Source organism: Notothenia rossii (assembly GCF_949606895.1).
Source record: "Notothenia rossii genome assembly, chromosome: 3".
Taxonomy (NCBI): Eukaryota; Metazoa; Chordata; class Actinopteri; order Perciformes; family Nototheniidae; genus Notothenia; species Notothenia rossii.
In genome coordinates, this window is record NC_136901.1 from 87,855,712 (window position 1) to 87,927,800 (window position 72,089).

At 40.0% G+C, this 72,089-nt stretch overlaps 1 protein-coding gene across 5 annotated transcripts; it reads left to right on the plus strand.

Annotated features, from left to right (window-relative positions):
- The first annotated feature begins 19,474 nt into the window (after window positions 1-19,474).
- LOC307031855 (transmembrane O-methyltransferase-like) lies at window positions 19,475-50,491 on the plus strand. 5 transcript variants are annotated; one of them, XM_079669339.1, is made up of 5 exons: window positions 19,475-19,604; window positions 46,589-46,698; window positions 47,825-48,119; window positions 48,946-49,142; window positions 49,919-50,491. In XM_079669339.1, the coding sequence occupies exons 3-5, from the start codon at window positions 47,864-47,866 to the stop codon at window positions 50,246-50,248; spliced, it is 783 nt and encodes a 260-aa protein (XP_079525465.1). In that variant the 5' UTR covers window positions 19,475-19,604; window positions 46,589-46,698; window positions 47,825-47,863; the 3' UTR covers window positions 50,249-50,491. The 5 variants fall into 5 exon arrangements, with proteins under 5 accessions (XP_079525465.1, XP_079525463.1, XP_079525464.1 ...); XM_079669337.1 differs by lacking the exon at window positions 19,475-19,604 and adding an exon at window positions 44,393-44,452; XM_079669338.1 differs by lacking the exon at window positions 19,475-19,604 and adding an exon at window positions 44,437-44,545.
- The last annotated feature ends 21,598 nt before the right edge of the window (window positions 50,492-72,089 follow it).

The window sequence follows — 72,089 nt, forward strand, 5'->3', positions numbered from 1 at the left end:
TCGAAAGTGAAACTTAAGCTTGCTCCATTGCGGAGATATTCCCGCGAGAGTGCGGAAAACGTAAATAAATAAATGTATTCACTAGCACCTACACTAAACCCATGTTCTATGAAAACAGTTAATTGGACCTGCTTTTCCTTGAAGATCTGCCACCTAAAAGTTTGTAGATTAAAAAGCTCATTCTGTATCGATATTTTAGATTTCTCTTTCAGAAATGACATTTCAAAGATCTTAAGTCATAATAACATGATTGTAGAGTAGTCAATAACATGTCCAGGCCTTCACTGTGAAAGCAAAGCAATCCCAGAGTTATCACAGAGTAGTGTTCCCTGGTTTTGTTCACATTCTGATTTCACTAAAAATAAAATGGCCAACATACTTTTATATCTGAAGCTTAAAAATATCTGCAGCCAAGAAGATGACCTTAATTTACGAGCCACTAAATAAATGTGTTACATGAATGTTAATGTCCTTACTTCTAGAGATGGATGACCTTGTGCTGTTTTGAAAAGTCTCTTGCCAAACGATACACACCTGGTTTTGGGTTACTAACTAAAAAGGAATGATGCGGGTTGCTGCAGGAGTTGAACAGCCAATAACTAGGTCAGCTTTTCACTGACCTTGCAGATGAGTATGAGTGTACACGGGAAGATTAAAGTGTCACACTCCCTTGACACAGAGAGATTACAGTGACACCACCTTCATACTTTGAGGGCAGGGTGCAGCCAAGTGCAGGACAACAGGTAAGGTCAGACGCAGTATAACTATCACCATTTTTAAAGACAACGAAATCTGGAAAAATACTGATGGGGGATAAATTAGGATACAGATGGTATTGCTCAATTTCAAATTTGAAAACAGAAACAAAATAAATGACGTGATGCATATTAAAAAGTGTTTTCCATATTCAATAAATCCCCAAATAGTTTCATTTTATGGGCCACTGGTGGACCAGAACCTCCAGCTGGATAGGTTTAAGCTTAGGTCAATTAATATTCTGTCCTTTGGGGTGCATGCACATTAACATAAATGACATATTACTCTTCTAGCTATGACAAGGGAATGACAGGGATGACTTTCCCCTCATTATCTTGATGTGCAGTTTGGCAGTAACTGCATAGCTGCTAAGGACCTTGGATCGTGTTAATCTGCGGCTCCCATTAGTGGCGCAAGTGAGCTGAAGTGCACCTGAAAATCCTGACTGGCCCGAGGGAGGCATTAGTTTGAGACGATTGGGCAACATGTAATAGAGAATCAAAATGTCTTTTATTAGCAAATGCTGTGTGAAAGGGGAACACATAACCACCATACGAGACGGAACTAAAATACAATTTCACTCACTGTTACCTCAACATCAAGAGGCAGATGGAGAGTATTACCGATCTCACTCACACAAGCACCTCCTAGAGGATTTGTTGAGGTTACATCTAGTGATGGAAGTTGAAATTGGTAAATTGACTGCATTTCTATAGCTCTATTTTGTCTACCGAGCAGTAAAGGTGTTTAAAACAACAATCTAAGTTGCAAGAGAAGATGCCTGTTCAGGTTTCAAAATTAGATTAAGAGCTGGAAAGCTTATTTGAACTGTTGTTCAATGTCACCTATGTTTCTACTTCAAACAACAATTCCATCTACAGTACATCTAACACTAATTCTATCAATATAATGCAAAACTAGGTGGCGACAATAAGTTAATATACATTTCTTATAGGTCACCTATTATGCAAAATCCACTTTTTCATGTATTTTCGACATAAACATGTGTCCCCTCTTCTTCATGTCTCTTCTACATAAACATGTGTCCCCTCTTCTTCATGTCTCTTCTATATCAACATGTGTCCCCTCTGTGTAAAGAAATTTGGAAAGTTTCAGGAACAAAGATTCTCTCTCTTTTTGTGCTGATCCATTTCTATAAAAACCTGTCTGAAAATGAGCTGATCAGATTTTGGCCACTTTATGATGTCATAACAATTTGTTGGCTTGTGTAACCATTAGCCAATCAGCAACCAAGGTAACCGCCCCCCCCCCCCCCCCCCCCCCCACACACACACCTTATCACCTGAATCTCCTCCTGGAGCACCATTGTGTTCTTTTTAACCAAATCTCTCTCAGAGGGGCGTGGGGGAGGGGCTCCTTATTTTCATCTAAAGTAACAGACAGAGAATCAGCACTTTTGAAACAGGGCTGAAACAGAGGGGATTATGGGTAATGCTGCAATGATCTGTTTGGTGTTTCAGCCAAACACTTCAGAGACATGTTTTGTATATATCTGAGACCTATAATATATTGATGAAAAACAGTATAATGGGGGACCTTTAAAGCAGAACACTGGCCAAGTGAGTCGCAGAGCACATGCATGCTGTAACAGAGCAGAAACTGCAATGTCATTACAGTTGGACACAAACACATGAATGGAAAGATGCATCCTGAAAATGCTGGACACGTCTAGTTCTGAACTCAAACCACCGCAGGGTCATGTGACGGGACTCAATTAAAGAGAGGAATGTGTCGCCTTTGTTGATTTCAGTGGAACGTCACCCGCATTGTTCCACAATCAATCAAACAATGCTGATTTGCTTTTGTATCCCTCTTTTCACTTCCTTCCCTTTGGAAACACTTCATACCCAGACTGAAGTATTTCTGTATTCATGTCCAAAGTGGCCATCACGACCACTTTGATATCCGAAAAGACAGGATGTCTACAGCATATTTGTTTAGAAAATGCATGAATGAACTTTATAGAAGTACATTTAGATTTTTTCCAAATCAGGTTTCACTGAGAAAGCAGTAGTGTACGAAGCTATTTTTTTTTGCTTTGATGACATATACAATATAAAACCCAATGAGGTTTTAACGTGAACACTCCCAGGAGACATTGCTTTCATGTTCTGAGAGATAAAACATAAATGTGATGAGAGCAGACTCCTCTACAGTCAAATTATGTCAAGGCAATTTAGTGAAATAAAACCACGGGGAAAATTAGAATTTAACAGAAGTAGAATAATGAAAATGTGGTCAGGCAGTTTCCCTCAAAGCAATACACACATCAAGAGTTTTCCATCAAACAGTGATCAAGTCCATGACTTTCACATCTTGCCATTTTAACTAGTTCACTTCAACCCCTCCACCCTGGGGGCCATCCAATGAAAACAGATATATTGCATTGTAGCAGTAGTCTCAGGGGCCCTAGGGGGAGAGGCTACCTGTCCTAAATTAACGACCAATAATTCAAGGTCTGAGACAGCTTGGTTTCCGTGACTTCAGGGAGTAAAAGACTAGCTACTTTAAGACCCCGGGGCCGAGTGCTGTCCGCCTGTTATACACTTGACAGCTGCTAGCTCTATGAATGGTAAACATAAACAGACACATGTGCTCCCAAGCCACACGCCTGCTTTGTAGTCAAAAACATTCTACTTCACATGTTGTCTTAAGTGTGTTGCATAATCCTGACTGAATCCAACTCAAGGTTCAAGAACCCATGTAAACACGTATTCTGGCCTTCAGCCAATAATCTTGTTAATTCAATTTGGCAAGAGTGCTTATTCTGTAAATGCTTCTGGTTCCAAACAACAGTACAAAACCAGTGTGCACCATGGTAATTTAGTAATACAACCTTTTATGACCCGTTTTAGGGGAATAGAAACAAACAATGCTGCAGATGAATGATTTGTGTAGTCTATAGACTGAACAATGAAACCATTCAACTTTTTCGGTATTGCAGAAACTAAATCAACAGTTTCATGACAAGACAAAACACCGCTCTGGAACAGACACTCTTAGTCAACCGCCAAGTTTTTATCATCAATAAAAAAGATCTTGTCATTGGCTTTTAAAAAGGAACAGGATTTTTTTCCAAGCAGCATTAAAATTGGGAACATCTGAGTTTTCATTGGACTCTGGCTGGGGGTCCTCTAAGCTAATGGAGTTTCAACAAGTTCAGCCAAAGGTCTGGGGTGTTATCTGCCAACGATCAACCGTTCAGACTTATTTATAAGATGCCACCACTGAAACCACCGCAGGGATCCAGTGTTGTGACTATGGACTGTCTGCTCTGTGCTCAGTGTGTTGGCATGTCGTCCGACAGACTGAGGGAGAGTTGGGAGTGAAGGGGCTGATGTGAGATAGTACTTCAACGGAATTCAAATAATAGATGACAGTGTTTCCCACAGAATTTGATTCTATTTGTGGGGGCACCGCACCGCACCCCCCCCCCTGAGGGCTAAGTGCCTTGCTCAAGGGCACACTAGTAGTGGTGTTCCAGGCGGGATTTGAACTCGCAACCTTCCGATCATCAGCCCACCTCACCATCCATTAGACCACCAAAATAAAAAAAACAATTATTATTAATTATTCTATGAGATCCATTTGTGGCAGACGATATTTAATTGTGGCGGCCCACCACAGATAAATCAATGTATGGGAAACACTGGATGAATACTACAAAAGTTTGAGCCAAATGAAGTCTACTTGAACTTTCCTACATTTACTGTAGTTTGAGAGAGTTTGAGAGAGTTCATATTAAACAACAGGTTCAAGGTCCGTGGCAACATAACTTTTGGGCAGAAACATTTAGTTGGTAATCAGTTCCTTAATCAGGAAAACCAACAGAAAATGAATTGGCAACCGCTTCTTAAATTGTAAACTTTTGACAGACACAAATATCTATATTTTTTTTTAGTGAATTTATTGAACATGTCAGAAACAAAACATACAACAATAATAATAATAATAATAATAATATATATTTTTTTTTTCTTTCACTCATAACAAAGTACAAACAAATTGTAATAAAAAAAATCAAAAAATTATTCTCAAATAGTCTGTCATGTTCAACAGGGGCAAGAAGAAGCTTAAATAGTCCTACCCCCTCCAGCATACATCTTCTTTATAAATAAAATATTAGGTCATCGTCGACATGTTTTTCTTGTTCATTTGTTTTTTTTTGTTTTTTTTTTCAAAACAATCAGAAAGAAATTACTTTTACAATTACAAGAAATAACAAATGGGACTTTACAGGTCCTGTTCATAACTATTAATGTTTTGGCTCCTAAATAATACTTTCAGTTTAGATAGACTTGTACAATATTTCAGTGCATCATTAAAGTTATTCCACTGGCTAATATTCATTAGTTGTTTGAGAACCAGGTGTCTAAAGAAAATCTAATAATCTCTGAAAGGATAAAAATGAAATAAAAATGTGTACATATATCTACAGAATATGATAAAGACATCACATATCAATAAGTATATGCCACAAGGTATACGCTGTACAACAACGACATACAGTACTAGATGACATTACAAACTAACTCCCTTTCAGAGAGCACACTGAGCTGCTTTAGGGATCTGGGGAAAATGTAGGGCTGGAAAACTAAATGTGTAATTTTTCCCTTGATGACTAATTGTTGCATGCATCATGTGGTTTCCTGCATTAGCAAAGGTTTTAGAAGATTTGAGCTAATGTTGGATCCTGCTTCTGAAGCCTGCATGGCAGATCACCGCTAAATGAGCACAATCAGTCCCAGATCTCACCATCATGTCAGACTGATCCTGAGATGCTGACGCCAGGAGATACGCTCCACTATACTTTATAGTGGGAGACAGGGAAGCACATTCACAGTCTACAGCAAAATGTAGGAGGACTATGTTTGTGTCAGTTAATACAAATATCACCAGTCAGATTCATGGTCCCACGCGTCTCTAAACACATCAGCATAGGCATTTGATGTCAGTTTGTGTTTACAGGAGGATGACCACTCTTTTTCTTTTTGGCGGGAGATGAGACATACCGCTCTAAAGAAGCAGCGGAAGTTGGAAACCAATTGGGCCGAGCTGGAGCCGCTGCACAGGCCAGAGACAGTGAACAAGAGAGCATTATGAGGCAGGGATCATCACAGGTAATGAGAGTTAATACAGTATAATTGGCTTGGTATTATACAGAGGAATCTGCACTGGACCGCAACAGCCCAATTCCAGAGACTGACCACGGTTTCTGAGGGGAATGTTTAACAGACTGATCTGAGGACAGCACTCTATTTAGGCTCAATCTGTTGTGATAGACCACGTTTCATAGACTAAAACTAATATATAATGGCTTACAATCAAAAGACCACCAGGAAGAACATGAATTATGAGCTCTGTCAGATTAAATGACCAAACACTAATTTAAAAAAGGCATTCAGCAACAAAACTATCCCATCATTTTCTCATGAAATTATGTGTGGGACAGAATGTTATGCAAGATCTTTGTGTTTGGATAACCACAAGTTTACTATTCACATGTGCCAACCACACGCAGCAGGCAGCAGCAATGAATTATGTTGATTGGTAGTCATGGAGAGCACAATAAAAGGAAAGGAGAGCATAAATAAATGTGCTGTTCAAGATGGGAGAACAATCACTCTGAGCCAGATGCATTTAACAGAAATTCATGGGACTATAAAATCTAACGTTGCTTGTAGAAACAACACAAGTGAACGCTATCAGATAACCAGACTGTTTGAGTTCACACTGTAAACACGGTTTACAACAGTTTACTGAAGTCAAGAGATACAGATCGGCTCTTTGTCTCCCCCTAATTTCCATTATCTAAAACACAAACAAACAGACACTTTTCTATTATGGCTTTCTCATTTTTAACTCAGAAAAGCACAAATGTTCCCATGCACATGGAGGATCCTGTGATAGTCATCTAGCGTGGGAAACCTTACACAACCCCTGATTACTCATGTGTTGCTCCTACTCAGCAAGATGCGCTGCTTTCATCTGATCAGAAGCTACATTATATTTACGTGTTAGACTGTAGCCGTTAGCTGACACACACTGAAAGCTGGTTAAACCTTAGCTTTGATATGACCAAGTTAGTGATACGGAAGTGTTGGGATTAAACCCATGGACCCCAGGTTACAGGACAGTTTTACTAACATTGAATATCCTACATTATGGGGTATGTAAAAAAATACACTAAATTCTAAATACCCAAACATTTTGACATAAGACCAAGTTTAAGCAAAAAGAGGTATTTTAAATTTTAGTATTTGATCATATTTGATTATTATTCAAACTTATTGTCAATCAAGTTTGCCTATGAGATAACATTGAGGCGTCTTACTGTTTAGTTCAACAAAAGCAAGAATATAATTACGTTCTGTGTAACAGTAGCAGTCAAAAAGACATTTAAATATAACTCAAATATGCAAAGAACTCACTGTAATGACACAAACATATGAAATAATAAAAATAAATCATGGTTAGTTACATGCTTAATGAGAAGCTGTTAAATAACAGCACGTTTAGGGACTGCTGGTCTGTCAGCTGTTTCCCCAGAGCGAGGCTGCTTTCGATGTCACACCTTCTTCTCTGGAGAGCCGCCCACTGTCTGTCATCTGATGAGCTCTGAATGAATGTCCGTCTGCTGTTTGTGTTCACACTGGGAATCTGGAGACCACCCAGAACTTTGCTCCATATGTGGCTGAATTCCCATTACTTCAATTCGACGTGATCGACCTTTATTTAATGGATGAAAATATGGCACCATTGTTTTTGCACAAACTGAGAGCCGATGTGGACAATTCTAAAAATTCAACTATGGAAAGAGGATGGACAAAACCCAAATAGTTCATTAGAAAATACAAACTTTGAAGTAATCAAACATCTCTGCAAACACTTATTGGGTCTGTGATTAATCTTTTGACAGTGTAATTAATACTTGATGTTTTGTCATAACAGTATCCTTTATGCAACGCAGGGGTGTGTCACGCTGACAGACCTGTGTGTAATCTCAATTATGACAGTATCTTTCCAAATGTACAGTATATACAAAGCGAGGGCCGGACAATTATTATTTGCCCTATTCAGTTAAAGGTGGGGTAGATAATTCATTTCAGAAACACTTGTTATATTCCATGGAATGCTCTTAACATCCCGATAGCAATGAATATATTAAATGTTTTGACAATAAATACATAAAAAAATGTCATCTGTGGAAGCCGTGGCGCAGTAAAAAGCACGACCAATCATCTGAGCCGGCCCGGCTAAAATAACTGGATGGCCTACCTGCCTGTCAGCCTTCCATCTGTGCACAAACTTATCTCGTGCCCTCATTGGTCATGTGCGCGTTCGTGTGTGTTGGAGGAGGGGCTCTGTAAGGAAGTCTGAAGGAAGGGGCAGATTTTTTTGGGCTGCATAGTTTCAAATTCTAGAGCACTCGAGCTGGTTTCTCCATTCTTACTTACCCTACCTTTAACAGTTCTCAAAGCTAAAACACCACATGAGGCCTGGCAGCCTTAACGATGACAGCTGTGTATCATATAGTGTTTTTCAAGAATATTGTACATTGCTGATATCTTCGATGTTCTGTTCTTGAATAAGTGGTACTGTCACAACACTGGATCAGGACCACGATTAGTTTGTATGAGCAGATTTATACCAACCACTTGTTCTTATCGACCCCTGCTGATAAACATGCGCTGCTGCAAGCAAAACAGTGTGTCAGCTGCTTAGGGTTGCAAAGGGGCGGAAAATGTCCGCTACATTTCCATGAGAAGTTAAGCTGGGGAATTTTGGAAATATTCCATATTGGAAACTTTCCATGGGAATAATGGGAATTATGGGAATTTATGGGAACTACAGTAACTGGGAATTGAGGGTAATGTAATCGGATTGTATCATATCCAAGCATAAATATTTTGTTTTGTCATAAGAAAACATCCATGCAAAATGATACAATTAAAAAACATGATATTTCAACAGATGCATGTGTAAGTAGAACATAACAAGTTTTAATTATTATAGAACAATCATTTGTTTCATTGAAGAACAAAAACATGAATGTTGAGTTAAATATTACTTCAAGAAATCATCTGTGCATGTGATGGAGGCATGCACAGTGCCTGTAGGGGGTGTGGTCTCAGTAGCCATGCAGTAAGCAGTGTGCTATGTGCATGTGATGGAGGAATGGCATGGATATGCAAGTGTACTTGAATGGCATCTGTTTGTTTTAGTCAGATAGATTATGCTAAAATATACTTACATTTAAGTTCCCTATGAAGAGCCAACCTTCAATTTTGAAAGTTCCCAGTTTATTCCCATGGAAAGTTTCCATCTTTGAAAATTCCCAGAATTTTGCAACTCTACACCTGCTCATGGTTACAAGGAAATGTGCACTGCAGACTGAGCAGAAAGCTAAACACACGCAGAAGCTGTCATATTTGGCTAAACACTCTGTGACAGTAATTCCAGAAGACAAGCTACACGCTTTGTGCAAAAAGGTTTTCCAGTTAAGCTTTCCATCTCACTTCAACGGAGCAGAGTAAGGCTGTTTGACATGGAGAAAAATATGAAATGACAAAAATATTTGACCAATTACTTACGATTTTGTAAGTTTGACTGTTGGTGTGTTCAACGACATGCTGACTGCAGTGGGGTTTGAACCAATGCTCCCCTGATCTGAAGATCAATGCACTATCCCACTGAGCAACAGCTCCCTCCAAATCTTAGAGGGCATCTAAGTGTCATATCATGATAACATTATATTCAGGTATTTTTCCAGTCATAAAGCAACAAATCTGAAAGAAGAAAAACACTTTAAGAGAAATGGGAGGAATGTGAGCCATCAATATTAAAAATGCTTCAATCAGACACCAGAAGCTCAAAGTTCAGAGCTGCAGGGGCTGCTTTCTTCAATCCTTTCTCTTTGTGTGTCTCTCAGTAAGGGATTGTAGCCGTAATGAACAAGCTTCTGCTAATTTGCCATTGATACATGTCATCCAAGTATGTTGTGAATCACTTTTAAACCGTCCTTGTGAAGATGCATTCTTACTCTTTCCACCATCAATCAAACCCTAAACACACAGTGTCAGCGGTTGTCATGACAGTCAAACCCATGATGTCAATTAGAAACTATGCGAGAAGTGCTGTCGGAAAAAATCCTGCACTACAGCAAAAGGTCAAGTTTGCATAAAACAGCTTTGTATATGTCACGGTTGCTGGAAAGACAAGGAAACATTTAATAAAAATTCAACTTTTGCCATCTCGTCAGCAAACTATATTCTTACAGTAAGGAGCATTTAAACAAATTACTACCACATTAATAGGGATGGGTACCGTTAAGGTTTTAACGGTACTACTACTTTTATCGATACCGCTTATCGATCCGGTGCTTCAACGGTACTCTTATCGGTTCTTTTGAGGAAAAAAAAACTGAAACAAATTGTAAACAAAATCAACATTGCTTTTTATTTAAATTAAATAATTTATATTTTACATCAAAAGAAACAACAGTGTTTTAACAAATCGTATTAAATAATCTGATGACAGAACTGTAAACAGAATAGCTGAAACTTTAACAAAATAAATAACTCAGTTACCTCTAATCATTAACCCATGTTTGTATAATTGTGTTAACTCTGTGTGTTGCTGCTAGCATACATAACACCTGACGTGGAAACGATACTCGTGGATGGGGCTACAGAGCTACTAGAAAGACAGTCGAAAACGGTGCATTTCATTTCTGACAAATTGCTCGTGTTACCGCCCTTACACGCTAAACTCTTATTGCGCTTTTGGTAACGAGCATTGTCCACATCGAGACGGGTAAAGTTTAGCTGCGTGTGTGTAAACTGCCCCGCCCCCTCGCACACAGACGGAAAAGAAAAAGAGAGATCTCTCGTCTGGATTGGAAAGATCCAAAATACATCATAGACGCTTTTTTTTTTGTCTTTTTGCATGTTAGAAATGGAGTTGGCGACACTAAGACTGCAATATAATGTTTACGTAGCAATAATACACATGAAATATCTTTTTTAAATGTCTCCAGTACCGATAAAAAGACAGATAACGTCAGAGTTTAACGGTACCACGGTCTTTAATCATTCAGACCCGTGGCCCCTTTAATACCGGGGCTCGGTACCCATCCCTCCACATTAACAGTAAACAATTATGAAAGGTGTTAAAAATATTAGCACAAAAGGAAAAAAGCTGTTAGTGAAAAGGAATAAAAAGCCTTCAGTGTCAATCAAATGTTCATACATTTAAGGAGCTGAATGTCTGCAGGAAAATCTAACAAGATTATTGGTTTAATTCTACAGAAAAAAATGCTATGTATAAAATCGTCTGTGACATGTTGATTTTAGCCACCGAAGTTTCAGTGATTCTCAATGGAGTTCACAACAGCTTCTGACCTTCGTTAGATTTTGAGGTTTGGTTCTTTCTGTCTGCTTCCTTTCACATGAAAGATCAAAATGTGAATGTTCACAAACTCATCATTTAAGGAAGCTCAAAACTAAACAAGGAAGTTGACTCTTGAATGTCTCACAAATGAAGCATAGCCGTTTCATGTCAAACCGTACATTTGTATCATCCTCACATCCTCTCTTTATAGGAAAATACAGATGCAGTATTCAACGTTAAAGAAAAAGCTAGGAAATAAATGTGCAGGTGGGAAAGTAATGGCTCTATAGTTCAAGTATTTATTAAAACTAAGGACAATAGGGGACAAATCTGTTTTTGTAAGTGATGCATATAGGCATCATATATTTTAAAAGGTGGTTTAAAGAGAAGTACCCGTCTTGAAATATCAGGCAGTTCACTTTAAAGACTTTTCCTTCAGACATTCAGAGATCAAATCAATTTGTAAAAGGGGGAGTCATACGGCAAGCTATAAAACGTTATCACTCGATTAACGACGATAACATTTGATCAACTGCCACTTTTATAAACATGTATTATCCCCCTAGCTGTTGTCAAATAGTTGGATCAACTGAACCCACAGCATAAGAAGTTTTCTTTACAACAGTGTCTTTCACATTATGTCATTGACTCAATGAGTGTAAAACAGCTTAGCAATGGGCCACACACTCCCTGCAGCCATTCACATGCCAGACTGTGCCATCTACACAAAGGCTTGCCCCGGGCTGTTAAATATTCAGTGAGTAAGGACAGGTTGGACTGCCAGAACCACCGAAGTAGTGCAGAAAACCTCCAAAAGTTCTAAATGAAATGTAGTTTATGTCTTAACAAAAGCTAGCCTCATAGTACGAGTAACAAACGCTCTTTGCATTAAAATAATTCACCTGGTATTCAAGCAGAGGAGATAGCTTGCTTGTTTTGCTAAGAGCTTAAACGGTCTGAATTCACACGCCCTGTTCCCTCCTGTATGCCTCCCGCTCCCCTCCACTCTTGATAAGCTGCTCTGATTATACAAGCCAAATTTCCTGCGACTAAAATGGCCTAGCCTTAAGCTAAATGTTAGTATTCCAGCCAGTCCGTCCCATTTCCAGCCTGATTAGATGATGGAACAATGTTTGGGTTGTGGATTAACCCCACTACTGGCCCCTATTGGAGCTACTCACTTCCACCCCCATTCCCTCCCATGTTTTTCTATCCCGTTCTCTTCCAGGTTTGGCGGGCCTTGAGCCCACGTGAGGGGAAATGAAGGAGTATTTAGCATTTGGATGGTCTGGCTGTTGTTGTTTCAAATAATAGAGGGAAGGGAACTATGGCGGTGTATTTGAAATAATCTGGCAATACGGTACCTGACATGATGCAGGGGTTTGGGTTTAGTACATTGTGATTTTGTGAGAAAGGTGCCATGTTTATAAAAGGCTGTGTAATATATTTATTTGTGTATGCCATCAGAGCAGTTGGGTCTGCCTTTGCATTTATGACAGTGCCTCGCTGAAAAATAAAAGATCATATCATTATTTGTGTCCATCTGAGCCACTGTCTTTTTGTGAAAAAATACAGTATCAGAAAACTAAATTAAGTGTTACTCAAATGTATCGATATTTGCACACACCTCTGAGGGTGATTTGTGCCAAAGAAAGAGAAAGGCAACTGAATATCGGCCACATGTGAAAAGTGCAGAATGAGTGGCGGGCTGAAGTTGCTTACTTGGTCCTGTTTCAGCTTCAAGGTGATGCTGACAGTTGTGACTTGTCTGTCAAGTAGTCATTTACCATCTCTGCATGCAAGTGTGTACGAGTAGGATGGAAGAGGGGTTGAATGATTCAGCCACTTATTTTTTTCATTAACCCAAATAATACTAAATCCAAACACGTCAGTTTGAATACACTAGGAAATAAATTACAGTAAGGTTTTTGGAGAATGTATTAAATAATTAATTATTACTGAATAGTTACAATGTCAGTGTGATAGATGGAGATGATTGTGTGACAATTGTGTATAGATGCCATGGTTTGGGTCTATACAGTTTGGAAACCCTCAGCTTTCTATGCAGTGCTGACTGCCACCAGGCCAAAGGCTGCAAAGGAAGGACTGTGGTGAAGGAAACTGTCTGATCTCACCAACAACGTCCCTTTAGAGCAGGGGTGGGGAACCTTTTTCCTCTCAAGGGCCATTTCAATTTTTTCAACATCCTCCGAGGGCCGTACAAATGATTGACCTCTGCTTAAAAATACTAAAATCACAGCACATTCATTTCGCCTTTCTTTCATGCTGTTTCATACGGTGTGGCATGACCACCAAAACAGAAAGATTTGGACACAAGATGTGTGCAAATGTATTTAGTTTCCTATCCATGTGGAAATGATTTAACTGGGGGGGGGAACTGGTGCTCTCCGTCAGCACTACACCCCTGTCAGACGAGACATATACCACGTGATGACACCTTAGGTTCGAGTTGTGTTCAAGGACCCTGACCTTGGCCAGGAAAAACAGGCACTCACTTGTTTAATTCTTTTGAGGTCTAGATTTCTTAAATGTTTTTCTTTTTTGCGTGTGTTTATAAATTAACTCGAGGGCCATACCAAATTGTCTCGCGGGCCGTATACGGCCCGGGGGCCGCAGGTTCCCCACCCCTGCTTTAGAGGACCTGGAGACAAGTATGGTGGGACAGGGACACACAGGGGTTTCATTGTGTCGCATCACACTGGCTTGAAGAGATGTGTGTGTGCACAGACACACACATGCTCAGTGCACACTCCAGGGTCTGCTGAACTTCCCTCAGTGGCACAAATGCCACCTCTTTATCTTGAGCCATTACTCTGAGAGTGAGGTTACAAATCCCCACTCTACTAACCCAGCTCATCTCATGCACAATTTCATTTTAGAGAAATGGGACACAGGAAGTGAAGTGTAAGGATTACATTTATCAAACACAGTGGCCCATGATGAATATCTACTGTCATGAATAGGTAGTATGACAGTGGATATTTTAGAAGATAATGCCCCCGGGTCAACGTAGATCAAAAACATCCAAACTGCGGTGGTTCCCGGTTTAACACAATAACCAACCAATTTAGCCCTGAGAAATACCTTACCGTAGCATATATCCCATACCAACCAGGATTTTTGTGACAACCCCCCACAGCTCAGCAAGACTAGAAACAAAGAGCCCCCGTGTTGACACCAGCTCTCCGAGCTAAGCTGCCTTAGCAGTGGGGCTTTTCCAGGGGCCTCCACTAGTCCCTAATATCCTGCCTGCTACAGTTTCCATGAGGCCGAGGGCAACATCCAGCCAGCGGCAATAGATGCAGCTACAGTCATCAGGACAGACAGACAGACAGACAGACAGACAGACAGACAGACAGACAGACAGACAGACAGACAGAACTACAGACAGACAGACAGACAGACAGACAGACAGACAGACAGACAGACAGACAGACAGACAGACAGAACTACAGACCGACAGACAGAACTACAGACAGACAGACAGACAGACAGACAGACAGACAGAACTACAGACCGACAGACAGAACTACAGACAGACAGACAGACAGACAGACAGACAGACAGACGCCCCGGTCTTGACCTACTGGGATTGACATTTCGACACCTGTGTTGGATCAATAATGTTTTAAAAAGAGCAATTTTAATGTCCACATAAAGAGCTAATGTAACAGGGTTTTTTTTGTGTAGAACTATATAATTAGTTCTCTGTGTAATTAGCTGTTTTAATTAGTGTAAAAGCAATTGATTGCACTGATTTATGTTATTTTAAATGTAGTTTTAGTTTCAGTTGAGTTTGGGACTAGTATCATGATTAGTATTCTCACCAGACCTCTGTCTTCAACCAATTACTGCAGGTGCCAGATTAGCATCATGGACAATTGCTGCGATTATATTAAATCACAGGATGTCCCCAGTTAATATCAAGTCCCATGGAAACAGAGCTGTAGCTCCAAACTCATTGAAATGAGTGAAGTGTGATTTTTCTTGGCGGTGAGCAATAAGATTTGGCACAGTGTGCGTGTGAAGTGCACCGTGCTCTATGCTCAGCACAGTATCCCGGCAACGAATATTATATTTTAGTCAATACAAGAAGGATGATAAGACAAGGATTCATCAGAGAGGACTGTATGCAAGCCAAAACAAACTACAACCTTTCTGAACTGTCAGTTTGATAAGATGATTGGTAAGGAACACGTTCAGACATGCCCTCCTCTCTCTCTTCATTACAAAGCTCTGTCCTTGACCAGGCTGAGCTGATCAGGAGCTTCACTGACAAACTGTGTCAACACTGGGGCATAATGCTGGTTAATATTCAGCGAGTCTACGATGGCTTCTGCTCTCACAGGTGTTGGACACTCTAGGGCCTGTCGTGTAATCATGTTGTAACATTTTGAGACTAGGGGTGTAACGGTATCCGTATTCGTCCCGTACCGTCAAGGTTCGGATGTCACAGTTCGGCACACGTTTTTTTTTACGAATGGGAAAAAGGTCTGTCATTCAGGGCAGTATCCATTACACTATTTATAATCCAGGGGGCGGTATTCCACCTAACAGCTGTTTGCCAGCCGCCCTTAAACAACAAATGAAGAACAAGAAGAAAACACAACAAAACGAACAAAATACAAGAAGAAGAAAAGTTAGTATGGCGATTTCAGATAACACACAGGAGCTAAAACTAGGGTTGCCACCTTTCAGAAATAGAAATAAGGAACACCCCTCACGCCGCGCGGGTGTCCGAAACTCCTGAAATGCATTGAAATATATCTATTTTTTATATGAACCAAAATGCTTTGATTTAAATAATTGACATGATTTCACATACCATAATAGCCTCTGGGCCCTGGGGTCACTTGGTGGTCAGTAAGGAAGGGGTAGTCAAGAAAGCATTTACTGTAGTCATACTTAGTTTAAAGTGCTTTATTAGCAATGAACTTGTAAACTTGTATGTTTAAATACATACTGTGCATAGGCTGAACTAGCCTGAACCTGAGAACAGCACCTAAATTAAATAAGCTACAATAGAATGTGCTTTAAGTGTAACATTTGAACCTGAGCATAGCCATAGTAAATTAAACAAAGCCTGCCTGCATAGGGCACGTTAACTGAAACAGAACAGCACCTAAATTAAATAAGCTACAATAGAATGTGCTTTAAGTGTAACATTTGGGAACAATTAAACTTAAGGCAGAAAGCAATGAAATGAAACACACTTGTAAACTTGTTACGGGTGATTAGACTGACCTAGGCTGAACTTGAGCATATGCTAGTCTGTATTATATGCATATAAAGTGCTGTAACAGCTGTAACAAAGCCTGCCTGAGGACTCTTTTACGAATCATCTTAAAATGAAACACTTTGGTGAACCTGTTATGATTAACTGATTGAACAAAATGACAAATGAAAAGATTGATAACATCACTCCCTGAGCCAAGTCTGAACCTGGCCGCATACCCTCTGCTTCATAACTGGGAGCCACCAGTGGAGTCAAGATACGCCTAAAGAAAGTGCATAACATAAAACTAATAAACAGATAAAAAATAAAGTGCATAGCTTCCCTCAACTCCTTTATGTCCTTTTTTTTGTTAGAACAGGTTTAAACAGTCCCCTCTCTTCCTCACTTCTTCTTCCAGGAATACTTCTTGTTACTTCTTGCAGCACTGAGCAGCTCCTTGTCTTTCAGAGCTGTGGTGTGGAACTCTGGACAGGTCTGCTCAAAGTTCAGAGTAATGAGGAGCTCACTCCTGATGAGCTCCACTGAGCACCTGCTCCTGCAGTCACTCCACTTGTTGGTCATTCTGGAGAAGATCCTTTCCACGTATCCAGTGGATGCTGGGATGCTCAGGATGTGTCTCATGATGGAGAGCATGTTGGGCACATCCACTTCTTTAAACACAGCCATCCACCTCGCAGCCACACCCTTGGACTTCCATGCATCAGAATATTCTTCTCTGAGCCTCCTCAGGATTGTATTGGCTGTGGTGCACTCATCGTAAAGCTCATTCATCTTCAATTTATTGATGAGGTTGAGTTTGGTAGCCACCTTCTCAATTTGATTAAAGGTCAGGTTGCCATGTTGGAGTAAGAGAGGCTGCAGTGAGAAGAACCAGTTCTCTTCGGAGAAGTCGAACCATTTCTCAACATATGAAATGGCTGTATTGAGGAATGCAGTGAATTCGGCCCTTGCCATGTGTGCGTCATGAGGGAGGAGGCGCTGCAGCTTTTGCCTTGTTAGGTACCCATAGAACTGGTCGTCTCGTCTCTGTATAAGCTTTTGCCTGAATTCATCCATGATGGAATACAACTCAACACAGGTGGTTCTATTGCTCTCCAGGCTCTTTACTACTTCCTCAAAGAGGGAGAGTATATTGTTGCAGAAAAGAAGGTAAATCTCCACAATGTCTTCATCTTCCACAGTTGAGTCTCTGTTGAGCTTTAACAAAGCTTGCACTTGCTTGGGACACTCGTCTCCTAGACTGATGAAGTACGACTTCAGTGCAGTCCAGGTCTGCATCAGCCGATGGATGGCTGGATTGAGGGAGAGCCACCTGGTTGTCACATGTCGTAGGATCTCTTGGAATTCAACGTCACAAAACTCACAAAATTCTTTGAGTGACTCTCTTCTTTTTGCTGAAATGGAGAAGTGGCCATAGACCTTCAGCACAACATTCTCCACATCTACAATAAGCTTGTCAAGGGCGTGCTTCACTGTGTTGTGCACTATGTGGGCATGGCAGTTTCCTCGCAGCAGATCGTTTTGTTTTCTCTTCAAGTTGGTGAAAACAGAGTTGTGAATACCATAATTGACATTTGTGTTGTCAGCACTGAATGCAGTCACTTGATCCATTGACAAGCCAAATTTCTCAAGGGATTGTTCCAGGAGAGCTACAATCCCAGCAGCTGACTCATCTGGATTCTCTATGAAGTCCAGCATTTTGTTGGTGACACCAGACTCTGGAGTGAAGTACTGGACAGCAAGGGGAAACATCTTCCTGTTCCCTTTATTGGAAGCATCGGTCTGTATGGAGAATGGGAGGGGTGGTGATGTTAAGATCTTGAGAACATCACCCACTGCCTTCGGGGCCAGGACGTCTTTCACCAGTGCCTCTTGCTTTGTTCTCCCCAAAGTCATCTTCTTCACCATTTTGGAATCAGATAGAGTCTTTTGATTGAGCTTGTGTCCACAGTCAGCACTGTTGTAGCTGAGGTTATGTTTTACTGTGTGGTATACCTGTGTCACCTCAGCTGCAGTAATCTAGAGGGGGGAATGGGATGATGTCAGATTATTACTTTCATATTGTTGTCACTATTTATTTTATTTATCAATCAATCAATCAATCGTATTTATTCACAGTAGGCCTATTTATTCACAGTATTTATTTGCTGTTAATCTATTAGGAATAATTTCAAATGAGCAGCATTAGCATAACAACATAAGAGTTCTGATTCTGAATCAGAGATGTTCTTTATGGTTACATTTCATTCTATATTGATCATATTAAATACACGTTTATTTAATAGACTTTAAAATCATATCGGTATGATATGGGACCAGGGGTGGGTAGAGTCTCTACCCACCCCTGGTCCCATATCATACCGAATCAATCTCAGGAGATGTTTCAGCTATGAAGAACTGTGACACTGGTGCTTGGCTCCTTTGTGTTCTGATATTTCTTGAGTGGAGATCCCCGGCTGCGTGCTGTTTGACATCAGACAGCCCACCGTGCGACACTGAAAATGTTCTGCGACATGCTTTGCAATTTGCCTTGTAGTCATCTTCAGGGACCCTATCAAGCCACTGGTTTGCCTCTTCCCATTCTCGTCTGTATTTCTGTTGTCGGTGTTTCCTCTTTTGAGGACGAGGTGGCGTATCTGAAGACATCTTGCATTTGTTTTTAAAAATCACGCCGCGACAGAGCGGCGTAATGACGTAACGTAGCGAGCGTAACGACGACAGGCAGCGCAAAGGGGCCGGGCCGGGCTGACAGGCAGACAGACATGATTTGGCACAGAGGCAGAGCAGAGAGGAGAGTCCGCGGAAGGTCTTGCGCACCTCCCGCCAACATATTTTGCTGTTTTTAATATTTCCTGTCCTTTATTTTGTTCATTATTGTTAGTTCAGTGTTCACGTGTGTGTGTGACAGAAGTGCATGGGACAGATTGTGAAAATACGGGACAAACTGCGTTCCGTATTGGTTCAATACGGAACCCAACATTTAATTCCCAATTACGTAACAAATACGTATTTCAAGGAACGGGTGGCAAGTCTAGCTAAAACCCACCTGCTTCTTTTAAATCAGCTGTGTGGGAACATTTTGGGTTCCCTGTGGACTACAATAACGATGGAGTGCGAGTGGTGGATGGGACGAGGACGGTGTGTCGGCGTTGTTAGACAGCGGTGCGGTATGCTAATGGTAACACACGCCAAACATGCTAAATCATATCAGAAGGCATCACCCAGATTTGCCAATCACCGGAGCCCGGCAAAAGACAACAGCAGTTCAACAGCTTATCCCCGCTGTTTTTAAGAAGCCAATAGACATGAAAGCCGTGAGACCAAAATAAATAACGGAAGCTATTGGCATATATATTTCAACGGCTATGCGCTCTTGAAACACTTTCTTATTATTTATGATGTAATATTTTCAAGACCTTCTTTTTGGTTTTACAGTTTATTGAACCTTTTTGTTTGACATCAGCCATTATAGATAATCTGGGCATCTGAGTGTGTGTGGTACTGTTTGTGGTACTGTTTGTGGTTTGTGATAAAGTGTAATACAGTTAATTATTCAAAACGTTAGAGTTCCTTATTTTTAAACTGAAACTTGCACTACTGTTCAAAAATAAATAACAACAAACCTGGAATTATGCATTTGGGACTTGTATTTTGCTTTTTCTTGTTGTACCGAACTCGTACCGAACCATGACCCCCAAACCGAGGTACGTACCGAACAGTGAATTCTGTGAATCGTTACACCCCTACTTGAGACGCAAATTAACACTAGTGATGGGAATTACAGCTCTTTGAAAGGAGCCGGATCTTATTGCTCCGTTCCTTCCCGAGAGCCGTTTTTTTTGAGCGGTGGAGATTATTTGTTGAACCTGCTTTAAATGATATTTTGGCTTTATAAATGTTGCACTGTGCTTTATCATTGCCTATGTTTTTGTTGAAGTCCATCCAAATGCTTCTGCGATATCGCGTTTGGCTCATTTCTTCACCGAAAAACACGTTGTTTAGCTGTACCACTTCTTATGACTTCTCTCTGTCATGCGTATTTGGTTAAGACCCACTCCTACTCTGCCTCTGATTGGCTAACCCTAACCCACAACATCTCACTCCTCGTGCCTAAATCTAACCAATCAGAATAGGGGAGGGTCTTCACGGAATACGCTTGGTGAACAAAATCAAGCTTTTTCACTGTTCACGTAAAGGCAAGTGGATTTATGGCAGGTAGTGAACCAGCGATAAAAAGAACGGCTCTCACCAAGTACGACTCGGTTCCCTTCGTTCTTACTAAAGAGCCGTTCAAAAGAATCGGATTGTTCGCGAACATAACTAATTAACACTGATTCCATTACAACTTGATTTCCAATACATCTCCAACAAACATTCTCCTATCATTCCAAAAGTACACAATGAGACATTATCATTGGTATAAAGTTCTGAAATATCTGAATACACAATAAAACAAGAAATGTTCTGAGCGATCTACACACAAATAGGCTACATGCGCTTCATCTAAAAGAGTCATACTAAACTTTCCAAATATTTCTAGATTTTTTATTCAACTTACATTTTAGACAACAGGCGCTTTCACACCAAGTACTTTGCCGTACTTAGTTCCCAGTACTTAGTTCATCAGAACTCTTTAGTTCATCAGAACTAAATAGCAGATTGCGTTCACACCGGAATAAGTCCCTGAGGGAGGATTAGACAAATGAAGCTGCTGACGTCACTTCTTCTTCTTCTTCTGCTTTGAGTTTACTGGCAGGCCGCAAACAACTTCACGGCGTATACTGCCACCCGAAGTCCCCGGCCGGAAGTCCCCGGAGTTGGGGACTGGCTTCAGTAAAAGCTGCTGGGACTCCCTGCAGCTTCTACTGAAGCCTTTCGAGTAAATCTCCAGAACGCCGACACCTCCTCATCTCCACCGCTCCCATGTTTTCTTTTGTGTTGCCATGAGTTAGTCTCTCTCCGTTGGTGCGCTAGGCTAATGCTAATAATGCTAATGCCAGCAAATACAATGGCGGCTTCACAAAACTTTTCCAAGTTTTAAGGGGCGTGGTTTGCAATCTGCCCAGCCAATTAGAAATGGGAACCTTTTTCTCCCATGAAAGTACCTGCTCTACAGCAGGGACTAAAAAGGTTATCATGAACTAAGTTCTAGTTCCGGAATTTTTTGGTGTGAATGCAACATTTCAAGAACTATCGGAACTATACTGGGAAAAGTACCCCGGTGTGAAAGCGCCTATGGTAAGCCTTATTAGTGAATTAAAGACAAATTAGTGAACTGTAACTGTACAACCACTTTATTTGGAATAGTGAATCAATACCATAAAGCAATAGGATGAGTTAGCCAGCTTAAAGTGTGTTATTATTGCAAGTGGATTATTTAATATTTAAGTGGACCTTAAAAGGAATCCCTGTTCCTTGACAGTTTCCCAAGGCTAAGCCCCTCTGTCCCCCCCTGGGAACATGAGCATCTGTCAGTCCAAGTTATCACTGAGCTCCCATTAGGAAAAGGAAGTATGGAGCCAGGCTTTCCTGACCCCAAATGCACAGAAATCCTACTATTGTGCCTCTCCCCAGGGGTTTGGGATTTTAAGAAATAATTCCAGGACTAATATAGTATCTTACAACCAGAGTTTGAAGTGGAAATTCTTCCGAAATTACAGTAGAAGTGATTGTGTTGTTGTTAACCATGTCACTATCATTCTCTCTATCCACCAAATGTTTTTCTACATTGGCAAATTATGTGATGTAATGTTGAAGATAATTCCGGTTCAGAATTCGATTATTTAAACAAACAGTCTACTAGGATTGCATCAAAAAATATTTTCAATCAATCAGCCAACTAGTTAAGACATTCAGACATTTTAATATGTTAACTGAGAAAGAGGTGAGCTGCAAAAAGATTATGAAAGTTGAAAAGTGTCTGCCAGATTGTTTATCGATGACATAAATCAAATAGTAATATAACAAAAAATAATGACCAAAGAACATAGCACTGTGGGATTGGAAGCTAAACCCTGAAAATGTTAAAAATGCGTTGAAATGTAAGCAAGCTTCTTAGCAAATTTGCAGAGGAATTTATTTCTAAGATTAAGGTCTGCTTTGCATTGAAAGATGATGTTAACCAATAGCCCACACTCCTTTACATAGTAGCACTTAGTCATATTTCTCATGATGCCTACACACACTTGCAAATACTGTGAGAAATCTGAGATGGACTGTTGACTGATCAGGTCAGGCTCTAAGGATTAACATTAGTGTTGGAATTAGCTTTGGAAAAGAGAATCTACTTTAGTTATTTTGCAAAGTCTGAATAGTTTTGCAACAGCTATTACAGCTAAAATGTTGGAGGGTTCATTGACTGAAGCTTAGGCTTTGCTCACATTGCATAAGTGGCTGCTTGAATAACTGATTATATCACTGAGATCATTACCAGTCTATTGCCAAGTTAGTGCACAATGGGAAAATGAACAATGAAGTCTGAATGTGTTGGTCTACATACAACAAACAAAACTTAATTCAACGTTTGATTTAATCATTTTGACGACCACTTTGATCTATGTGGTAAACGTAATCATAGCAACAGAAACTTTCTACAAGAGCTGATACAGTTTAAAGACAGAACAAATCTATTGATATCCTTACAGCGATCAATATGTGATGTCTATTGCATTCGTGGTGTTGTTTCTGTGCTCTCTCATCTTGTTCACTTCAACTCAAGATTAGTGAATTCCTAGAAAGCCTTTCAACAACCCCCAAAGATGGGTCATGACTTCATGCTTTCAGCACAGATGGGAACAGCGATAGCAACACTATAGAGAGAATAACAGATGGTCATGTTTAAGTGAGAAAAAGATGTACCACAGATGAAAGAGTTTACAGGTTTCACCTCCATCCATTTCATTAGGTCTCACAGGTAGCCAAGCTTTTCATGCTAATGCTACATTTTGTTGTGTTCTGCCACATAAGGACTAGGGCTGCACGATTTGGGGAAATAATCTAATTGCGATTTTTCTGACAGATATTGCGATTGCGATTTGCGATATTTGTTTTTAAGCGACCCCAACGGAAGTTTATTGTAAAATGCGGTCATATCTCCAGCTAGAAAGGTCGTATCAACGTGCTCCCGTCTCTAGAACCCCCGCAGCCCGAGCTACGAGGAAAATAACTCAAATGACATGGAACTTCCGTTGGGTTGCTTTAAAGTCAAGCTTCAGTTTAAGATTCACCCTGTAATAGAAACATGTGATGGAACATTACTAACCTGACTCAGATGGTTTGTTTCACCAAACCATCTAGGAAAGCTCCATTGGAAGCCATTTGGGAAAGTATTTCAAAAATACTTGGCAGGTGATTGGATCAATCTGTCTATCACCTACTATCATGGGCCACTTCTGATTGGTTAACAATGACTGGTAAATGTGGAGTGCAGCACTTCTGATCGGTGAAGAAGAAGAAATAATTTTTGTATAAACTAAAAAGAATTGCAGGCTTTGCGATTTGATAATTGCATCATTTCAATCGCGATTTCGATTTAAAATCGATTAATCATTCAGCCCTAATCAGGACCACAAGTTGTATCTTAATGGCTGCCTGATTTGGCTTGAATTTGGGGGTGAGGAAATTGGGCCCATTCAGGCTGAGCTCCAAAGTCCAGCCATCAGTCTAGTTTACATATACTTGGAACATTTCTAATCGACCATTCATTGTATCTTGAAAGAGTCTGGAACCGGAACGGTTCTCCTGATTTTGAGTCAAGTGGAACCGCTAAAGTTTGATCTCATCTCATATTCGACCCAGGTAAATGATATACAGCACAACAAAAGCAATATCTGTGTTCTTTACTTAGCAAGAATGTAAACGGTAAATGTCACAGTATCTAAGTAATACGTGCAGATAAGCTTTTTGAATCCCTTTACTGATAGTGTCAAAGTTGGACTCTGGCCACCCGAGAGAGATGTCACACTTGCCCCCCAAAAAAAGAGGTGCAGCTGGCTAGATTAGTTCAGGATTAGAGTTTATCCCCTGCTACCGATGATGGGGATAACAGCACTCAGGAGACCAGTAGTGTAAGATAAGCCATTCCATCGTAGGCTTAGTTGACACTCTTAAGTAAAGAAACTTGCAGTAAATTAACTGCTAGTGTTTTGATCAAGCACTTGACTTACTGTTTAATGGCCACTACAATACATCAAGATATTGTTGGTTAAGCATGGTCACTAGTAGGCCATCTTAAATTCCATGTAATCAACTCAAGGTAGGACACAGCAACAAGAACGAAATAAATAGTCCTTATTGACAGTTAGGCGTACAAGTCTGTACATTATCACCGTTTTGAAAAATGTGTCTATATTGGGTTAGTACTCTAATGAGAATTGCTAAATGCCAATCACAATTAAATTGTTACCAAGAATTGATAACTAGACTCCCTGATTTGCATGGTGGACCCGACCTGATGCTGGCTGGTGACCTTCGGCCTGCTGCTGCCGCTACACAGACGCAGACCTGCTGCCGTCAGAGAGAACAGGGCTTTTACTGTACAAGTCAAACATATGCCACTTTAGAGGAAGCTTTATCCCCTCACTACAGCGACTGCTTGTCTTTCCAGCATGGTGTGGCCCAGTGAAAATCTGAACCCTTCACCCTGGCCTTGGCAGTGCCGGGCTGAAGCCACTGAGCAACAAACAATTCACAACTGAAAGTTAAATCTGGTTGCCAGACTTGTAACCAGCCAGCAGCTTCGGGTTGCCAAAGCTGACAGAAGGGTGGCATTATTTTTTAAAGTTACAATAAAGATTTTTAATGAATTTATTATTTGTTTCTTTCCCATTCTCTATAAGTCTGCCACAAACGCACATTTAAATATGCAAGATAACACAACCGTTGGTAAATTCTGACAGGCGGACAAATTGCTTTGTGTCCTCAAGTATGAAGGTAGATATGGTGCAAAATGCGAGAGCTTGGAAAACCTGAGCACTTGCAGAACAAAAAACTGAGCTTGTGTGCATACATTTACACTTGTATAAAATATCCACGTATCTGTGAACCAAATTTGAAGTCACAGGAAGAAAAAAAAAGTTTTGTGGCTTGTAGAAAAAAAATGAACTTAGAGATTAAATGTTCACTTGCAGAAAAATATATATTTTTTAAATATATTTTCCATTACAACTGCACCTTGGTTATTACAATCTCTCAAAGCAGTCATTACAACTTCACAAATCTGCTCTGTGGCAGTATGAATCCACGGCCTTGACTTTTGCTACACTTCTTGCGATGAATGTGCCGCTAAAGTAATTTTCACCTGTAGATGTGTGTGACTGATCCGAGTTTGCGCGTTGTCGTTCTGATAGCTCCGCCCCTTCGCTCCAACCCCCCTCCCTCCACCCACATCTACAGGTGAAAATGACTTTAGCGACACATTCATCACATGGATCACATTCATGGATTTATAGAGAGCAGATCCGTGAAGTTGTAATGACTGATTTGAGAGGTTGTAATAACCAAGTTGCAGTTGTAATGGAAAATATGTATTTTTTAAATATATTTTTCTGCAAGTGAACATTTCATCACTAAGTTCATTTTTTTTCTACGAGCTACAAAACTTTTTTTGCACTTTTTTCTTTCTGTGACTTAAAATTTGGTTCACAGATACGTGGCTATTTTATACAAGTGTAAATGTATGCACACAAGCTCAGATTTTTTTCTGCAAGTGCTCACATCAGGTTTTACAAGCCTCATTTTGCACCATATCTACCTTCATACTCAAGGGTGATCATAACAGCGATCATAACACTTTGGTTTTGTTTAGAGTTTTTCCGTCTCAGTTTTTCTACCGTCTTAACTTTAAAGGTTACTGTAAAATCAAAGTCACAGTTTCACCTGTGGACCATGCAAAGCAAAGTGATGGAGAGAAGTTTGACCGCCGCTACAAATTGATTTTGATCCTCTTTTGTAAAAAGTAATGCTGTCAAAATTATCGCGTTAACGGCGTTAATTAATTTTTTGAATTAATTGCGTTAAAATATTTAACGCATTTAACGCATGTGCAGAATGGCCCGCCCCATACATCCCACCAGTGGCAACGCTGGGGTAGGCTACAGCCATACCAAGAAATGGCTTAGCCCCACCTTAGCCCCACCATGAAAAACGATGTTAAAGTAAGCAAAATAAAGTCCGCCAACTCGCGCAGTTAGTAAGATTGATTTCAGTAGTCACTTGTCTAGAAATACCGAAGACTATAAACGGTTTTGAAAACTTTTGGCACGTAGTAATCGTCTTCTCAATAGAACATCTTTGATAATGTCTTCTGGCCAATCAGAATCACGATAACGGCGTGGTGTTGTTGCAGGAAGTCCTGACGGAGAATACTTTTGCTGTAGTACATCTCTATATACATCGATACAACATTACGTGTTGATAGAAATCAACACGTAATGAAATAAGACCCCACAGTTTGATGATTGATAGGTGTGTGGGCTGTCTTTCATTTTGACACACAGAACAATGTTATAATAAACATACATACATACTGTATGTTAAATGGATATATCCGCCTTCTTTCATTTATCTTTCCATTCCCACAACAATATACATAAAGAAATGGCATATTTTGGACATAGTTCGAATGGAGATTAATCATGATTAATTCATTTTTAAGCTGTGATTAATCTGATTAAAAATGTTAATCGTTTGACAGCCCTAGTAAAAAGATATTTTTCTTGTATATTTTTGGTTGTGTTTTAATCTTTTTAAAAGCATTCTGTCTACATTAGAATGAATGTAAAACCCACAGTTCACCCTAACTGATGGTGTGTATTGCCTCAGATGTTCAGTCAATGAGGATAGAGTTGGACAGCAGGTGGAGCTATGGATTCAGTCATGGTGGTTTCATTACTTATTACCCAATTCTTCTTCTGTTCTCCTTGTTATTGCTGCGACTAGTATCAAAACAAATAAATCATACTGTGCCTAAGGCTTGTCCCATACAATTCTTCTTTCACACCAAGTACAGAAGAGCAAATCAAACCTATATAGATGCTATGATCTTGGTAATAATGAATTTCAATATGTTATCATGCTCAATGGTAAGCTGGTAATGTAGTTGGTAAAAAAAAAGTGAACCAGCCATTTCCAATTTCCCTGCTCAAGAAAAGTAATCAAGGCAGGAAAGGAGGGACCATCATCCTTGTCTTAGCTTCCCTATATTTTACACAAGTTCATGCAGAGAGTGTAGGTGCAACAGGCGCCGTCAGAATAAATCAAAAGACAGGTTTACTACTTAACAATCTGCTGAACGTACATTTACAGGGATGTGGTTTAAACCCTTTCAATTACACTTCATTCTCACAAGTTGATAACTGTACATATTAAAACATGTAACTGGTGACAGGACCACCTAGAGTTTAATTTGAGGTTCACTCTTTCGGGGAAATAAATTGAAAATCTCTATTATAGTGTTTCCAAAAAACAAACTGATTGGTGAGAATCCACATTTAGGTCCTGATAGCTAAACATATTCAAGCCGTATTCCTTCTTCCAAGGAAAGAAAGGTTCCGTAGTTGACATCTCAGTCCCAAGAGCTACCTAATACATCAAGTGTGATGTTATCTTCATTCCAATGTTGTGCAAAATATAAACAAATACAAGTGCGGCACGGAGCAAGCATGAAAAACGTGAGAAAATATCAAAACCAGCCGCTTATTGTCATGATAACGGCTAATGGCTTTAGCTGAATACTATTACAAAAGAGTCAGGAGTGGAAACACAGGGAGAAGGAACCTCCCCCATTGCTCATAAAAGGTTTTAAATGAGCAAAAAACTGAATGAAAAGTTTCAGAAAAGAACAAAATATAGTAAATAGATTCGCATCAAACATGTTGATGTCAGTTTCTTGCAGCCCAAAGAGCCAAATACCTGAAAAATGTTGTACTCCCTAAATGACGTATTAATGGAAGGCCTTCACTAGTAGTAACATTTCTGAAGATCGATTTGTTTACTTCAAACTGAATTTTGTAATAAATCCTAGCTGTACAGAAATACCCCTCGTGAGAGAAATATAGTGACATGCTGCATCATGCAGGACTGTCCAGACAAATGCCAGTCAGCTGAGGGGCGATTGTGTCATTTTCCAGAGTGTGGTGACAGCATGCATTGTTGTTGGGGGGCGACCAGCTGGGGAGCTCTGCAAGTGTGTGTGTGTGTGTGTGTGTGTGTGTGTGTGTGTGTGTGTGTGTGTGTGTGTGTGTGTGTGTGTGTGTGTGTGTGTGTGTGTGTGTGTGTGTGTGTGTGTGTGTGTGTGGATTGAGGGGCACAGGAATGCTGGGGTGAGTGTGCATGTGTATGAGACTGCATGTGTGTGTGTGACAATGAAAGGCATCCCACACAGTTCTAAAAGCCTCCATTCATGGCGGACCTGAGTCATCTGGTTCTCTGCAGCAGGTCTGAAGTCAGCAGTACCATAGCTGTGCAGTGTGTTTCAAGTTTATTCGTCAATGAGTTAAAGCAACAACTCCTCAAGACTAGCGGCTGGCCCTAATGCTAGCAGCTACAGCAATGACTCGAGCTCAAGACCAGCTATTCTCATGTGAAAATCCACTAAAAAAAATAAAAAATATGTTTACCCTCAAAACATAAGGGAAAATGAAGTTTTATGGGAAATACTTTTTTAGGAGACAGACCAGCATTGCCATTAATATATCTATGGCGCTAGAAACATTTATTGTAGAGAGACAGCAAGATAGAAGGCAGGGAGAAAAAAGGCAGAAAAGCTTTTTTTGAAGACACAGTGTCACATAATGCCTGTATGGATATCAGTCGCGCTGCCAAACTGTGCAGGTTGCACTAGCTCCCTCGACAGTCAGAATAAGTCCAGCTCCCCTGTGCCACATCTCAGAAAACTAGGAAACCAGATCAGCCTGCATGACCCAATTAGAAATGTCCCCTGGATGATGGACAAACTTCAGTTTCTGTCCTATCCTTCAAACAGTATATGCCAGCTAAGAAGAGCTCCAAAAGATACAGGCATGTGAGGAATATGTTGTGAAGCAGGGCTGTCCCGAATACCATTTTTGGGGCTCCGGATATTCGGTAGTAATCAGCAGCGAATATTTGGATATTCGGCCCGCGGGGGGGGGGGGATAGCAGTGAACCGCTTCAACACGTGTATTTCGGTTTATTCATGGCATTCATATTGTTATTCTACAGTATTTATTTTGAAGGAGAGTTAGCGCTGTTGACAGGAAGTTGTGGTTGCTATGGAAACAACGTGACGGAGATTAACGGAAAAAAGTCATATCTACATATAAAGACGGAGAAAGTAAACGATAAAGTGTATGGTTAAGTGTTAGCACCCCCGAAGAGGCACAAGCTCTTACGTTGATATTGGAGATTTCAATAAATTCAATTTCTTTTAAAAAAAAAAAAAAACGAATATCCGAATAACGAAATTGAAACCCGAATAATATTCCAACGAACAAATATTTGGATATTCGGGTACAGACCTACTGTGAAGTATATTGTTTACACTCTTTTTCCACAGCCAACACGATAGATCTACACATGCTGGCAACCCAATAAGCTGCAGCACACTATTGACTGAACGATTGGGGTGTAACGGTATATTACGTACCCTTCGATTCGGTACACGTGTGTACCGAACGAATATAACGTTAAATGTAAAAAATTGAGAATGTGAACAACTTTTTGGAAGTAATCTCAGGTGCTGCGTCGCAGCATTCAGATTAATTTGCTCACATCGGGTTCAACGCGTCATAGAGCAACCAAGTCATTTCATTGGGCGAGAGGCATACTATGAGAGCTGGTCACAGGGATCCGTTCAAATTTAGTCAGTAATTTGAGGAACTGTCGAAATGGCGAACGCAGATAAAGTTGAGCTCGAAAATCCTCCAACATCATTGAAGTCTCCGGTTTGGGAACATTTTGGTTTTGCAGTTACGTACAAGGATGACGTACAAAGACAGGTGGACCGAACCAAAGCTGTTTGTCGGCATTGTTCAAATAAAATTGGTTACGCGGCTGGCAATACATCAAACTTGCGTACATTTGAAAAGGCATCACCCGAACGTGAATATCCCCGGTGTTACAGTATAAGTTGAGTCATGACAACTGGCGACATTCTATTATTTTCGTCATAGGAATCCGGGGCGTGTACATTGAGGAACCATTGTTGACTTACCAGGAAAGAAACATCGTTTGTCGTTTACGTTCATCTTTTGCTATATCTGCCTTCCTAAGATCACTTTGCTGCACATTCAGTACTCGTATGTGAGGTTGTGGGTGAGAATCCGATATCGTGACGCTTACAGGGAGGTATCGAACATTACAAAGTAGGTGACTGTGTGGATGCCTGTTCAAAACATTGCAAACTTCAATAAATCATTTAAATTATATATTTGTGTCCGACTTTCATTTGTTCATCGTTCTTAATGTGATGTATCGTAGCTTTGATAGCTGTCCATACCTTCAGACAGCCTAAAAGTAAAACACAAGTTGTTTATTCACAGCCCGAACGCTCATCGAGATGACTGGATCAGTCATGACAACTTGTGATCAGCTCCGATTAAATTGTGATATCAATTCTGTAGCTAACCTCCAGGGAGCACGTTTATTTTATGAAATACCTGTATCCGTCTCATCACAACAAGACTCTACACTGTGCAGGAAAAACAATTACATACATGAAAATAACCTTGATGCATGGGAATGAAACACACAAACTATATTCCGTGGCTATACTGATATGTCACAGTAACGGTAAACCACAGAAAAGTAAGTCCAGCGGGGCACAAGTTGAATACATATAATACTGTAGTTCTATTATGCCTTTAAGCCTATACGTTTAACCCATAAGAACCCGGACCCATTTCTACTTTTGGGGAAATTAAGGGGAACGTAATTTAGACTAAATAGACACATTTATGACAAGTTATCTCCCTAGTGTCAAATATCTGGGCTTTAATGGTAAAGTAACTCTTATTTATAACTTAATTAACAAGGATGATGTTTTGGTTTGCATTTGTTTGAACATATGAATTGAAGAATAAAGCATATGATAACTAAATATAATTGAATCAGCTAAATTAACTGACCAGACCATAATCATATTTCTAATTGTGCATATATGTCACTCCGGGTTTACTGTGAATGTTTAGGGTTAAAGTCCCGATGTGACACCATGTGTCACAGCAATATTTATGGCATTTGTTTCATATCAATTTCATCAAGAAATGTTTCCACAACAGGTTAAATGTAATCAGAATCAGAATACCTTTATTCGTCACAGAGGGGACATTTACATTTGTTACAGCAGAAAAAAGGCCGAAGACAGCTTAATGTTTAACAAATGACATGTCATGTAAGCATTTTTATTCTTAAATGGCTTGAATATTAATTTTAGCAACAAAAAACCTTTCCAAATCTAGCTAGTTCTGTCACATGTTTTAGCCTGACACATGGACATCTTGGACATGTTGTTATGGGAAGACAAAAGCAAATGACAAGGACCATGACCCCAGACTGTTCAGTGTGTGTCACTTTGGGACTTCATGAGATAAAAAAGGCTAAAGCTGTATAAGGAACTTTCCAGAACATTTACATTTCATGTGACACCCATGTCTAAGCAATTCTGTCTGCCTTCCGTGTTCCTGTTGTTATTTACTTCCTCTCTGCCTTCTTCTGATGATTTATCTGTTAGTTTGTGTGTTTAATTCCCATGCATCAAGGTTATTTTCATGTATGTAATTGTTTTTCCTGCACAGTGTAGAGTCTTGTTGTGATGAGAGGGATACAGGTATTTCATAAAATAAACGTGCTCCCTGGAGGTTAGCTACAGACTTGATATCAAAATTTAATCGGAGCTGATCACAAGTTGTCATGACTGATCCAGTCATCTCGATGAGCGTTCGGGCTGTGAATAAACAACTTGTGTTTTACTTTTAGGCTGTCTGAAGGTATGGACAGCTATCAAAGCTACTATACATCACATTAAGAACGATGAACAAATGAAAGTCGGACACAAATATATAATTTAAATGATTTATTGAAGTTTGCAATGTTTTGAACAGGCATCCACACAGTCACCTACTTTGTAATGTTCGATACCTCCCTGTAAGCGTCACGATATCGGACTCTCACCCACAACCTCACATACGAGTACTGAATGTGCAGCAAAGTGATCTTAGGAAGGCAGATATAGCAAAAGATGAACGTAAACGACAAACGATGTTTCTTTCCTGGTAAGTCAACAATGGGTCCTCAATGTACACGCCCCGGATTCCTATGACGAAAATAATAGAATGTCGCCAGTTGTCATGACTCAACTTATACTGTAACACCGGTACCAAAAGAAAAAAGACTGAAGTGCAAACCCAACTCCCACTAGCATTCAAGCCTCCACCACTCGCAAAAAGTTCAGACCGAGCCAAAGCCATTACAAACGCCAAATATCCTTATGTTGCCATGTTAGCAAAGCGCTACCTGGCTGTATCTGGTACCTCTTTCCCTAGCGAGAGGGTGTTCTCCACAGCAGGAGACATTGTTAGTGCCAGCAGATCTGCCCTTTAGGCAAGCAATGTGGACAAGTTCATCTTTCTTTAAAAAAACATGAAAATACAATGACAAGCGAGTCATAATGTCAAACTGGCTGCTTAGGTACTAGTACAGTACAGTTCAAATACAGATTATTTCAGTTCATCAAAATGCTGCACTTTAATGTTTATTTTATTATATTTTGTATTTATTTGAGTGAATATTCACAGTTTAATAATAATCAAAAACTCCAAACTAAATGTATGTTTTGTGAGTAGCTACTAGTACAGTAAAGTTCACATACAGATTATTTCAGTTCATCGAAATGCTGCACCTTAATGTTTATTTTATTATATTTTGTATTTATTTGAGTGAATACATTATTCACAGTTTAATAATAATAATTAAAAAAAAAAACATATTTTATTTTTTGTGAACATTTTTTCTGCTGTACCGAAAACTTACCAAACCGTGACCTAAAAACCGAGGTACTTACCGAACCGAAATGTTTGTGAACCGTTACACCCCTACTTAACGATATTTTCTGCAGGGACTGAGGAAGAGTCTTACACATTTGCAGAAATGTTACTAACCGGTAAAAGTAGTGGAGCCTGTAACTTATCGCTTAGAACCACAAAAACAATCCATAAATCTGAGTTGAATGGGACACATGATGCAAAGTGACCCACATTGGCTACAATGAATAAGGGCAATCAATAGAGTGATGGCAGATTACATGAGAGCGGAGATTCGGCCTGTAATTATGGGTAAAGATTAGAGAACACGCTTGTGACTGAAAGCTTTGAAATGGTGAGATGAGAACATCAGTTTGGAGGAAGTGAAGTATTTGAACAATTACCGTGTGGGGGTGGCGATATGATTTAAAGAGGACAAGATAGAGAACCTGACTACAGAGTTCTGACTGCTGCTTAATGAAAAAGGAGAGCAGATCCTTCATTTGATTGTAAGATCAAAAGGAATAATAATAACTGAACAAATTCCAGGGCCTTTTGGACATGCTGTAGCTTTCATGATGAAGTAGCACATCAAATAGCAGGAAGTTAACATGATATATTTTACTTTAAGAGGGCCTCTTCTTTAAAAATGTCAATGTCTTAATTGAAACAGCTGTGGTTAGAACAGAAACCAACAGAAGGAACGTTTCACCGGCTCATTAGCTTTCATATTCCCTCTTGATAATTAATCATTAAACAAGGACTTCGTTTGAGTTTCTTATGTTTAATCCTTGTACCAAACCGGCCAACACCCAACTACAGTACAGACAAACATAGAGTATAATGTAGAAAAACAAGGAAAATCTTTACACACAAGGGTGTTTTGCTGACAGTAGTTACGTGAAAAAAAATGGCAAACTTCAGCCTATTCTACTGGTGATAATGCAAGTCATTTTGGATAAAGGCATTCTCATCATGCTGGAAATATACTTCAAAATGCCTAACCTCCATGTCCTCTCAGTGTTATGCTTTCAACAGCCGTCAGTTATGTTTCTTTTCAGAGTGAACAGTAAATGCACTGGCACGTGTCAAGCATTAACAATTGTTAACAGCTTCCCTGTAGAGCATTGCAGCCCTGGCATACAGCTGCCTGTACCTCCTGTGTGTGTGTGTGTGTGTGTGTGTGTGTGTGTGTGTGTGTGTGTGTGTGTGTGTGTGTGTGTGTGTGTGTGTGTGTGTGTGTGTGTGTGTGTGTGTGTGTGTGTGTGTGTGTGTGTGTGTGTGTGTGTGTGTTGCACTGCAGCTTGAGAGCCAGTCTGTCTTGCTCCTATGCTTTTTCCAATGAATGAACACAGAAATCTGATAGCTGAACAAGATGGATATCTACATCAGGCACTAACAGACACAACGCACTTATTTAATATTTGTTATGGCAACGTTTTATAGCCTTCTTTGCAAACTCAACGAATGTGACCCCAGAATCTTCCAAGCTATGCCAGTTTGTGAGTAGGTCTTAAACCTATTCTTAAGCCTTTAGACACGTTTAAATAAAGGCAATCCTTACACTATTTACCCTTAAAAGAAACAAAAAGCCATTTTGAAATGTAAAGTTTACACTGAGTAAGAACAAACACGTTGTGAGAATAGTGTTTGTGATAAGTTGTCATCAACCTAACTGCTCCTACCTAGGAGCTTAGTTTATTTGCATATATTTGCTAGTGAAATGAAGTACCTGCTGATTTTACTAGATAATCGGAGCCATTTGACTTTTTCCTCCATACTTCAGCAGAGCACATTTCTTGCTGTTATTGGAAGTGAACAGCAGCCAACTAATGCACTGCTTTATTTGAAAGCTCCTTGAGGGAAAGGGAAAAAACAAAACCACCAGGAAGGACACAGAAAAACAGGATGGCTGGTGATCAGCGATGTTTTCCTTCAATATCAATATCTACAGAAAATATGAAACAAACAAGCAACTGTCATTATTTGTCAAGACACTGACACTGGATTTCAAGAATCATGGAATAACCTAAAGTGTATTCATGTTGCCTCAGTGATAGTATTAAAACAAATGTACAGACATGCGAACATAGAAAAGAGGGAGGTAGGGAGGGAGGGAGGGAGGGGGGCTTATCTCCCATCTACTCTGGTAATCCACCACACGATCATCCCTCACCCCAAACATGCATGTGTTCATAAAGACCCATCTGGACAAAGTAGAAGCCATTTGTTGACATCATGGTCTTAGTAAGTGGATATCCCCAAGTAGGACATATGTATTTAAAAACTATCCAAATCAGACTTGAATGCATTCATATCTAACACATGAGATGCCTCTCATAACGCTGATATACATGATAAGGTGTGTCTATAATTTGGAAAGATATTGGTATTAAGTGGCTGAAATAATAGGCATAGGTGTGATAATGACATGGTTTGCTGCTCTGAAACATCAAACTCACTAATGCCTCTCCCTGCTTCACCAGGAGAGGACAGACGGCTTGTGCTGAGATTAAGGAGATCATAACCACAGGATTAGTGATTAGCATCTTACTTTCAGGGATTTGTCATTTGTGTGAGTGACTAAAGCTGCGTGGCTCTGATTTGTACTGGCAAATAAGGAGCTCCAATCAACTTGTAAGAAATGACAGCATCCAATTTTGTAGTGCACTTAGACGGTTAAGTTCAACCAATAGTCCTATGGATGATTTAATATAGGCGACATAAACACATGTCAAACAGCCATAACTAAGAAAATAAAGCTTATTCAACACGGATTGCTTGTGATTAGTGGTATTTTTCAGAGCTGAAAGAGTAATCTTGGTAGCCTCACTGTCCCCTGAGGGATCCATAAAAGACAAACAGTAACAATTCACTAAATGGGACTTATTTTCCCGTAGTCCAAATTGCATTAATTTGACTGTAGCTCTGAATTAGCACTGTGCAATTAATCGTATTTCAATCTCGATTACGATTTTGGCTTGCAACGATTACGAAAACAACGTAATCGAAATAAAACGATTTCTTTTTTTCTTTTTTAAATTGTTATTATTATTTGTTTTGTTTTTTTTGTATTGGTTTTTCAGTTGAATTATACTTAAAGTTCAGGGTAATCAACTGTTAAAAACATATTGTTAAAAAATGTTTTTTCAATAAACGGATGTTTTCAAAGAAAATGGACAATCGTTTTTAACAATCGTGATATTAATTATTGACCAACATAATCGTGATTATGATTCTTGCCATAATCGAGCAGCCCTACTCTGAATGAGAGAGAAACCAAGGGACAGACTCAGTTCAAATAAATCGTGTTTCAACTGACTTCTTACCCTGGAATAATACACTAAACGGTGTACTGTAAGCGAGTCATTCAAGCGTAAGAGTGAGCGGGGCCGTTAGACCAGGGACTTCCAGTTCATTGGAGCTCTAAGGTGAGTGATGAAGGGGACATCCTCAATCTACCCTAAAGCCTCCTCTGACAGACACTTCCTTCTAAAATTACACTCCTCAGTGGCTCGGAGTCACAGCAGTGCATCTCATGTACTTTGATGGTAACTGACAAGAAAGCTCAGCACTTAACATATCAGTCCATCGTGTTGGAAAGAATGACAATAGCCCCTAAACTTGGAATGACATCATAGATGAATTCAGCTCTTTCTGAGCACGCGGCGCCAGCATGCTAGAGCTGCCTGGGGTCAAAAGCAGAAAGATGAACTGCATTGGGTTTTTTCAAGTTCTGTATCTATCATGGCGTCCAACTAGCCTTTAGCAGGGCAGGTTCAAAAGAGTAACATGTACAGTGCTGGTGAAGCTAATCCTCTTATTCAGCACATCAGTCAAAGACATTTTGACGGACAAATGGCTGTTGATGGATTTGCTTACACCAGATGTCATATTCTTACAATGCGTGAGAATCATCATCATTACTGTTCTTCTTGGATACCGTAACCCTGTTTTCCCAATTTGCCCGGCTTAGTTCATTGTTTCCTGGCACCCTAACTTTTAATTTCCATGACAAACATAGGTCATAGGAGCTTTAATCAAGTCTAGTATCGCCTGCCACTTTAACTTCATATAGTGGATTTCACTCCAGTTGGATTATGTCGGTCTAAACTGTCAGTACTGTATTTGCACGGTGGTTGATTTAAACCTGTTTGCTAAGCAGTGCGTCTATTGGTTAACTGCTATTATTGACGCAGTGCACAGGACGCACAACATATGGCTTTGCACATTTTTTATGATTCATTTAAGATTTTCAAGAACAGATCACCAAAAGAAAGTGGCATAGCGGCTGTATTTTTCAGTTCAAGAAAAAAAAGTGTGCGTTGACTTTTACCAAACACATTACAATTCTGCGCTAATATCAAAAACATAAAAGCTTTGTATACATTTTGAAAGCTAGAGTCACATGAATGTCTACTCTGAAGAGAATCTAATGACATGGACCAGTCTGGTGATTAGACTGTTCAGTACAATGATATCATTGAAATGATACTCTCCATTGACATGTAGATGATATCTCTTTCCCTTTCAGGCCTGTCACAATGGAATTTCTTATCATTCACAGCCCCCTAAACATGCCATGACTTGGACAGGAGGTGGGGGTTCCATGATGAAGACAAACCCAGACAATACAGAGCCAATAGAGAAGAGATTCTGAACAAGTTGAGACAAGATCTGGAAAAAAAAACATATTGACGAGAAGAATTATTCACATTATAAATGATTGACACATGATGCAGGTTTATCAAGCATTAACAAGACAATGAGTGCCATCGCCAAGCAACCATGTGAACAGCCTTTTTCTGCATTAAATCACATAAATACAGGAACCACACTTGGCATGAAGATGTATTCAAAGAACACTGACCACACAAAAAAAAAAAATTCTACTCAAATTGTAAAAAACGTCAGACCCAAACAGACTTATTCTTGCACATCCCTATCAATGGCTTTAGGCTGTCAAAGATGCTTTTTTGTACGAACAGCAATGTTGGTTCAGCTGTCATGGCACAATCTCAGCTATAAGCAGTTTGAAATCATGAAGTGTTTTTCAAGCTGTACAAGATAGCTCTCTGGCAACGCAGCTCTACTGACAGTCTTTATAGACTTCAGTCATTATTCAACACTGTCTGCTTTTATTCAGTATGATTGTGTCTACTAACTAGGAAACCACCACGACGTAATTCAGTGAGTTACTCTCTTGTTAAAAACTGGGCAAGATATCTTATTAGCCATTAATTGCCAAACTTCAAAGTTTTCGGTTACATCGCTTAAACTTTGTCCTTTTGTTCCAATGCAAAATCTTCATGTTTATACTTCTTATCATAATAATGAGGGCTGGAATTACACAACTCAAGTTATTCTCTCATATTTACCTTTTGATGAAAATGTGCCAACAGCAAAGTAGTAGTCCTTCACTCAACTGTCATTCAATGGAAAGACATTCATCAAACCACTAAGATGTGAGCTGGAGGAAAGAACCAGTCAGATCATTTTATTGGGTTAGGGTTCCTGCAAACACCCTTTGGCTATATGACATAAATCAATGATCAAAAGGCCCAGCCAGGCTCTTCTGAAGTTCTGAGGAGTCTAAACACCTTCATTACATTCTGTGTTACTGACGGGATGGTGAGAGGAAGTGACGGGAAAGGGAGTTATGAGTGCAGGTGTGAATACTCCATTAGGTGATGGGAGCGAGCTGTAATGGCTTTAGTTTGACGATTCAGTTAACCTCTCCCTTTTTGGAACTGAAAAAGGCATTTATAACTTTCTCCAGCAAAGTCATTTCAGTGCAAACCAGTGTTTCCGCCCGACCAGGGCTGAGAGGGCGTCCACCCCGAGAGCGGGGGGGTGACGTCACTTTGTGTCACGTGACTTGAAATTTGAATTGAGCCGTCCCTTTATAGATACAATCTTTTTACGTATTAGTGATGAGAATTCCGGCTCTTTTTAGTGAGCCGGATCATTTGGCTCGGCTCACTAAGAAGAGCCGGCTCTTTCGGCTCCTAAACGGCTCTTCATGTTACCACAGTTTAACACGGAGCCTCAGTTTCGCTGCTCGCAGTTCGCTCGCAGTTCACGCGCGTGCTCCACTAGCGCCCCCCCGTCAAAGCTCGCCGGCAGTATACTTTCCGTCACAGGAACACGCTTTGCTGGTGTCGAAAATAATCCCACCAGACTTCTTTGCCCCTCCAACAGAGGGATGTCCATGTCCTTTTTCCTTTTCGTCATTTCAAGCTATAAAAACTCGATATTCTCTCGAATTATTATTATTTTTGGACGCCCTCGGCTCGAGTTCATGGCGTTCCGAGCTGAATAAGGGCGTCAAATGACGGCAAGATGCCCCCCTGGCGGAAACGCTGGTGCAAAATACATTGTGAATGAAGCAGTTCAGGATGCTGTTGTGATGCTGCAGCAGCCTTTTGGTCAAAATCCCACAATAACTATCAGTTTCAGGATGCAACTATGCTAAGAAACACCAGAAGATGAAGTTGACAGAAAAGCATACATCAGGCTTTCAACATAAGTCTTAAGGGCTTCTGTGTGGTTACAAATACTTTCACCTGCCAAAACAAACCAGTTGGGGCTCCAAAGAAAAATCATACCAAACCCATTTGTTGTGAATAGGGCCAAGAACATCAACACGAGTAATTAAACATGCATTTGTGAGTCGATGTTATGATTGCCTTTTTATATATTTAACATGGACGGGCCATTGTTTGAAATGGCAAACGTTTGGAATGTCAGAAGATTGAGATGGCTTTGCAATCAAGACTTCAATATTGCACTTGGGTCTTTGACATCATTGAAATGAATAAAAACAGCTAAGAGTACAAAACCAAAATGTAAGAGAGGACTAGAACAGACAAAGGAAGTGAAAGTTCTGCTTACAACCAAAGATGTAAGAATCACAAAGTGAACAACCCAGGGCACATAAGTCCTCTGAGGACAAACAGGGGGCCGTTGTTATAACATCTAGCCTGACATCATATATGACACAGCAGTTGAATATAATAAATCAAACCCAGGCCTATGGGATGCTGACTGAGGCTTTGTGTTGGTCTATTCAGTCAGGATTCAGAGACCTGTCTCTGGTTGCCTGAGGTGACTGGAAGACCGTCACCAGGTGTGTATGGGTAATGAAATCAGTCCCCGCGGGGTAAGGGTGATAGAAGAACAATAACACACAGGAGTGGTATCAGTTCACTCCTGCCTTTATAGCCTTCATTCCTGACCTGCCTCAGAGATTCTGGGTCAGTAGTGGCTTTTTAAAGACTTGATAAAGTCCTCCAAAGAGTTTGGTGCTGCTAAGTAGGCCTGTGATGGAGCCTGACACCTTTAAAAAGGCTCTGTCATCTTCATTACTGCTTTAAGATGTGATACACTTGAATCTGTTTAGACACGGTATTGTAATAGCGAGCTACACATGAAAACATATCAGGTGTTATGTAAGATACCAAGAGTTGAAAACCCTCTCAAAAAATGCAATATGTGTATATTAACATGCTCTCGACACTCTTGAGAATATATATTTTTTTTAATTGTTACTGTCAGCCTAAAGCAGGGATGGGCAACTTTGATGGTGGTGGGGGCCACATAATTGATGTACTGGCCACCAGGGGGCTGCAGATTCACTTGGAGCACACACACACAAAAATTCCATGTGTTGTATGTAATTATTAACAAATATACTAAGTCTGACATCTTCATTGACATTTTACAATCAAAGGGAACATCCCCAAAAAATGGGAACATCCTCTAATAAGCTCACTAAACAAATATCGGTTCACAGAAATGTTATTTCATTTTTACAAGTGGCATGTTTGTATTGAATAGGTTATTAAACAGTGGAATAAAACTATTTTAAACTATTGGAAAGCACGGAAAATGTGTGTGTATTGAGATTAACTATTAAGATGACATAAACATGAAGTCATGAACACTAACCCAGACATTAGTTGTCTAACTTGAACCTAAAACACTTGTAGCCTGTCTCTGCATTCCCCTTATTCCACAATAAGGGGAATGTCAACACAGACACCTGTCAGCCCGCACTCTGCTGTTCCTCAGCACCACTCCCCCCCCCCCCCCCCCCCCCCCGCTGAAATTATGAATGAAAAGTGTATAATCATAGATAACATGGCAGGGTCCGTGACAGTTTGTTTTCATCTGATTTCAAATAAACAAAGTCTTGGTTTTAAGAATATTAAACTTGTTTTGCCAAATTCAGATGATAAATACAACTTTTAAGTTTGTAAAGGCATAATTACAAGCCGGTGTTACTTAACGTCACAGCAGACATAACAACAGCCGGTGTTTCTTGTGAGGGTTTCCCCGGGAAACAAACACAATACACACAAATGCGTCACAGATTATTTTGCGGTATTTGAAACCATGTACGCAGCTCGCGACGTAACTAGGAGTCTAGTGGACGGTATCAGTACTACAAGTAACAAAATATATATATTATTTTTTTTAATGTTTTTTTTTATTAATTACGTTGTTTATAAATTATTCTGAGGGCCGCAAAAAGAGGAGGTGGGGGCCGCCATCTGCCCATCCCTGGCCTAGAGGCAGCATTGAGAAATGCAATGAATATAACACTGATGATTGCTTGGTTTAGACAATGCAAATGCAGTGTGGCCGCTGATGACAATAAAGATTCAATACACATGAAGGGATTCAACAATATGGCTTAACCAAGCCTTCATGCTGTAAATAAACCTAAAAATTACTTGGAATTTAATAAATACCCAAAAATCCAGCTGTACCGGATAAAAGTACAGCTGTTGGCACACAAAGACAGTAGGCAGCATTATTTCATGAGTCATCACATTTTTCTGTTGTAGGCTATGACTACCAATAGGCCTTTGAGAAAATAAGCCAATGTTAACTAAATGTTAGTCTAGTCAAGTAGAGTAAATCTGTACTATTAGAGCTGAGAACTTGTGATCAGATGAACAACACTCATGTTAACGTCAGGTCTGAACAGGGTTAAGTTATCACTAAGACATTTATCAGTTACATGTAATTGATTGAAGAGTATGGGGGGCCCACAGCCTTTCTCTTTGCCGAGGCCCCATAATCCCTACCAACGCCCCTGCTACATTAAATCACTCACTTTATGTAACGTGGGCTCCAGATCACATTTTTTAAGCCTTTATGTAAACCTGCAGAGCTGTGACAGCATTACAACAACATGCAGCAGATAATCAGCCGGCAGTCAGGGGTTGAAGGCTGACAGGAGCACAGCTCACTGCAGGATGACAACGTCAAATGCAATGAGGGCAGGCAAGTGTCATGATTGAAATTCTCCCAGAACAAAACCTTGTTTGTGTGATTATTGTTCACCAAGCTCGCGATGAGGCAAAAATCCATTCCACATGATGCATTCATTGTTTGCAGCCAAACACGCAACAGGCCCCACAGCATTCACAGCTACTGTACAATGGCCCTGGCCAAAAACAACTGAGAGCCTGCTGCTACATTAGGAGAGTCCAGCACAACCAGGTGCAATATATACTCTTTAGTTATTTTTGTATTTAGGCTATATCATTACACATTAAGAAAGCAACTTTTTATTTGTAAGGGTTATAATGTTCACTCAGTATTGGGTTTTAGACTCAAGTAATTATAGGAATTCAATATAGCAGAAGATCAGAAAATACCAATAAAATCCACATATTGACAAACAATGACAACAGCCACAAAGTAAACCCCCCAGAAGAACTTAAAGAATGTTGTTGGAAAGATTTCGTCAGAGTCTGAGTCAAATAATTGCAGTTTGAATAACCTTTCAACAGGTGACGAAGCAATCAAATCAAACTGCGGTTTAAAGGAGAAGGCGCTGCAAATACATGCTGCTAACCAGTAACTAAGGCTACACAATGACAACAAAACACCTGTGCGAAAAAGGAATCAAAGTCCTGAGGAGTTAACACAGTATTTGGACTCTGTTTTGTCACTCACCTCTATCCATGTCTGCGCCTCCTGAAACGCGGAGTCTGCCGCCGCCTCGCTGACAGGGGGATGCTGATGAGACTGTCCTATGTCTGCAACCGGACTTGCCATTGGCAAGGAAGCTCTTCTCTCAAAGTATAAAGTAAAGCCTTTACAAATGTGTGAAGGCAGCTCAATGCAGCGTTATTCCACCAGACTTTTGGGTTGGTCAGCCGGTTCTCCTCAGTCTGTTGTAGGTGTTGCAGCAGCAGCAGCACCGGCGAGGCGAGCGGACCAGTTGCTGCTCTCCAGTGTCGCTCCTGGTGGAGTCTGTGAGGAGAAAACCAGCGTCAAGTCACACACAGTCAATCACAGGGCTTCCGGTGTGACCCTTCAAAATAAATGTTTTAGCCGAGGAAAGCACAAATAATGTTTTTAAAGTATTTCAATAAATGCAACAAGATAATTCCTTGTTAGACAAACATTGTGTGGCTTCTGCCTAATGCAAATAATATTTTGAGATCTTATTTCCTGTCAAACTACTTCTGTTTTGATAGTTATAAGATATGTTCCATACTACTATGTCCCGTTAAAACAGAATACAGTAAAGTCCTTACTCTTAAATGGACTCAAATTGCTATTAAACAACCTTGGTAACTGTAGTTTGTAAGGAGCAATTGTTCTGTTTGTGGTTTGTCAGGTACACATGTATTGCTGTAAAGCTAGCTAAAAACTGTTTCAAAACAAAAGCTTTAGCCGAGGAACATACTGAACAATTGTCGGCCTCCAAATACAACATAAATACTTTTTATTAAACCAAGCAACAACAATAGATATATTTGTTTATCTCGCTTCTGCCCATTTAAAATATCCAATTTCCTATCAAACTACTCCTGTTTTGAAAAGCTATAAGATATTCTCCATGCACTACTCTGTCCTGTTAAAGCTAAAAACATGAAATGTCTTACTCTGAAATGGACTCCAATTGGTATTGAGCAACCATGGCAACTGTAGTTTTTCCGAATTAAGTTGCTGTTGTGATTTGTCACGTTCACATGTGTTAACGTAATGTTAGCTAACAACTGAGGTAAGCTAGCTAGATAGTTAGTTTCTTGATTAGCTTAACCAATGTTACAGTGTTGCTCCTGTACATGAACTCGAATAATGTTGGACAAGCCTGGTAAGGAAAAATTGAGGGCGGTGGAAATTCGAAAACCCTGGTACAGACTAGGTTATGTTAACTTCCGTTTTTATTCTCCCAGACAACACTTAACTTACCGCTGTTTTGAAGACATTTCAAAGTTCCTCAGATTCATTAATCCAAAGGAGGGAAATACTATTTAAACCGCTTCACAATTTAAACTGTGTTTCCAGTTGCACGTCTCGAGCTCAACTCCAACGGCAACGGGAAATGAATCTTATTCTGTCTTTATTTTGGCGGTGACGTAACATCAATGGTAGGGATTCACACATCCAAAACAAAATGTTGTGCAGAACAAAACAGCAAGAAACGTGATTAATTGTATGTTGTATATGTATTGAAAAGGTGTAGCCTTATATTTATGTTATTATTGGACAGATTTGTAGGGAATTTATTTGGAAATGTCTCTAAATGGGGGTGTTTCTCAAAGTGTTCCTGTCATGTTTTTTTACTATTCAGAACTAATGTCATTATTATGAGCGTTAAATGCTAATGCCTTTCTGATTGTGATATAGTTTCCTACCCATTTAAAAAAAAAAACTTTATTAATCAAGAATAATTTGCAATAACATAACATTGAATTGTGCAAATACATTATGAAATACATTTCCATTTATGTATGAAGTGTTTGCTTAACCAGATCAAATTACCAAAAATTACACTTTTTTTTCCTTTCAGCTTTCAACCACCCATTGGTCTCATGGGTGTATTATTATTTTGAAATCCACCTGCCATTAGTTAAGGCTCTTATGTTGGTAACAAAGCCGCGTTGCTTCCGGTAGTGGTGTAGTTGTTTCTCGCTGACTTGACGCAGCTGGACTGACAGGACTACTTGCACGCCGCAGTATGATCCGCTCCAATGGCCAAAAATACACAGAGCAGTGCAGCCAATGAGGGCAGCAACACACAGGGGATCTCACACACACTTTCACTATGTGGGGCAACCGAGAGAGCAGAGAGTTCACTGATTTACAGCAAAAACAAAGAGCCAACTCTGATCTCCAACTACATTATACTGTTTTAGAAAATGTCTGTATGTTTGCTCTCATAACACTTGCATCAGTTTGATTCTGGAACATACCTAAAAGAAAAAAATCGATATAACTGTAATTAAACTAACTAACTTTTGCAATTTAAAGTCAGGTAAACTAAATTCACCTCTACCAGGTTTATACCAAAAGATGAATAAGCCTAATGACATATACTACGGAAGGCCCTAATATAAACTTTGTGTTGAATTAGAAAATCCATATGTGTTTTAATGATCAATTCAAATACAAATTCCTCAACAGCTAGATGTTTAGTTTCTGTTGCCAGGGCCATTGTTAAGGCTATTTTGGGAGATAAAAGGGATCCTCTATTTGGCAAAAAACAAGAACAAACCCGCATAAACATTGTTTGATTAGCTTTCATCTTGTATTTAAATTTGATATCTCTTCCGCTTCCGAAATGTAAACATAATCATTTGTGTTAACTGGAGTGTACACGTTAATGTATACTAACTTTGGATTAAAACCAACTCTTTCGCTCCATAAGTATTTTAATGACATGTCTAACACAGTCTTAAAGTGTAATATATAAGCTCACTTTGGTCAATGAAATGATTTAGAAAAACAGCCTACACAATTATTATTATTATAGTCACACACACATGATTTCACAATTTTAAAACACTATACAAAACAGCATTCAAAGCTATTAGAAACTGTATCCTAGGTGAAATGACAACCACATAGACTGTTCTGGAAACTGCAGCATACCAAAAGTTGTCCACAGGCTCTGTGTAAATATCTCTGCTGACCTCTGGTGGAATAATGCAGCAGTGCTAAACACAGGGAGGAGGAGCTTCAGGCAGTGTGTGTTCGTGTGTGTTCAGTTGTACAGAAGGTGTGTATTCCGTCGCCACTCCCCTTTCCTCAGGCTTTGATTTCCTGGATACCAGAAACAGTTCAGTGTTTTTATTTCATTCAGTCTTTCTCCCGAAATATCTGTCTTTAAAGGAAATCATGGTTTGTTTTTCAGTCAGCCGGCTGTTTCCTTTATGCTGCTCACCCTCTTGACTTCCAGGAGTCACACACCATCTGTGTATGACAGGACACACTCTTAAATCTGGACGGGCAAAGGGCAGCTTGGCAAGTAGTACACCTCTTCTGCACATGTTATTACTCATTAATTACTTCTGTCTGAATAATTCCTTCAATATTCATCTAAAAAGGTTAATTTTCTTTGTTTTAAAAAATGACTAGAACTACAGTGTCCACTTTCTTACAATGTTAAAGACCTCTTATTCAGTCATTTTTTGTTTCTAGAAGAGGATGCTCATAAATCAAGGACATTACTTCCTAATGAATAAACAGCAGATGTATTCAGTGAAAGCATTTCCTGCAGTATTTGATAAGAAGTTAAATATGTCTCTCTTATGAATTCTACTGTAGTTATAGCTATATGTATTACCATAAAGTGTCTGCAGAGGGCGCCAGAGCTCTGTTTTTTAGATTTGATTTGATTGTTTACTTGTTATCAATAACCAATAATTATAACAAAAGAATAATATTATATTTAACACCAATTTTTGAAAGCTTTTTGCCCATTGCACATCCTCACATAAAATATTTTGGATTATTACAGAAAATAAATGTAGTTGCAAACAAACATTTCTGAAACTGCAAAATAAGACTGAAAAGGACACAAAAAAACTACAAATGACTCAAGATTAGAACAAAGATTCAACACGATTAATAGACATAAAAAGGCTATAAAGGGAAGCTAAACAACAAAACAACCAAGTGGGTGCAGAACGACTTGAAACATCACAAATACAAATAATTGACTACAGGCGATCTAAAACAACAAATTAGAAACGTTAAATAGTTTCAAAGTGACCCCAAAGTTAATAGGCACATTTCTACAACATCTGTAATTCTTTCAAACTTAAGTAGAAAAACATGTGAAACAGTTAACATACAACTTACAACATACAAAACATTGGACATTTATTTTTGTATTTCTATTTCTCACACAATCAGAAAATAGCATGCTTTGTGACAAACTTGCTTAAAAAATCTGTTGAAAATAAGGAGAGTTTTTACTTTGAACAATTGATCTGGTCTGGTCATTTGCACAAGTAACTAGAGGTGTGATTGATTGAACCAAAAACAATAAAACCAAAGATAGCAATTCCAACAACTACATTTATGTGATACCAAATGTGACACTTCAGTCTCATTCCTGAGTTGATTTCCGCTGATCTCCTTTCAGGTTTCAGCGCTTCCTTCTGTCTCCACCTGAGTTTTAAAAATGTGGCTCCTGGTTGTTTCCGCCCCGCTGCTTCCCGCCATCTTCATGGTGTCCAGGCGTTATCGAGTCAAAGTGTCCGCGCTGTGCCACCGAGCCCTTGCCTGGGCTCTGAGGCTGCTGAGAGGGAGAGTGTGTGTGAAGAGCACCCACGCCTTCGTCTTCTCCAGATGCACCCATGGCAAAGCTGACAGCGTCCTGCAGACCTATGATCTCTACGCCAACACACACCCCTCGCTCTGCATCAGCCCACACATGAGTCAGTATGCTAACAAAGTACTTTATTTGGCAGTGCATTAAGCTACAAGGCAATGTCTATATAAATCTGGGCAGACAATTTCTATTAAAATCGAACAGATCATTACTTTAAAAACACTTTTGAAAGTCTCTGTAACTTTCAAAATGAACTGTAACACTTGACTGTCTCACCCTATTTGTTTTCTATATCACCATACATCTATTTCAATATCTATGTCGTACGTTCTTCACATTATATTTACAATACACCACTCAAATGGATAGTTCAGATGTTTTTAAATGTGGTTGTGTGAGGTCTTATCCATAATCAGTGCATTATCTTAAGTAGATGACAGTAAGCATGGACCAGTTTCGAGAAGCAGACAGATGCTACAGTGTATAGCACAGGAATAAAAGAAGTACAGCTGTGGAAAGGGGTAACATACTTAGGACACCTAAAAGAAGCCCCACCCAAATCAATATCAGTTTGAAAGTGTGCTGTATTTAGAATATGCTTGGCTTTAGCAATCAGAATCAGAAACTGGTTTATTACCAGGTAGGTTGACACGTACGAGGAATCTGACTTGGTGTCGTGGTGCATACATAAAAGTAATTTAAAAAAAAAAAACACAGATAGCAAATAATTTTAAGAACACTATAATACCTTTTTTTTAAATTTTTATTTACATTGAAATATAATGGAATACAATTTAAAATATGTGCAGTAAAAACACCGCACATATTTTATATTTGATGTATTATTATTGTATCTATGCAGTGAGTGTCTCTAACGGGGACCTGTGGCTCCTGAAGTCATCGTGAAGCCTGGTCCTTGTCCTCTCTGTCAGGTGGGGTGTTGGAGGAGGTGGTGCAGAGGGTCCGCCCCCCCCTGGTGTTGGAGCTGGGGATGCACTGTGGGTACAGCTCTGTGCGCCTGCTGCGTCTGCTGCCCCCTGCTGGCAGACTGATCACAGTGGAGCTGGACCCCCTCACTGCAGAGCTGGGGGAGGAAATCATTCTGGTGTCTGGCTTCAAACACTCCCAGGTACACACAGAGTAGATCAGCTTCTTCTATTTACCACATTCAAATACGAGTGCTTTGGAAACACAGTTGATGACTTTTTTCTCGTTCAAGCCTTACACTCAGCAACTACTGAAATACTGTTCAAAATGGGTTTTATTTTAGAAACAAGTCTTGCTTTTGCTTGAATGTATTCTGTAATCATGTCTGTGCTGGACTTTTCCAATGTTATAAACATGCATAAGCCTGCATACGCTCTTCCATGATGCACTGAGATGTATTAGTAACATCAAAGCCCTAAATGCTCTCTGTATTATCTGCCTGGATGGTCTGCCTTGTGACCCCTGGATTTAACCATTGGACTATTCTTATATATAATGCTATCCTTGGTTTGCATCCCAGGACTTACTCTACTCCTTCCAAGTCCACACTGAAGGGGGAAAAAAGGGCATTTCAATATACTGCGCCCTCTCTTTCAAATCTGTTGCAAATCATACACAGTACATATTCAAAAGCTGGTCCTATTCAAGGGACACAATGAAAGGGATTCTTAATCATTTGGAAGCAGGTACAGTTGCAGGTCTTTCATATATAATTTGTTTTTTGTTTAGATTTGTCTTTGTGTGTTTTATTTGTTTTGCTGTCTGTCTTGAGTGTTTTGAATCTCAATGAGTCTTCTACTCCTGATCAAATTAAGGATATAATAAATAAAGAGGTCGAGTGGCAAACTTGCTTCTCTTAACAGAACATTTGAAGGAGAGATTCTAACCCATCTTCCTGTTCTCTTGTATTCTTTGCAGTTCCAGGTGTTGACTTCTAGCTCAGCCGAGGCCATCCGAACGTTGCCTTCTTTACTCACTGATCTTGATAAAGGGAGCAGTGAGGGCTTCAGTCTGGTGCTGATGGACCACGATCCCCAGCAGTACCTCCCTGACCTGCTGTCTCTGGAGAGAGAGGAGCTCCTCCGCCCTTCCGGCTGCTCCGTCCTGCTGATCCACAGGAAGCAAAGAGATCTCAGAGAAATCCTGGATCACATCGGAGCGAGGCCCGACTGCTACTGCATCAAATCAGAGCGCCAGGGTGTGACGGAGATATTCTGCCAGAAGAGAAGCACAGGGTTAGATAGGTGATACAACATGCATATGGAAGTGAGGGCGTGTGGTTTGTGTGGACTAGATCAACCAACAGTGTTAAACTTCCTTATATTACCATAAAATGCATAAGGTCAAAGAATTAAAGGAGCGGACATGAACTACTTTCTAGAATTTGTCAAGCTGTCGTTGTTTTTCGTTGGTTGACAATTAAAAATGCTTTATTTATATAATGTGTCTATTACTATATTTGTATGTTTACAGTATTCGTGCTATAAATGACATTCCATTTCGACATATTAAAAGCAGAAAAGGAAAGTATTATATTACAGATCTCTTATTATTTCTGTTGCCCCTCAGATGGCTTACAAAACCAATGTAACACATTATTTCAGGTGACACAAAACACGACTTTCTTTTGTATGTTATATCAGCACATTCACAAAGGGCTTGCACCATCCCTTTTCCTCACAACAAAAGAAACAAAGAAAAACACCACTAGATGTAGATCACTTGGTAACCACTGGATGGCGCTCTCTGCTTTTTAAAACAATACAAGCTGAGGCTTTGAATTGGGTTTGATAGAAAATCCCGTAAAGGGAAATGTCAACCTTTTTAGGAACTTGAATATTCCTGCACTCAAGGGCAGCTCAGTTAAAACCAGTAAACATATTTGTTGAAGCAAACAGGAAATGAACAGCTTGCGTTCTGATTGATTCAAGATTTGTTTTTGATGCACACTCCTTCTTGTGCATGATGTGATTTGTACTCTCAGTCCCCAATGTCAGTGTTTACAATCAAAAATAATCTTTCTCGGGAAAATTGCTCTGAGTCCCTAACCCTTTCCTTTGTCTTTCGACACACATCAGCATTCTTGCACAAACTGGCCGTAATGTCTTGGACTCAGAGTCTCAGCATTCACTAAATGAGGAGAATCACTGTTATCCTTTGGGCACAACTCCAGTTTCCTGATATCGCCTCTAATGGCACTGCTGAGGCTCTTATAGCAGGTGGAAAGCCATTACATGGTTTAGAGACAATTTAGTGCAGCATTTAAATAAATAATATTGCTGTGAAAATGAAATTTAATTAAATGCGATATTTCCAGGAGCCTAGCAGTGGGTCTAGACTTGAATTCTTTATTGTTGCACAACAGCAGGATGAATGTAAAACTATGAAAAGTTAGAGAGAGCTTGACTGCAGTTAAAGAGAGACGCGGGGGGAAAGTGGTGTAAGTGATCAGATGCTATACATCGGATATGGAGTTTATGCAGTACATGCCCAGGGATAAGAACTTTGTACATCCATCTAGTTTAACTGTTCACTGTAAACATCTCTACAAAGCCAAACAGGTAATGGAGATGGAAAAGTATTGATGAGTTGCATGAATACTTTATGACCCCATAAATTGATCAATTTATACATGAAAGCATTGGATTGTTGACTCCTCCCCAACTGATAATCAGTGTGGGAGGAAGTACTCATTATCCTTTACTTAAAGGAGACCTATCATGCAAAATGCACTTTTTTATGTCTTTTATACATAAAGATGTGTCCCCGGTGTGTCGGGGAACTCACGCAGTGTCAGAAAATAAAACCCTCTCTTTTTTCCTCCATACCCAAATCTCTAAAAACGGGGCTACAACGGAGCTGATCCAGATTTGCGTCCGATATGAAGTAATATCGGAAATGTGGGCTAGCTTTACACCCACGGCCCTATCAGAAACGTTGCTATCAGAAACAATGCCCGACGGTGCATGTTTACATTAGCGTCGCTAACACTCAGAGCTAACCTGTACTGGAGAGCATGTGTGTGAAGAAGCAGGAAATAAAAAGGACCTCACCTTGTGGTATAACCGGCAAGAGAGAAAGCCTTTGAGCTCCATACTGTTTCAGAGATACTCCTTGATAATCCATGATATGGCGTTTCATCACGGCAGTATTTAGTTTAGACAGTAGCTGCTGGGTCCTGCATGAGCTCAGCCCCCTCCTTTTTTTTTTTTTTTTAAAGCTTTATAACCAAAATCAGCACTTTTGAAACAGGAAGTGAAATAGAAGGATATGAGGCATGGCTAGAATGGGTGATTTGTTTGGTATTTTGAGCAAAACACTTCATTGACATGTTTTTTATATATTTGTATATATCTGAGACCTATGCTATTGCCTAAAAATAGCATGATAGGTGACCTTTAAGTACAAATATTATTGTCTTATACTCCACTACAAGGAAAAGTCCTTAAAATTATACTTAAGTATTCGCATCAAAATATACACAAAGTAAAAGTACTCATTTTGCACAATGAACTTTTTCAGAACAATATAAAGTACTATCAATGTACTTCAAATATCAACAGTGAAAGTACCCATTATGCAGAATGTATAAAACATATAGTGTAGTAGAAGTAGAATGATAAAGAACATTAAATGGAATACTGAAAAGTACTTCTGTACAATAATTGAGTAAATGTACTTTGTTACTTTCCATTACTGCTGGCAATACTACTCCTGTTTAGAGAATTGCAGAAGCATAACCCTCCAACTGATTTGTAAGCAAAGCTAGTCTCAGACTTTGGAACTTTCATTCTAAATTTAGACACGTGCCATTTGGAAAAAGGTGACGCCCACTCATGAAAGTCAAACTACTGAATGTTATTATCGCTAATTAGCAATCTGGAGCATTTCACTGAGGAAATAGCAACATACAGGGTGGGTGTTACTGTCGGTGCATTTCTTTTTATCCACTAAAAGCAGGCTTGCAATTTGTGTTTTGGCACGATGATGAAAATAAAGATCCATGTCCAATTAGTTTTTTTTTGTTCTAGTTTTTTAATTATGCATTTGATATTCCAGTTAACAAAGAAAAACAACATGGTGTAAATCACAGTCATTTGACTCAACTTTTTTTTAAATCTAATTTGCACAAGTGAAAAGCGGGGGCATTTGTTGCCTGCATGCGATCTGTGTTTGTATTCATGTGTCATGCTGTTTATCATGTTGGATTTTTTACATATTTGTCTGTATTTCCTTACAACAAATACACTTAGAGATGACTCTTTGATCCTTTCAGGCATTTAGAGACAATACCAGAATTACAATACTTTCTCGCTGTACACAGAATGTCCCCAAACAGCAAGTATGTGATTGTAATTATACAAAGTAGACCGCCTGTAATGATTGTTCATTAGCTTTCACTATCCAAAGCTCCCCAACACACCAGAGCAGGGCGTGGTCAGTCTCTCAGCTGTCAGACGTGATTTAACATTTCCTTGCCCTCCTTTAGAGCAGTATACACAATGATGTACAATCAAATGTAAACAACAAGCTATATGACCACCCCAACCTTCGCCCCTTTCTCCAATTTCCCCCCAAAATTCCTTCTTTAATGGGTTCAATTTCGGGTATCCCCCTTCATCAGGCTTTGAACTGCTCTCTGTGCTACGGACGCTGGAGAGCTGATGTAAACACAGCTTTCAATTATAAATCAAACTCTGAAAAGGAGCAACACTCCATTGCCCTTGGGCCCTCTGCACAACGGTCCAGCCTTCATAACCCGATGCCCCACATGGCACTGCTAGGAACGGATATGAACATCTACATTGGCAAAGTTATGCAGACATTTTTACTCATATACATGTTATACCGTCCGTCAATGACTCTGTGTGCCACTTAGAGTTGCAATGTGTCAAAAATTGAGTTTCAAACGTTCAAAACATGAATCAGCAGTATCAACAGAATGTGAAGAGGAATCAATTGGAGGTCAAAGAGGTCTATATTTTGTGTTGGAGAGATATCTACTGAAATTAGCATGCTATCTGACTTGCCCCAGGCTGTCTTGTTATACAAATTGTTTCACGAGAGATGAGCAATTGAGTCAACTTATACCTCTTAAAGATACTCGGACTATGCTGAGGCTATGTTTCTGTTTGCTATTCTTCTTTTGTTAAGTGCTTTGGTTAATTATTCACCACAGGTGACAGTGCCCAAACGCAGCCTTAAGTGCAAACGACCGAAGTGTTTTTTCATACGGTATGCTTGTAAGATGCTGGAAGTCTGCACCTTTTTTGACCTTTTAAAGTTGTTTGAGATATTTAATGCAGTGTTTAAGTATTTAGTAGTAAAACATCAACTTGGTAATGCACCTGGCAATATGTTATGTGGGTGGAAATCACCTGTCGCAATGCTGTGATTTACTTTTAATAAACGCTTCTTCATTTGTTACCTGCCTCCTGTGAGTACATTGAGACTAATTGGCCTTATTGGGAGCTTTGTGGATTTTATAATCAGACAAAATAGCGCTTTGTCATTCGGTCATTGGGTGCCATCTGGTGTGTCGATGGTGATGAGAGCGGTGAGACTGAAGCAAAACAGTTAAATTGTAGGCTGAGAGAATAACTCAATTAATTCAGAGACACTCAAACGTTCCATTAGACTGAGTGGAGTGGACAACGTCAGCTGTAAAGGACAGTCTTCAGGGAATATACTTTATTATGACACTTAACCCAGAGAATACCCAGAATTCACATGGACATATAATAAAAGATTAGGTTTATGATCAGTGAAAGCTATCTGTGAGGATTTCCATGTCAATCTTAACTGAGGTACAATTCCTCATTCTACATTGTTTTTATTATTTTGTAACTGAATTGGACCACACACCTGCAGCACAACAATTGACTATCAGTAGTGATCATGTGTTGGATGAGATGGATGTTGTTTACAGTACAATCTTTTTAAATTCAAGCCATGTTTCCACTCAGGCAGTGAAGCAACAAAGTCTCCCCTTCAGCCCCTGGTTCATCAGCAGAGTGGGCAGAGTCAAAAGAGACACTTGATGGCCTCTTCAGACACTGAGGGACTTCTATATTTGGTACTCTGTGATAGTCTGACACACACCCACCATCACACACACACACACACACACACACACACACACACACACACACACACACACACACACACACACACACACACACACACACACACACACACACACACACACACACACACACACACACACACACACACACACACACACACACACACACACACACACACACACACACACACACACAGCACATGTAATAATGTTCACTTCAGGGATGTGTAAAGATGTCTCACATTTAACCACTGTCACTAAAATCTGTTTTCTCAACACGTCATCTCAACTATTTTAGATGTGAGGATGCAGCCTCATTTTTAGACCGTCTACAGTAAAAAAATTAGATGTCATAGTTTTACATAAAAGAGAAAATATGCATGTATCTGTGTTTATGTCCGCACAGTGCATTAACAGTATTTCTATATCTATATACCTACTACCTACTTTGTTTATCATTTCCATTGACATAAGATTAATTTAGCTGCTCCCTTATGTCCTATTCCTATACTACCTCCTTTCATTCATACTTTTGATAGTTTGAATTATTATTGGAAACATAGTATGTATAGCCTATGATCTGTGCTAATATGCTTCTGTCAATAACTTATTTGTAGAGCCAACATGCTTAACTAAAGATCAAACATAGAAAATAGCATAACGATGTTACCAGTTTCGCTGAACAATTCAACCTCCTATGTTTTAACCTCCAAGCAGGAGGTTAGGTTTTTTTCTTGCCGGAATTCCATGAAACTTGGTAGAACGATGGAACATGAGCCAAAAAATCAGATCTGAATCAGGAGGCAGACAAACAGCCTATGTTTCACTTTGGTTACATTGTGAGAAAAGGGCCTCGGCAGAAATCTTGGCACTTCTAGTTTGTATAAGTAATAATCATTTCTTGATGAATCAAGTTTCAACTAAGCCGTGATTAAATTCAAAAGCCGTGTTTCTTTCCTGCACACTATTCTGTTTCATGCCTATTGAAATAAATGAAAAAGTTTTCTTTTTAATCTGTGGGAGGACCTGACAATGTGAAGTGACTTTACCACCCGCCACTGATCCAGACTTCAACCTGCTTCAACACACACATTTGCGCACACACACACACACCCACACGCACACACACACACACACACACACACACACACACACACACACACACACACACACACACACACACACACACACACACACACACACACACACACACACACACACACACACACACACACACCCTGTGGAGAGAGGGAAGATTGAGAGAAAATGGACCTCCCACTGTGCGGTGTCTTAAGAGGGCTGAAGCCTCTCCGAATTTACTTTCTCTGCGGCAGGTTGAAGAGACCTCCTGCGCTTCAGATTTTATTTTCAGGGGGAAAGCAAGATATGCCGTCCATGTCTCATACTTCAGACATTAAGAGAATTTACGAGGTGCCGAGGGAAGATTGGACAAGCACTACAACTGTCCTCAGACATTTTTAGTATGACATGAAATGGTGAGAATTTTGTTAGAAACACAAATGCATTATTGTGGGGCAGTTTACAGCTTATTTAATATGTTCCATCATAACAGTATGAAGTCTTAATTACTGCTAATGTATGTATCTATTGACATTGACACTTGCAGAACTGTTGCTAAATGATTTGTATTGGTTTAGTATCTGTTCAAGCGCAGAATACTTCTAAGAAGAAAGCTAGCAACATACCTAGCTGATCTAATAAGCTTGACTGCTTAATAGTTTGCTAGCTATACATCACCTTGCTCAACACTTTGCTTTGCTAATTGCCTCACATTTGCATAATCAGACAACATAATTACATAATGTAACCTAGCAAAGCACTTGGCTCGATAGTAAGTAGGGACCTCTGTTGCATTTCTTCTCCCCCCCCAAAAAAAACCCACATATCCTTTCTAACAATTGTCAGATAAAAGAAAGAAAATCCCACCTTAATAATCTTAGCATCATGCAACCTTTGTAAACATGACTAAAATATTGAGCGTGTTTTGCCACTATAAGCTGAACAGTGATAGTACTCTCTTTAGGACGTGAGCTAGATAAGCTAATGTAGCTCAAGGGCATTAGCATCTTGCTAATTGATAGACAAAATACAGAGACAAATGTGTTCTCAGACAGATTGCAAAGCGAGTTCTACAGGCTGTTAGTTTGCATACAAAACAAATTGAGAGACATGGTTGGACTCAAATTCGCTCTGAGCGTCTCGAACAGCAACAACTTCAGCTTTTACTGCACAAAGGGGAAATGTAGTTTTAGTTTCATACTTTATGTTGTGATGTCTTTCCAAATTCCTTAAAGTAATTGGCTGCAGGTGTATTGTAGGAACAGTCGTTAGCCTGGCATTTAATTGTGATAAGAGACAAAAGGATTGAGCTCAGCCTCTGAACCCTACAAGGGAGAGAAAGATGGAGACACAGGACAGATGGAGGGTGGATGAGGGAGGTGGAGGGGGAATAGTCTCTGTGAAGAGATGGAACAACTGCAATTACTTCAATAAACGTACATCGACAGGACATATTATTATCATTGACCTTTTATGTATTATTCAAGGCCCACAGATTCAAACATAGATTGTGTGCCAAAACTGTGTGTGTGTGTGTGTGTGTGTGTGTGTGTGTGTGTGTGTGCCAAATGTTCATTCTCCTGTTCAGTATAGATTGGACTTGACTGTTTTATGAATGGATCAATTGTGTTTCTGCATCATCAACCATTCAAAAAGCCCACTGAGGGTGCATCGATTTCCGCACAAAACACACACACAAAGGTGGGATGGAGAAATGTGAATTCATTGATCTATAAGTTACAACGGAAGTGAGGAATGAATAGCCAGCCACTAAAAGTTCTCACAGGTGAGCAGAACAAAGGATTGTTTGATTGAAATGCACAGTGCACATTCTCCATCACACATACAGTAGATCCATCAATTCAGTAATCACAGAGAAATATTGTAGATTCTTTAATAAAAACGGATATTGCTACGTGAAGGATCGGTGAAATCAAGAGGACACATGGAACACATTCTGAGACCTTGGTGCATTTTCTAAGGTATAAACAAACAACACAATGGGTAAAACAGTCAGGGTTGTTATATTGTACGGTGATGTTAAAGCAGTTGCCTGGATCTGTTCACAAACAGATTTTACATTGATTACCTATTATTATACTCCCTCCATCAAAGCATCATTGTACTTAAATGGCATTTGAGTCTTCTACAAGCACAGACTAAATGCCAGATCAAGCTAAAGCTACATGGGGGTGACCACCTCACCCCCATTCTCACTCAGCTACACTGGCTTCCTGTACGCTACCGTATTGACTACAAAAACCTTCTACTCATATATAAAGCTCTCCATAACCTAGCCCCCATCTACATCACCGACCTCCTTCAGGAGTACACCCCCTCCCGCACCCTCCGCTCTTCGTCCGTAGGACTTCTCACCGTCCCAAGCTCTCGCCTCAAAACCATGGGTGCTCGAGCTTTCAGCTGCTCGGCTCCCAGACTCTGGAACTCCCTGCCACTACACATCCGACAGTCTGATTCCATAACAACATTCAAAACCCAACTCAAAACCCACCTGTTCAAACTGGCAATGTCTTTATAAACTGTACCCTGTGTCCTTTTGTGTCCTTTTGTAGTCCATTTCCTGTTGTTTGTCTTGTCTTACCCCGGCTGATACTTCACTAAATCCACTGTTTTAATTGTTGCCTATATATTGCCCCTATGCCCTGTAAGGTGTCCTTGGGTGTTATGAAAGGCGCCCCCCAAAATAAATGTATTATTATTATTATTATTATTATTATTATTATTTAAAGCGGCCGTATTATGCTTATTTTGAGGTTCAAATTTGTATTTTGTGCATGTCTCTATACATTAATGTTCAAAAAGCTCTTTATTTCTCTCATACCGCCTGTGCTGCAGCACCTCTTTTCACCCTCTGTCTGAAACCAGAGCGCAGTCTGCTTTGATCAGTTAGCTGGACGGCTCTGTTGTGATTGGTCAACCGCTAAGAGATGTCCCGCCCCGTACAATGTGTTGGAGCTCTACCCAATAGAAACCTGCCTGAGTGTTACATGGTGATGTCACAATGCTATGTAAGTAAACAAAGGAGTCCAATGGAGGCGTTTCAGGCAGGGGGGGAGTGGGTGGGAGAGAAACGGCCTCTGTAGGGAACACAGGGATTTTAACTTCTGCAGATTATTGACATACACACAAATCTATATAAGACACCACAGGAAAGGGAGAGCCCAGAAAGCGAGCCCCTTTAAAGCAGTTTATCAAATATTTACCACATTTAATACATTCCCTCATACCCTACATATGCTCCATGCTGCCCCTACAAGAACATCCCATAATGAGCTTACTTCCAGATGGAGAGTAATTCCAACAAAGCACCATGGGTGGAGAGGAAGCGGTTATGAAGCCACTGAGTTTATTTCCCACGAGTCTATTGCTGCTGAAGTAGCCATGGATATATTAAGCCTCGGAGCAGAATAAGCATGATGTGATCTTTGACCGTATTGTATAATAGTTAGTAACCAAAGCGTTATTTGAAACGTAAATTGTATTTTTCTTTCATTTCTGACCAGCACATTTGAATTGAGGCCATCTCTGAGAATCCCTAATGGCATGAACTCACGTCCATGGTCCTCGCTGTTTTTTTCACTGTCCGTGCTGTGGTATTTTGTTTGATTTCAGCGGAGACTCCCCTGCCCCTAAAGGCCGCTGTGAATGTCTAATCTGATGCATTGCCCTGGTCCCTTTCATCTCATTTGAGAGTGGAGGACAAGTGTTCCTCAATCCCCCCGTGTTGACTCTCATTTTATAAGCCCACATGAGAAAAGGAGGCAACATTGCTTGTCGGCCGAATGGACTTTTCATTAGGACACAGAGTGGGTTTGGGTCACAGCTGATCAAATCTCAAACAATGGAGCAGCTTGCAGACCTGGAGGATGTTCCTTTCATTAAGTGGCTGTTTTCTTTGTTGCTGATGTGAATCCAGGTGTGTGAGTGTGGGACGGTGTATGTGTGTGTGTGTGTGTGTGTGTGTGTGTGTGTGTGTGTGTGTGTGTGTGTGTGTGTGTGTGTGTGTGTGTGTGTGGGGGTGTGTGTGTGTGTGTGTGTGTGTGTGTGTGTGTGTGTGTGTGTGTGTGTGTGTGTGTGTGTGTGCGTGCGTGTGTGTGTGTGTGTGTCTGCCATGTTGGATCTGTATAGTATAACAGATCTGAGGCATTAAGTATGTCTCTGTGAATTGTGACCATTTGTTGATTATTATAAATAGAGGGTCCTGATGATGACACTCGTGAAGTTTTGGTACCAAGATCATCCAAAAAAAACTTCCCCTGTGATCACAAAGCATTGTTTAAATACACATTTTGTAAACTCAAGATATATCAATTCATTAAGGTGGACACAGGATATTTATTTGGCTCCGAGTTGGGAAATCGAAACTTTGAAAATAGGTGTAATGGGTTTATATAAGAACCTTATTAGACACCTTAAATCTGTTCGCTTGATATAAGCTAGGCTATATCAAATATCCCTTGTAGGCAGTTTAAAATAAAGACTGGTAAAACAGCTACAGTGGGACTGTACAAAGGCAACACAAACTGCATCTCTAAAGCCCACTATCAAAGTGATAATATCTGGTATGATTGGGCAATACATAAGAACAAATTATAAAAAGTAAGTAATTGATATATTATATATTGTTTGTTTGATCTTCAAAACATTTGATGAATTGGGACAAGGACATTTGTATAAAATAAAAATATATATTTCACGTGAAGCAATGTCATGACAATTTCTTCCATGGCAGTGATGACGGATCTGCAGTTTTGGAAAGTTCCAGAAAGAAACACGTCATCAGTATGTACAGTAACTCTGTGTCAACTCTTTAATTGTCATACTTACACTTTAGTTAGGTTACGTGTATTTGTGTTACCTTTGGACAGAACCAGGAAGATAACTCGTTGTTCCAATTTATACTCTTAATGCTTAACTAATCTAACTGGCTTTAACTGTATATTTACTGAGCTTAGTATCATCCTTCTCATCAAACTATTGCTCAAGAAAGAAAATAAGCAGTTAAAAATAACCAAGCATTACTGTAAGTGGACTTCATGAAATAAATATGTTGTTGCAAAAAAAGATCTGATCAAAAGTTCGTTTCAGAAGCTGTGCTGGAGCTTTTAATCATATCACTTTTCATCAAGAGACGGTGTTTGCTTCGTGGTCATGGAACTGGAAATATTCACATTTCCATTTTAAGTACTTTTTGTGCATGTCGGCTGAAAAGCTGACGTTTAAAGTTCATTATTGACCTTAAAAAACAATCTCCCCACACGGTCCATTTAGTAGCTTCTTTCTACAGCGTTGATGGCACCTGCTGGCCTTTACAAAATGTTCTGTAGTCTGATTTAAAAATGTGTGTTTAGAAATGTTCTTTTTGGTTCACGGTGTCCAATAACAAAGAGAGCATGAAAACAAAATCCAATGTTTATTTGGGAAAATGTTTTGTGCTAAATTGGCTGCTGTTGGATACTTTTGCAGTTTAAGGCTTTTCAAGCACAAGTAACTGCTGGTTATCACATGTCAAAATACAGGTGCATATACCATGCACCCATAATGCTGTGCTTTATGCCTAGTCGCACTACGATAATATTAGCTTTCTTTTTACTATCACTCTCTCCCACATTTCATGGCCATTATCCTCTCTGAGCGTGTTGAGAGCAGAGAATAAAAAACCCTTCAATCCAAAATGTTCCCTTTTTTCCACTTGTAGTTTTGATAGGAAAACAAATGAGTGGTTAGAAATTGTAAATCAGCTTCTGATTAAATCTGTCTAGGCCAGAGCTGTCCATTTGCCTTGAGTGCAAAACTGACCTGATTTGGGTGATTTTCCTGTCAGGTCTGTATATCACCGCGGGTGTAACGGCACTTTGGAACATTTCATAGCAACAAAGAAAGCCGAGGTACAAAAAAAATCCTTGATAGCACTTACATGACTTGAGGGAAAGCAACTGTAAACAGAAAGCATTTCACACTTTGTTGGCTCGTCAGGATAAGGGGAACATGGGTGACATTTTTCTTTCGTATGTTGTCCTTACCATAAATCCCTTTTTGTAAAACATGGATTTGAATGAAAGAAAGCACCACACGCTCTGTTCTTTTCTCTCTTGAAGCATTTCATCAGGCAAGTGCTTTTTCTCCCTTTTGAACACAGACATGTCAAGGCCAGTTTAAAACCGAATATCTTTTCTACTATTTCCTCTCTCGTCTGTGCTGCAGGAGGTAGAAGGTCACTCTGCTGCAGTATCGAAGGTTCCTCTTTAATAAAGTAGATCTGAAAAATAGCTTTAATGAATCAATGCACTTATACCCTTCTGAAAAAACATGTGCTGTTATAAGTATAGATGCCAAATTAGGAACTAAAAGTCATCCTTTGTGAAATGTTGTACGTAAGGTGCATGGTTTTCAAATGTGTTACCAGAAGATGATATTTTTGTGGATTACAAAATGGCTCCCAAGGTGGATTCGCAGGTTATCCTTGTAGCTTCACTTAATGAGGTGAGCTTTCTCATTGAAGGGGACATGTCAAGGCTTCAGAATAAAACCCTCATTCACGACCACATAGTCAAACTCACAATAGTAGAATAACTGTTATATACTGAATTGAAAGCCATTGCATTGAGCTCTGAAAGCCATTGATACATTTCAAACAAATGCTTTTTGATTGCGTTGCGCAAAGCACTTAGGATTTCTTTGTTTGGAAAGTGTGAATGGTTACTTGAAATGTTTAAATATGTGAGTACAGGCTCAATGTTGGCAAATTAAGCCGTTTTATTACAACCAAAACCTTGACTTTCTCCTGGTCCTTATTTATTTCTTATTTCGACTATAGGGACCGTGTCAGTAACAATGAAGCCGCAGGGCAGTACGAGGGGAAGATATGAGAAGAATATCAACACAAAGAAGCTAATCAACATTCTTATATAAACACGGACCACAATGATTTGTTAAGATGAAGCCACAGAAATCCATCTCATATCTCTGCATTCCTTTGAGCTTTTAAGGGGACGTATTATGATCATTTGCAGGTTTCATATTTGTATTTTATGCCTCTAGAAACTCTGTCTGGAGGGAACTTTGGATTTTAGCCTTTGACCATTTTGATTAGATGCACACAAACTACCGGAAAGGGAAAACCCCCCCAAAAAGCATAATAGGGTCTCTTGAGGGGTTTTATATTTATTCTCATTGTCACTGCTGTGTTGGATAGCTGTCGTCACTCTCATTGTGCTATTTCTGGCCAAAGTTAGAATGTTTTCCAGCAAAATAGATTTGAAACATTAAGCCTTAAAATTCAACCTGTCTTTTCTTGTTTGAAAAAAATCATATTATCACTTAAACAAAAGGTAAAACTGCTATTCAATTTGAGCAAGTTACAATACAGCTTTATTTATAGAGCACTTTAAACCTCCAGACCAAAGTGCTGTACAGTCAAATAAACAAAACAAAACAACAAATACACAAAATAACACAGCACAGCTCACACACCATAAAACAAGTGTTAAGAATGTCACTAGGCTCAGGACCCAAACGCAGAAACAGGTCAGATTAACAAGGTCTTTTAATTAAGGTCAAAACACAAAACGCTCACTTGGAGGATCAAAACTCTAAACAAAAACATCTACATGGACTATCAAAAATATACTTAACAAAATCAAGGAATGACTGGCAGGCTTGACGAGATAAGACGAACTGGCACAGGACAAAGGGAGACGCAGACTATACACTAGGTAAGGGGACACAGGTGGCAACAATTAAGGGAGGGGCTGACAATCACACTGAAGGGAAAAACAAGGGCAGGAATGCTCTGAAACGAGAGGGAAAGGTTACTACAAAATAAAAATCACAAGACAAAGCCAAAGACAAAAGGACTGAACTAAATACATTAACTTAACACAAATGTCTAGACACTACAACAAGTACAAGTAAAAACAATAGACAATTTAAAAGCAATAAAAGCAACGCTCTAAAATATGTTAATAAGCTAAGGAGAAGAGCTGGGTTTTAAGAAGCGAGTTAAAAGCAGGCAGTGTGGCAGTCTGTCTGATGTGCAGGGGCAGACCGTTCCACAGTGCGGGAGCCGCTACAGAGAAGCAACGGCCCCCCTCTGAGCTTTGACTTGGTTCTGGGCACGTTCAGGAGCAGTTGATCCGCTGACCTGAGAGGGCGGGTGGGCGTGTAAGGGTGTAGCAGCTCAGAAAGATATGGTGGGGTCATGCCATTTAGGGATTTAAAAGTAAATAAAAGGATTTCGAAATTAATCCTAAAATGTATTGGCAGCCAGTGGAGCGAAGCCAAAATGGGGGAAATGTGGTCATATTTCCGTGTGCCAGTTAAAAGCCTTGCTGCGGCAAGTTCACCTCAATGGACTGAATGCAAAATATATGTTCCTCTGTGTGACTTCGGATGGTAACATTTACATTTGACACCATATTATACATCTTGACATAATGTGGGTTACAAACATTTGCTTCTGCCGTGTGCGAAGAATAGCTTTTACACATGTACAGATTCCCCTTTAACATAATGTTTTCCTCCTGAAAGAGATTAAGATAAGATAAGATAAGACTTTATTCATCCCGAAGGAAATTGTTGTGCCAGAGTAACAAAATACAATAAACACAATAAACACAGCAGCAAAACTGTACACTAAAAGTGCAGCAAAAAGAGCAATTAAACATCCACAAGCAACATGAAACGTAGAAACATAGAAAGTCACACAATCAATGCAATTATTATTAGCAGTAGTTAGTAGTGCAAACATTAAAACGTAGTGGCAGCAGGGGCGTAGCTGGGGGGGGGGAGGTTAGGATGATTCCAAGGGCCCAGCACTGGGGGGGGGGGCCCAGAGAACACTATTATTATCTTTTTATTAATATGGTTTTATTATTATCCTAAAGTAAGTTAATGTAAATGACTCAAAAGTATAATTGCCTGTATTAAAAAAAAACGTCCCAAAAGAAACAAGCAGTATTTAGTAGTTAGTAGTGCAAAAATTAAAACGTAGTGGCAGTTACGTAATTGCACGTTATCATAGCATCATTAATAATACTAATAATAATAATATAATATAATATTGCACATAGTTATATATATATGTATATATATAGCAGCGAGTGTATTGCAACGATGTTAATTATATTGATATGTATATTGCACATAGTGTTGGTGTGGAAGTTCTCAGTGCCCTTTACTTAGGGGTGAAGAGTTAAAGAGTTTGATTGCCACTGGGAGTAAAGACCTCCTGTGGCGCTGTGTGGTGGCTATTGGTGATCTCAGTCTGTGGCTGAAAGTGCTCCGGTAGGAAACCAGTGTGGTATGCAGGGGGTGAGACCCGTTGCCAACGACTCCTGATCCACTCCCAGGACAGAGCCTGCTCTCCTGATGAGCTTGTTGAGTCTGTTGGCATCAGCTGTCTTCACCCCGCTGTCCCAACACACTACAGCAAAGAAGATCACACTGGAGACCACCGAGTCATAAAACATCTGCAACATAGTGCTGCAGACGTTGAAGGACCTGAGTCTCCTGAGGAAATACAGGCGACTCTGGCCTTTCTTATATAGGGTGTCAGTGTTTTTACTCCATTCCAGTTTATTGTCTATGTGGACGCCCAGGAACTTGTAGCTGTCCACAATGTCCACATCCATGCCCACGATGGTAATTGGGCTTGGGGCGGTACTCCGCTTCCTGAAGTCAACCACTAGCTCCTTAGTTTTTGTGACGTTGAGCTGCAGATGGTTCTGACCGCACCATTCCACAAAACTGTCCACCACACTCCTGTACTCAGCTTCCTGATCTCTGATGATACAGCCCACAATGGCAGAGTCATCTGAGAATTTCTGCAGATGGCAGGACTGTGAGCAGTGTCTGAAGTCTGATGTATAGACTGTGAACAGGAAGGGAGAGAGGACCGTGCCCTGAGGAGCGCCCGTGCTGCTCAATATAATGTCAGAGGTGTTATTCTGCAGCTTCACGTACTGTGGCCGAGCTGTGAGATAGTTGGTTATCCAGATCACCAGTGGAGCATCCACCTGCATGTCCAGTAGCTTACTGCTGAGCAGGGCAGGTCTGATGGTATTGAAAGCACTGGAAAAGTCAAAAAACATGACTCTCACATTGCTGCCTGCCTTCTCAAGGTGTGTGTGTACTCTGTGCAGCAGGAAGATGATGGCGTCCTCCACTCCAATACGAGGCTGATATGCAAACTGCAGGGGGTCTAGTGATGGTGTTTAAGGACCAGCCTCTCCAGCGACTTCATGGCATGTGATGTCAAAGCCACCGGTCTGTAGTCACTGTGTATGCGTGGATGTATCTCCTTCGGCACAGGAACCAGGCATGTTGTCTTCCACAGGGCAGGGACGGTCATCATGTCCAGGCTCAGGTTGAAAATGTGCCGAAAAACTGCACACAGCTGAGGAGCACATCCTTTCAGCAGACTGGGGCTGAGGCCGTCAGGCCCTGCAGCCTTCCTTGAGTGTAGACGGCTGAACTCTCCCGTCACGTCCTCTGCAGTGATGGTGAGTGGGGGCATGCACAGTGGGGCTGAGAGAGAGCCCTGGTCAGGGGGGGGGGGGGGGGGCAGAAGGGATAAGATGGATGAGATGGGAGGAAAGGCTCCCTGGGGATCACAGGGGGTGAGTCACAGGTGGAGGAGGAGATTGTGAGTGTTAGAGAGCAGCTATATGAATCCAATCAAGTGCTCGTTGCACAGCAGCTCGTTAAGTATTCACAAAGCATTTTGGAATCACACTGCCTGTCGACACCAGTAGAATACGGGGCTCGACCTTGTTTTCCATATTATTCGCGTTGCTGCGCGTTATCATACGTTATGTAGCTATTCTTGTCAAATGCAGACACCATAATAATCTGTGGATGTTCAGAAAAACAGGGGCTCTTATAATTAGACCAATCTGCATGCATGCTGTGTGTTTTGCGCTGTTAGTTCTTGGACTAGAGATGCAAATTGGATCCCACAAAGCTTTAAAAGTCACCTAACGAACCTCCTAATGCAAGCTTTGATTGCGTTTCACTCGTCATAAAAAGTGATTTGAAAGCCCCTCTGTCTGCATTAAATCTCCATAATGAAGCGAGACCAAAATGCCATGGCCATTAGCACATGGATTACAATTTTGAATCTGCTGAAGCTCATTATGTCTGGGCTCGTGTGCAGGAGGGAGATTATTCAGAGGAGAAATAGTGGTATTATTTTTTATATTGGAGGTAACATCTGTTGTTTACTACAAAATGGGATGTGCTTGTGTGGTACAGTGATAATGTCTTCTGTTTAGTGCAATACACTTTAGAAACAATGTGGATGAGCAACAATTCCCCAAATATAAAATTGATTAAGTCATTATAATGTTATAATATGAGCCTTGTGATGGACTGAATCCCAATGCATGCTGGAAGAGTTACTGACACCTGAATGGGAAGATGCTTAAAGAAGATGGTTATTCCAATTATTCTACATTTGTGTAATTTAGGATAACCCTTTTTTTCTCGGATCAAACAACCGATAAGTGAGCTTTAGAAGTGCGGATTTCTAAACATTTTGTACAGGTTTTTTAACTCCTAATGTTTTGCCCATGCTAGCTGTCACCTCCTCCTATACGCTCTTTATGCTAAGCTAAGCTAAGCATCTTCTGCTCCAGCTTCATATTCAACAGACAGACAGGAAACTGATATTTATCGTCTTATCTTAATCTCAATCAGAAAGCAAATAAGTATATTTCACTTAAGATATCCAATAGTACAGTGAGTAATACTATATGAAAAACATGACAATACTTCTTATGAAATGTGATATCCAAGTCTTGGTTATTTCTAATTGTGCACTCAAAAATGAAACAAACTCAATACCAAAAAGTAAAGTTAACTTCTTGGTCATTGATAGTTTGGACCAAAGAAACCCATCTGTAGGTGTGGTTTCTTCCTAAATAAAGACACCTAACAAGCAAAGAAGCCGAACACCAGCTGTAAAGCCGTCTCAATGTTTTCCATTTAAACTGTTCCTGTATAGGGTTAGTGTCCCTGTGCAGCAGCTGCAAACATACAGCAGTAACGACAGCTGACCTGGCGGGTCTCGCCTCTTGACAGCTCGCTGTGTTTGTCTCTGTGTTATTCCATAAATACGAGATAAGGGCCGCGGCCGACCCCATGTGTAGCTGTGTGGTTAATTGAGACGTAGCATCAGTGACCCGGTGTGTGCCTAAGCCCTCCACGCCACCACCTATCAGTCAGGCTGGGTAATTGGTAGCACTGCAGCCACAGAAAGCTAAAAACGACAAGAACTAAAACGCTGTGACGGACAGAGTTCTGTTGCAGAGTTTCTCTAGGACAAAGGATAGGTTCTGTGTGGTTTCATTAAGACAGCTAAGGGATGTAGCTGATACTTTGTTAAATGTATTGTGAAAAAGTATTTTGTCTTCATTTATCACATGCATTGAGAAGTGCCAGGCACGTCTGAAATCACAAAGTGCTAATGGAAGAGTTTCTCACTTTCATACTTTGAGACAATATAAATCCTCACTCTATATCGAGATGAAACTGTGGTGTCAGATGTGGCATATTTTTCTACAAAGTGAGCGCTTTAGAGGAAGCTGAATGGGCGGTGTCGGAAATCACTGACTTGTTCCCTAATTTCCCTTGTACAATAGAACCTGTGGTTTACTCTATATAGAGTTATTGGCTTGTAACGGGATAGTTGGTGCAATCAATTCCTATAGGTGTCAATAATGAGGAGACATTAGTGGATAAAGTAAGGTAAAGGTTACGATTAACACTTGTTCTTCTTGTGTTCACGGGAAGTAGACAATGGATACAGTTCCTTTGCCAAATGTGTTTCCTCAACAAACAACACATATATTAAATATATAATTGCATTTTATTGGAGGCAGTGTTGAGCAGTTTGAAATCAAATTAACATGCAAAAAAAAAGCTTTGGTTATAAATGTAAAATAATTCTACATAACGAGACGATAAGCAAATACAGTGTGTGTGTGTGTGTGTGTGTGTGTGTGTGTGTGTGTGTGTGTGTGTGTGTGTGTGTGTGTGTGTGAGTGTGAGAGAGGGTTTTGTATTGTCTCTATAAACGCCCTCACACAAAGAATTAGTAGAGCATTCAGAAAAACAAAAAGGAAAAACACTCCCCCATCACAATCGAGCTGCTCCGAGCTTCATTGCATCTCATATTCATTAATCAATAGTTAATTTCTTCCTTTGGATCTCAACTTTCCTTTGAGTTCAGACACTTTTCTACATTCAATTAACATGAGCCTCACAAGAATATGCGCTCTGCTGCGACTGCATTCGGTTTCATCCTCTCTGAATGCCATTCCCACCCATGGAAGAGGTGACACAATGAAGAGCCCCAGGTATTTCTTCACCCCTCCTGAACGGGGGGGAGGTGGAGGGGGTGAGTGTATGTATGGGTTGGGGGAGATTGGGTTGAGGGGAGGGTGGTGCAGTATCCCCAGGGGAGGGCAGCACAAATCCGAGGGAACAAAAACGCATCCATATTTGGCAGAGCTTTTGTCTCCCCTGACAGCTGAGTGTGCGAAGGGGGGGGGGGGGGGGGGGGGCGCAATAATGAATTGGATTAAATGTGAAAGTAAGAAAGCATGGCTCCTCAAAGGCCAACATTTGGGGGGGAGTGAATGGGGGATTGGTTGGGGTGGGAGGTATGCTAATGTGTGTACAGTTTCAACACTGAAGTGAATCAAAGATGCAGTTTGAAAACAAATTGAGATGAGTGATATAAGAAAACTATTTCCCTACTTGCTTCTTACAAGATTCAAAGGCCTTATTGTCATATGCACATTAACAACAGTTTCATTTCAGCAAAGCAAAGCTAAACTCCCAGGCTCCTCCAACAATGCTACTTAAAGGGGCAAATTTCTGCTCAATTTTAGGTTCATATAACGGCCCGTCCACACGGCGGCCGGCGTTGAAGCACTTTGAATGGGGTGACGCCACGCTTTGCCGAACTGCATTGTGGTTCCGTGGCTTCGCTTTGCTCGCTTCAAAAGTTGAGCAATGTTCAACTTTTGAAGCTTTGACGGAAGCGTCAGCCAATCAAATCATACGCCAGCACAAGCTCTAGCCAATCAAACTGTGTGCTTGTGCGTCCGGGGCGGGAGATTCATGTGATTGGTTGTTGGTCGAGTTTCAGACACGCCCGCCGGCAAGCTTCAACGCACGCCGCCGTGTGGACGCTGCGTGTCTTATGCCTCTACTGGGACATGTCTCCATGCTTTAATGTTCAAAAAGCTCTTTATTTTTCTCATACTGTCTGTGCTGCAGCACCTCTTTTCACCCTCTGTCTGAAACCAGAACCCAGTCTGCTCTGATTGGTTAGCTGGCCGGCTCTGTTGTGATGTCCCGCCACTTAGCCTATCACGTCCAATGTGTGGGAGCGCTAACCAATAGAAGCGTGAGTGTTACATAGTGATGTTAAGTATGTTACATACTGTAAGTAAAGAAAGGAGTCCAATGGAGGCGTTTCAGACAGTGTGAGAGAAACTCCCTCTGGAGAGATGTTATGCACAAAAACCTATAAAAACACTCCGGGAAAGGGACAACCCCAAATAACATAAGGCCCTTTAAATGTATTTAAATGTAATCTCTGCTATTTGTTAAGCGCTTTGAATTTCCAAATTTCAGATAGGTGGAAAATAGCTTTTTAAAAAATAATTGCCTCCTAAATGCTGCATGTGTGCTCCCCCTGTTGTGCCTCATATAAGAACATGTAAAAAAACTCAAGAAATTCCCTCCCTAATAGGAAAAGATGAGCATGGCGCTGCAGTAAGTGATATAACGTGTGTAAATCACCAGCAACACACAGCCTGTAAGCAGATTAAAACTCCTGATACCAAACAGGATAGTGCATACAGAACTAATTTAATCAGCCATCTTGCTCATTCTTTATTCCATTAGTCTACACTCTTTCAACATGACCTTAAGCCTCAGCGGGTTCCTTTTATTGCTGCACTTTAATGTATAAATCTCCCAAAGAGAGAGCAGCAGTGATTTTTGATTTGCATTTTATTGAGCTTTAGATTGGCACTGGATAATGATGAGATGTGGGGGCAGCGTTAATAATGTTGACCACCCTGTTGGACCTCTTTGTCTCCACGGTGTAGTCTCCGCTAGAAATGCAGCTTATAATCACTTCCAGATATCCAATGCTTGGTTAAGGGTGACCTCGCAGTGTGTCGCTTACATGGAAAGAAGCCAAGGTGAATGTTATTGTGAGTGTAGGGTCACACAGTTATTTGACTACAAATTTAGACCATAATCAGGTCAAATGTCACACTTTCAATACGCATTTCATCCTGAGTTCAGGTTAGAATTGGACCACCAGATACGCTTTTATACATATAGGGGAATTATAATAATAATAATAATAAAACATATCATTTATATAGTGCTTTTCTAGTGCTCAAAGTGCTTATAACGCCCTGACTTGGCTGCATGATCAATAATCTGGCCATTGGACGATTGTTATGCTTTTCAAATAATCTGATCGGCTGTGTCATCCATGTGCTGTGATTTCCCACATGGCTGCTTTCAAAAGATTCATAATAGATATTATTGATTTGTTTAAATATGACTGGCCTGGTATTGGCTAACTTTAGTCTTGACTGTGCTGTGATATGTTTAAAATTCAAATCAGAATCATGTTTTATGCAAAGTATGTTTAGAGATAGAAGGATTTTGCCTTGTTGTATAATGGTGCATACATTAACAGAGTAAGAGGAATTAAGCACTAAAGAAACAACAAATATAGAAACAATTATGTACAAAACTATGATCCAATTAAAAGATGACAATTAAAAAAAAGAAATATTATAATAGGATGAATTACTGTGAAAAAAGATATGCAATTCATCAGAAAGAAAAGACATTAATTAACTGCAT

Excerpts from the sequence above, each read along its gene's own strand:
- LOC307031855 (XM_079669339.1), top strand. The coding sequence starts at position 47,864 with ATGTGGCTCCTGGTTGTTTCCGCCCCGCTGCTTCCCGCCATCTTCATG. Across the intron at positions 48,120-48,945 it reads CTGCATCAGCCCACACATGA|GTGGGGTGTTGGAGGAGGTG; the intron begins GTCAGTATGCTA and ends CCTCTCTGTCAG. Across the intron at positions 49,143-49,918 it reads CTGGCTTCAAACACTCCCAG|TTCCAGGTGTTGACTTCTAG; the intron begins GTACACACAGAG and ends TATTCTTTGCAG.